At 47.0% G+C, this 64,727-nt stretch overlaps 1 protein-coding gene across 3 annotated transcripts; it reads right to left on the bottom strand.

Moving 5' to 3' along the window:
- Positions 1 to 16,435: 16,435 nt before the first annotated feature.
- Positions 16,436 to 42,826, bottom strand: LOC142923880 (uncharacterized). 3 transcript variants are annotated; one of them, XM_076064855.1, is made up of 10 exons: positions 42,695 to 42,826; positions 39,733 to 39,818; positions 38,100 to 38,495; positions 36,618 to 36,780; positions 35,306 to 35,392; positions 32,435 to 32,576; positions 26,122 to 26,225; positions 23,079 to 23,182; positions 20,121 to 20,810; positions 16,436 to 19,082 (listed from the first exon to the last, which is right to left on the bottom strand). In XM_076064855.1, the coding sequence occupies exons 2-9, from the start codon at positions 39,783 to 39,785 to the stop codon at positions 20,783 to 20,785; spliced, it is 1,077 nt and encodes a 358-aa protein (XP_075920970.1). In that variant the 5' UTR covers positions 39,786 to 39,818; positions 42,695 to 42,826; the 3' UTR covers positions 16,436 to 19,082; positions 20,121 to 20,782. The 3 variants fall into 3 exon arrangements, with proteins under 3 accessions (XP_075920970.1, XP_075920971.1, XP_075920969.1); XM_076064856.1 differs by having other exon boundaries at positions 20,121 to 20,323; XM_076064854.1 differs by lacking the exons at positions 16,436 to 19,082; positions 20,121 to 20,810; positions 23,079 to 23,182; positions 26,122 to 26,225 and having other exon boundaries at positions 31,391 to 32,576.
- Positions 42,827 to 64,727: the final 21,901 nt, after the last annotated feature.

The following is a 64,727-nucleotide window of genomic DNA, read 5'->3' as shown; positions in this document are numbered from 1 at the left end:
GTCTCACATCGCCTTGATGCAAGAAGATATCTAAAGTGGGCCCTGGTCATTCATAAAACCCGTATTGGCAAATCTGCGTTGCACTTATCTAATTCATTAACCCAAGAAACATAAGACGTCCATCAAATTTCCATTTAACTCTCCCCCCCACCCTCTCCCCCCCACCCTCTCCGCCCCACCCTCTCCTCCCCACCCTCTCCCCCCACCCTCTCCCCCCACCCTCTCCCCCCCACCCTCTCCCCCCACCCTCTCCCCCCCCCACCCTCCCCCCCCCACCCTCCCCCCCCCACCCTCCCCCCCCACCCTCCCCCCCCCACCCTCCCCCCCCCACCCTCCCCCCCCCACCCTCTCCCCCCCACCCTCTCCCCCCCACCCTCTCCCCCCCACCCTCTCCCCCCCACCCTCTCCCCACCCTCTCCCCCCCACCCTCTCCCCCCACCCTCTCCCCCCCACCCTCTCCCCCCCACCCTCTCCCCCCCACCCTCTCCCCCCACCCTCTCCCCCCACCCTCTCCCCCCACCCTCTCCCCCCACCCTCTCCCCCCACCCTTTCCCGGTGTAGTCGGCACTTTGCTTCATTCATCATTTCGGTTTTTTTTATGCTTTGCTTTATGTAACCCCCCCCCCCCCCTTTTTAAATGAAAGACCCAAAATATACTTTTTTTTCTTTCCCCTTCCCTCTCTCTTTACCCCCCTCTCTGCCCCCCCTCTCTCTCTACCCCCCTCTCTGCCTCTCCTCTCTCTCTCTACCCCCCTCGCCGCCCCCCTCTCTCTGTGCCCCCTCTCTTCCTACTCCATTTGCCTCTCTCTCGCTCTCTCTTTTTTCTTTATAACTACGACAAGTGCTGCATCGGCACGCTGCCCTTCCCACAGTCAAACGGCCTCCGACGGGTAGCTTAGATCTGCATGCAGAGCTCTCCGTCATCTGCCACCGAGCACACGGCCTCCTCCAGCGCCCACTGCTCCTTGAAGGCCGGCACGGCGTGGGTCAGCCGCGCCTGGCAGAACTCCAGCCACACCCTGGCTCCGACCAGAGCGTGGAAGATGCCCAGGCTGCTGGCTGGACGTTGCCCCTCCAGGGCCACCTTCCTCGCCCTGTATATGGCGAGCTTGGCGTAGCCGAAGAGCACGTTGACCAGCCCCTGAAGATGTTGGGGTCTGTTGCCCTTCGGGTATCCAAAGATGAGGACCGTCGGGGAGAAGTGGAGGCTGAACCTTAGGAGGATGTTTCTCAGGACCTTGAACAGCGAGTCCAGGCTCTTGCACTCCACATATTGGTGCGCCACCGTCTCCAATTTACCGCAGAACCGGCACTCCGGGGACGTGTCGGTGAAGCGCGCCAGGGAGACGTTGGTGGTGACGGTGCCGTGGGCGATGCTCCAGCTGAGGTCGCCGATGCGGTTGTACGTCGGTCTGCAGCAGAGTTGCCTCCAGCGAGGCCTCTCCGGAGAGACGCAGGGCAGGGCTTTCCTCCAGGCATGGTCTTTGTGGCTCCTCAGGGTGTCCTGTTGGTGGAACCGGACCATGTAGGAGTAGAGCACCTTCCTCTTTACATTTGCGAAGGCCATCTCCGGTAGGTCTTCTAGCCGGCACAGGTTGTGATCCGCCTTCGTTTGTCGGCATTGGCGATGCAGTGGCACGACTGAGAGCTCCGGTGGAGGGGGATCGAGAGGGGCCTCGTCATCCCCAACGTCAAAGGGGGGCGTTCTCCCCGCTGCCGCTGAGAAGGCCCCCTTGGCTTCGGCCAGGATCCGGGCAGCCACCCGGAGCGACTGCAGCCCTGTCTTTGCAGCCACGTCTACTGGTTCGATCCACCGGCCCCGTGTTTCAGGCTCCACCAGATCTCCCATCCTGGTGAGCCGCGCGTTGGCGAGGCGCCTCTCCATGCCAGGGGTGGTGGTGGTGGATGGCAGCTTTGTCTGTGGGTTCCTGAGGATAGGTTCGAAGACCAGATCCTCAGCCGATCACGGTTGGTTCAGCCTCCTGCCGGCGAGGGAGCTCCATGTCTGCAGGACGCTTCTGTAGAAGGGTGGCAGCTGTCCCAGTGGGAGGCCCTGCAGGTCCATGTAGAATAGTTGCTTGGAGCACTGCAGACCCCCAGCTGTTTCAGGAGGAAGGAGGCCGTGACGCTCCAGGCCGGTGCAGGGGTGGCGTGCAGGAACTTTTGCGCTGCCTGCAGTCGGAAGGTGGCCAGCTGACTCCGCACGCACACCAGCCCGTGACCGCCCTCGTCCAGTGGCAGGGCCAGGACCCCAGCCGCGACCCGATGTCCTCCACCCGACCAGAAGAAGTCGAGGACTTGCTTCTGAAGTGCGTTGACAAGGCTCATGGGGGGGTGCAGGGAGAAGAGTCGGTGCCACAGCATGGACGTCACCAGCTGGTTCACCACCAACGTCTTTGTCCTGAAGGTGAGGAACTTGCACAGGCGACTCCAGGTGGCCAGCCGATCCTTCACCTTCTCCTCCAGCTCGACCCAGTTCTTCTGCGGTGGTTCCTCCTCTGGTCCGAGGAACACCCCCAGGTGGTGCAGCGATGTTGTGCTCCAATTGATGGCTTTTGCCTTCTCGGGACACTCAGTCATGTCCCACGCTCCAACCAGCAGGCCGCTGCACTTTTGCCAGTTCATTTTTGATGAGGAGGCTTTCGAAAAGACCTCCTGGCACTCATGCAGCAGGGCGACATCAGCCAGGGAGCGCAGGATGAGGAGGACGTCGTCGGCGTATGCCGTCAGGACCAACTTGATGCTTGGTTCCCTCAGCACCAGGCCGCTGAGTCTCCGCCTTATGAGATTCAGGAAAGGCTCTAATGCCAGGGCATAAAGTTGGCCCGACAATGGGCATCCCTGTCTCACTCCTCGCTCGAATTTGACCGGGGCAGTGAGGGCGCCGTTGATCTTGATCATGCACTCCGCCTTGGTGTAGAGTAGGCGGATCGTTCGGACAAAGGCATACCCAAAACCCAAGGTCTTGAGGGTTCCTCCTCTTCCTCCCCCTCCTCCGTTCCGAACACAGATGGACTCGTCCGTCTGAACAAAGCTCGTCGCTCTCCGTGGTGTTAATCCCTCATACTAACATCATGCTAATCCCCCAGTTACATGCTAATTTACTGTTGATATGTAAACTCCTCTCCCCCCTCCTCCGTTCTGAACATAGATGGACTCGTCCGTCTTAACAAAGCTCGTCTCTCTCCGTGGTGCTAATCCCTCACACCAACATCATGCTCATCCCCCAGTTACATGCTAATTTATATGTAAACTGCTTTGTCAAGGTGCTCTGTTCCTCCCACACAGCTTAAAAGACGCTGCCATGCTTGGCAGGGTTCACTCAAGCGCTGTCTTCCAGACAGGAAGGCTACTTGTGTTGTGGCCGAAACGTCGTGAGAATTTTATTCTGTTATTATTATTTTTATTATTTCATCTCCATTCTACGTGACTTTACCGAAAGAACCCAGAAGAACAATGAGCTATCATTATTTTGTTGTTGTTTGCAAAGTGCAGGGTCTTGAGGACTTTGTGGAAAAGTGCGGAATAAATGCAAAGTAACTCCCAAGAAGTGGTGGTGGTTGGACAAAAAGGACAATGGTGACGCCGATGGCTAAGGTCTCCTCCTGCGATGGCGAGATGTAAACTCCCTCGCATGGTATACAGGAGGTCGTGGGTTCGATCCCTATCCCGACCTTAACGCCTGTTATGTGTTTGGAGTCCACGTGTTCTCTCTATCTTCCCTCTGCATTTAATCTGGCTGCTGATATACATTACCACGTGATGAGCAACTTCGTTGATCTATCAGTTGTGGCCAGGTGGCTTCTGAAAAGAGCTTTATACCTGGTATTTTTTTAAGGTGGCCATGGTGCTCACCGTGATCTACATGTTCCTCATGACGGGCACGCTGCTCGCTATGGTCGGCGACATTGTCAAGAACGGTATCCTCACACCCAGCAGCATCTTCTTCATCACTCTCGCGGGCATCCATCTCATCGCCGCGGCGCTGCACCCGCGCGAGTTCTTCTGCATCGTGCACGGATTCTTGTACCTCATCTGCATTCCCACGGGATACCTGCTGCTGCTCATCTACTCATTGGTCAACATGTACAACGTATCATGCGGCACGCGTGAGACCAAGGCGCCTACTGAGCCCTCCCCTAAGGAGGTGAGTTACTTTATGTGTTATCGTTATTGTCGTTGTTGTTTTTGTGTCGAACGTTATTTGGAGTTTCGTTCCATTCTCTTCTGTTGCTCCGTCCCGCACCTCCGATTAGCATGATTGGCTACGTACATTGCAAAAAAAGTGTAACATATGCCCCCAACCCCCGCCAAGACGAAGGCAGCGATCCCCCATATAGCTTTTAACCGACCGTTGGGGCAAGTGCTGTTAGCGAGTAGCATCTGTGAAGTCCGGAATGGCGCATAAGAGGGTAGGTGGCCAGCACCATGCCCGGCCGCCTTTGTCTCCATTGTTGTCATGTTTACTACATCACATTTGGCTATTTTTGAGGCTTTTTGAGGGAAGGCCAAGGACTGGTCCAGATGTATGTATGTTGAACTTCTTTCACACCATGTGTAGCCAACTGTGCTAATTGGAGGTGCGAAGGAAGGAAAGTTTCTAAACACAAAGAGCAGTTTTTAAGAAATTCGTTTTCAATGTAATGATTTAAAAGTGCATAGCTCCAATTGCTTTCTCATATTGGAAGGAAGAGGGTTCCAGACGGACGCACACGCGCACCCAAAAGCACGCGATGTGGTCACTGTCTTTGTTCAATGGTTAGCCAAAATCCACTGAAGAGAGGATGACCGGAGCTTGCAAAATTATCGTTTATGTTTCTTGACAAGAACGGTGGTGGTGGCTGTGCCACTCGTGTCCATTAATCCAACACGGTGGGTATCGAGGAGGAGTCATTCACTGACTTTCCAGGAGAATGTAGTATGACAATTATGGACTCTATCTGTTCCATCTGAATAGAACGCAATGTTTCCCCCTCGCATTTGTGGGTCTATTCCATGGTGTTCTGGTTTCCCGTTGGCCAATAAAATCTTCATACATGGAGGACCGCAGAGCTTGGACAGTTATTGGCGCCAGTTCACTGAGCAGCTGAAACTGCCTTCCAGCTTGTGTGCGCTTCCCGCTGGTTTGATATCATTGAAGGACCCTGCCTTCAGCACAATGCCCATCCTCCTGTCCCAGCAGAAGAAGGAACGCAAGCATCGTTTGAATGGAACGAAATGCTGTATACTGCCACTCGAGTGGGACTGCTTCCATTGGAGGATCAGCGTCCATCCGAAGAAATACTCGGCGCTGAGTCAGGAGGATGACAGTTCAAGGTGCCACCACCTCACTGAGAGCCTGTAGCCATGCTTTTAACTTTGATCCTTACCTCTCGTGTATCGATAGTTCAATGTTTATGTCCCATATTATTGAGGGACTGTGTTATCTTGGTGTGGTTTGGGATTGTTGTTTTGCTGCCTTGCCCCAAGTTATGCATTTAGTATTGAAAAATTGGCAGTAGCTGATGTACTCATGCAAGTTGCACTCATACTTTATTTATTTTCTTATCTTTCCTATACTTAGCACTGCTATCGTTTTATGTTCTAACTTTCTAATCCCCTACACCTACTGGACATCTGTGAAAATAGGTTCATAGCTCATCGGACTCCTCCTGCAGTAGAAATACAGATTCTGATTATTGATTGGCTGTGTCGGGTGGAGGAGGATTTACAACGTAACATTTTACTCAAGTCAATACTGAGTCTTGTCTCAACTTATCAACTGTGATTCTAGTTGTGCTTGTATCTTAGGCGCCGTGGTGGCTAGATGTTAACTACCTCCCCTGGTATGCAGGAGGTAGTGGCTTTGATCCCAAACCTGACGATGCCTGTTGCCTATATGGAGGCTGCGTCTATTCCTTTCTCTCCCCATGTTGGTGTGGATTTTACTCCGGGTCCCCTGATTGTTTCCCTCCTCATTTAGAATCATCATGTGATTAGAGTATTTGGCTGCTGTAATTTCCACGTGATAAGCCGCTCATTGAGTTATACTTTGTGATATTCAGGTCGATTCTACAAAAAAGCTTTATAGCTCAGTGGGCCTTACATGGTAAAATAAAAATAATGGTTTAGTTTAACAGTTTATCATCATCCCTCCCAGCCGAGTGGAGTCGTGCACGGTGGAACTCGACAGAGAGATGAAGCTGCGTCCAATTGAGGCCAGACAACAGGACACTACGAGCACTCAGATGGAGCATCCAGAAGGAGCAGAGATCGAGGCGAGAGGAGAGGACATCACGAAGACTCATATGGAGCACCCAGAAGGAGCAGAGACGAGACCAGAGGACATCGTGAGCACTCAGACAGATCATCCAGAAGGAGTAGAGAGTGAGGAGAGACGACAGGGCATCGCGAGCACTCAGACGGAGCATCCTGAAGGAGCAGAGATCGAGTCGAGAGGAGAGAACATCGCAAACACTCATATGGAGCATCCAGAAGGAGCAGAGACGAGACCAGAGGACATCACGAGCACTCAGACAGATCATCCAGTAGGAGTAGAGAGCGAGGAGAAACGACAGGGCATCGCGAGCACTGGGACAGAGCATCCTGAAGGAGCAGAGATCGAGTCGAGAGAAGAGGACATCGCAAACACTCAGATGGAGCATTCAGAAAAAGCAGAGACGAGACTAGAAGACATCGCGAGCACTCAGACAGAGCATCCAGAAGAAGTAGAGAGCAAAAGTCGACCTCCAGAGCAATCAGACACAGACCTCGCCCTCCATACCAAAGGTAATATTTTCATCAAACAAAGACAAAGTATTCTTGGTTCTTTCGTTAAAGAGGGTAGGTGGCTGATCACTGTTACAACGCTGTGGGGGATCACGATATAATTTTCTCCGATACCAAGGTTCTTTGCAAACCCACGGGCTTTTATCAGAGATTTGTTCATGAAGCAATTCAGATCTACAAACACAGACACAATTTTAACCGAGAGGATGGTTTCAAATTAAGCAACCATTGGAAATATGTTCTTAATCGAACTAAACATTAAACTAATTTCAATGGTACAGTATATTTTTCAAGTAGTGGTACCCCAAACTTTCGCAGCTCTTATAAATTCCCCCTTTTCACACCATCAATAGGTAAACTCCCCCCCCCCCCCCCCCGCGCCAAACTGCGAGTCCACCGGCACGTACACCACCTCTTTCCTAAAATTCGCCAATCAAATGCTAATTTTTATGCTAATTTCTTTGTCAGAACACCTTGTTTGCTCGCACACAGGTCCGATGTCTGAGCGTGGTTGTGTTTCGCTAAATTCTCCTGTTTGATGAGTACTAGGTGCTTCGGTGAACGTATATGCTCTAACTTTAACATAGCTATTTCTGCGAGCAGTTACAAGCTAATCACTCAGCTATTTCAATGCTAAATTCGATGCTAATACCTTTGTCAAAGGGTACCTCTGCGGATGTGTTTACTTTAACTTAGCTATTTCAATGAGCCATTTCAATGCTAAATTATATGGTAATTCCTTTTTCAAGGCACTTGTCCTTTTTCTTCTCACACAGCTTAAAGGTCGTGATCTAAGCGTGGCTTCTTCCACTCCAGCGCTAATTCCTTTGTCAAGGGGTACCTCTGCGGATGTGTATACTTTAACTTAGCTATTTCAATGAGCCATTTCAATGCTAAATTATATGCTAATTCCTTTGTCAAGGCGCATGGTCTTTTTCTTCTTACAATGTAAAGTTAAATTTTAATGTGCAACGTCTGGCACTTTTCTTGCTGTTGTTTAAACCGAGCTTGGAAATTTGTATACTTTTGAAATATGAACTTGTATACTTAATCTATGTTATATATTCATTCTTGGTGCTTTGCTTACCTTTCCTCTACTTTGCACTCCTATTCGTGTTTTTGCATTGTTGTAACTTTTTGACTGGCCCCTTTGGGACACCTTTGAAAAAGAGCTTGAGAGCTCATCGGATTTCTCCAGGATAAATAAAGATTCTGATTCTGAACTAATTTCACCACAAAATGTATTTATATGAAAAAATACCGTCGAGGCCGTGAAATCGCCGTGCCTCCTCGTAATGCGAGAAACTGAGATTTACCTGAGGGGGGCCACGGTGACAAGATGTTAACTCCCTCGATTGGTATACAGAAGACCGTGGGTTTGATCCCGACTGTGACGCCTGCTGTATATTTGGAGTTTGCATGTCTTTCTCCCTGTGGTCGAGTGGATTTTTCTCCGGGTCCTCCAATTTTTCCCTCCACATTTAGAATCAATATGCCTTTAGAGTATTTGGCTGCTATAAATTCGCACGTGATAAGTTACTTCGTTGTGCTATAATTTGTGGTCAGCTCATTTATAAAAAGAGCTGTACAGCTTAATGGGACTTACCAGGTAAAATAAAAAAATAGTGAGTCCGTTAGATTAGTCCCGACAATGCTCTTATCGGGTGCACAGGGCACAGCGAGGCAACCAGAAGAGGTGATGAGTCATCACGCGAATCTGATTCTCGTCTACTCTTGCATATGGCAGCAATCGGCTCGGGAGCTCAGGAACTGGATGCCAATGTCAAGGTCTGCTAGCCACGAGAGGACTGCAAGAGAGAATTTGTGTAGTGTTATTCCTCCTCCATTGAAGGAGTGCAGACAACAGTGGTTTAATAACAGTCAGCACAAAGCATTACACTACTAATAATACTCATCTACAATTAGCTCGTAATCCACAGGAATTAGCAGTTAATCCACTTTAAATAACCTCGTAATCAATATTTACTTATATCCAGGAAAGCCACATTGAGTGGAAAGACTCATTTTAAGGAGGGGCTTGCTGATGCTACATTGAGTTTTTATTTTAAGTTGTTCATAGCCAATAAATGATCAGCAGTGTTTATTATTATACGCAAGTGGGAGCAAACCCAAGAACCTGGTGAAAACCCACGTGTTGCACGAGGCAACGTTCAATCCCGGTTCAGATTGAAACAGATGGCGATTAGTCCACTTGATGTATCGCCCTCTCCTGACGAGCCAGGGTAAGGCACTTCCTCGAAGCCCACGGGAAGGGAGTTTCACGACATCATCTGTGGGTGATCCACCAACCCTCCCTGCTGCCTCTATAGTGCTGGATTACCGGGGACGTGCGAAGCCGCCACCACCCGGTTCTCTCTCATATGTACGATGTTACATATGGACACAGTCATCGTGGTAATGTTTATTGCAGGGCAGACCGGTATCCATCAACATCACGAACCCACTGCGTGAGGCTATTTCAGCAAGAAGACCGTCCCTCTGCAGAGCAAGGGTCGTGCTCATCAAGATGCTCCCCGTGACTCATCGCCTGCTGAGGAGTTCCCACTCTGTGACTGTGCGCCCGATAGCAGCATCGCCGCCGGGACTCCTTTGGGGTGAAGTATCTAGCAATGTAAAAGGAAATGGTGTTTCCCTGCCTCAAGGCCATCTCTGTGAAACATAATAAACACACAGTGGGAATTGTGACTCGGCTCAGGTGAAACATTCACAGATGGCATCTTTATTCAGAGCAGGTGAAATACAACGATCATAGGCGATGCTGACAAGGGCAGCCCTTTAAAAAGATAGATTTTAACAGCAAGACTTAAAAATATTGGGAAATATACAACATAATTAGGTGTTTGTTGATCTTCTTTGGCACCGTACGTAGCCAACCGTGCTAATCGGAGGTGCGGGGGAAGGACAACAAACTACCGAAAGAACCAAGAATATAATATATGCATTTTCTTTGAAACTGGTTGGTCCACACCAGAGACAGCTTTCTTTGGAGCCTAGTCTCAAACAGTGTTAATGCAGACAAGATTCCTTGTAAAAGGTTTCACTTTGGTGTTTTAACATCTTAACACCTATATTCTTTTTTATTTAAAGCTTTCGTGACTGCAGGGATTCATATTCTTGGTTCTTTCGGTAAAGTCACGTAGAAGGGAAACAATCAAATAATAAACATATAAAACAATACAATTCTCAAGACGTTTCGACTGTAACACAAGCAATTATCATCATGATGATTGTTTTATATTTTTATTCTTTTATTGTTTCCCTTCTACGTGACTTTACCGAAAGAACCAAGAATATTAATCCCTGCAGTCACGAAAGCTTTAAATCAAAATCTTAACACTTGTTTTGTTGCCAGATAAAGGGGAAAACCTATTCTCATATTTTGGTACTGGCAAAGGAAAAAAAGCAGTTCTAAAGAAATTCGCTTTTAATCTAATTTATGATTTTAAAGTGCATAGCTTCAGTGGCTTCATAATATCGGAAGGAAAAACGTTTCAGACGGTGGCAGAAGCGCATGGGGAGGGATATTTAAACATGCGTTTAGATTATTAAGATAATTTGGCTGCCATAAATTTGGCTGCTTTTCATTTCCACATGATAAGCCAACTTCGTGAAGCTATCATTTGTGGCCAGGTTGCTTCTGAAAAAAGAAGCTAATACTTCAATGGGCTTTACCTGGTAAATTAAATATTGTTTATTTTAATTTCAATTTTTTTGTAGTGATTTGTTTACCTTTCCTATACTTTGCACTCCTATCGTGTTTTGTATTGTTTGTTGATGTAACGCTTTGACCTACCCCTAATGGACATCTGTGAAAAAGAGCTTCATAGCTCATCGGATTCCTCCTGCAATATACATAAATATTCAGATTTTGATGTGACAGGCACTCGTGCAGAAATTGGTGAACGGCAGTGAATTGATGAGAAGTTAAAGGCAGATTGTGAGAGCATAACGCGAGAGACACAATATGGCGGGAGACAGAGAGAGAGAGACACACGCAAGACAACGTTCTCCCATACAAGCTTCAACAGACTGTTGAAGGTTGTATGGGTGAAGGCTGGCACGAGCAACACCACATCCGGCCGCCTTTGTCTCACCAGTGCTGATGTTTTACACACCGCACCCGATACTCGTTTTAGTCCGAGTCGACATAGGGGAGGCCCAGTACGGGTTCAGATATTCGTCACCCGATATTGGAGGTGAGCGGAAATCGAACTCGTGTTCACTGTTCCGCGGCTCCAAATGCATACAGACATGCGCACGCACATACCCACAGTAGAATGTGAACTCAATTCGTCTCACGTGAACGTGAATGGATAAGGAGATGTTGACTTATAAACAACCTGGCTCGGTGAGAAGCCTTATCGAGGTGATTAGAGGAACGTGATTTGATTATCCCTGCAACTGCAAAGCTCACAAAGTGTATCGATTGGGATGAAGTCCGCGCACCTGCCTTGACATTCATCCCGCGATAGCGTTCAGCCACAGCAAGGGGCAATCCTTAATTGCCTCATCGTTGTTTAATTCCGCAATCGCGGTCGGGGGTATGTGGGGAGCGTGTTGGACTTTGACCATTCCTAACCACGTTGGTGAAGGACAACGGTGAGTATAGGTGAGAGGGCGAGTTGCACAGTCACCCAGGGCCCCCGTGGTCCATGTCCCTTCTCAAAGGTTTCTCGAAGGTTCTGCCACCACCTCCTCCTGATCCAAAAACAGTGTTCTTCACTCATTTTCAGAGGGAGGCTACTTCAGCCGATATGACATCAGTCTGAGAGCCGCAACACCGCCTCACCTACAAGGGGTGTTTTCATATCCATGTGCTGTCAGGGGTCACACTGAAGGCCACCTGGGGCCGCCATTGGCCCGTGGGCCTTGAAATGAAGAACACTGCTCTAACCGATCCTAATCGTCCTACTGTGACCGCCTTAGCTGGGCGGCTGCCCATAGTAATTGGCACGTTTTGTTTAGGTGACAAACCTTGCTGATTAGCTGTGTCGGGTGGTGGTGGGTTAACGACACATTTATATTTACGCGAAATAATCCAAAAAAAACTTTACTATGCGGTACACAGTTGCTTCGCAGCTAAAAATGCCCCACGGTTCAGTGCGACTCGTATGGATAAATAAGAAAGCAACAAAAACAAATTAATCGGTTCCATATTTCCCCATCATCCCGTTCTCCCCGCGGGTCCCTCAGCCCTGCGGAGCGCTGACGGCCTGACAAGTGGGATGACGAATCGCCTGTGAATCACCGCACACGCGGCAGGCTGTGGATTTGTCTCGCAGGTCACGAAGCTCAGCCACGCAAGCAAACGACAGCTGTCCGTGTTCAGACTCGTCTCTTAGTCCTCCTGCGCTCGGAGCACGAACAGTAATCTGCACGAGGTTCGTGGGTTAGATCCCGACTCCATCGAGCGGAGCGCCGGGCGGATGTAATGCGGCAAGTTGACAGTAGGGGGCACAGGTGGTACATCTGCCAGTCATCTAATTCAGTCAGCCCATGGCCCCTGGGTCTGTCCCGTGACCTTCAGTATATTTTGAGTTTATGTCTCACTCTCTCGTCCCGTGGTCGCGTGCATTTTTTTTCGGGTCCTCTGGTTTTCCCTCCTCATTCAGAATCAACAATGTGCGTGTAGTGTCTGCCTGCAATACAATGTCCACACAATAAGCCACTTTGTGGAGCTATCATAGTGTGGCCAAGTCTATTCTGAAAATAGCTAAAAAGTCAGTGGGCCTTACCTGGTAAATTAAATAGCTTTTTTTAGTTTTTCATTTATTGATACATTTATCTTGAGTGATTTGCTTACTCCTATCGTTTAAGTTTCTGACCCATCCCTACTGGACATCTCTGAAAAATATCTTCATAGCTTATCATATTTCTCCAGGATAACTAAAGATTCTGATTCTGATAATAAAACGCAAAGACTGAGGTTATATATATACATACACGCACATCTAGGAAATAAGCATCTTGGCAAAATAATTACGTTGATAGGAGCACATTTAAAAGTTAGAGCGATTTTAAATGAGCCGTGGTCAGTCTTCTCTATTCGTTATTTCCACCTTTTCGGTGTCGCTATCTATGCCAATTAATGATTATAATTATTACTATTATTAGACGTCTGCCGGACTTCCGTTTAAGCCGTTTAATTTCATTTGTTCGACAAATAATCCCGCATAGCCAGTTATGTTATCCAGCTAGTTTCTGTAGCAACGGCCTACATCAGCCACTAACAGTGGAGTAATTGTGGTTGGAGTGGAGAGGCGCCCAGCCAGCAGCCAGCCAGGAATCTCGAGGTACGGATCATCATTAATCGTGCTTTTGGAATGATTCACCTTCATCCAAGGTGTCATCACTTCGCCACTGCAGATGTTAGCCGTGTCTTGCTATCTAACTCGGCTCGGCGGGTTGTTATTTTAATGTGCCAGGCGCGGCACCACCACTCCAACATCCTTCTCCATTCTACCGCGGTCTACCGATTCTGAGACGCACATTTGGCTTGTGCATTTTAAAGCAAAAGTTATAATCCAGGAGACGTCCACATGTAAGAGCACGACCCGCAGATTCGTGTAGAGTGAGCGAGGAGGCTCGTTAAGGATGCTACTGTGCAGTGCCAGGATACGTGCACCTAGAAGACACTATTGGGAAGTTTGAGGCAATCGTCCTCCAACAACAGCGGAGGGCAGAGGAGCGACGCTCACAACAATGAGCGGATAACCGGGTCGAAAAAAATACAGGAAGTTGGCACAATAGGGGGCACAGGTGGTGCATCTGCCAGTCATCTCAGTCAACCCATGGCACCTGGGTCTGTCCTGTGACCTACTGTTAGAGGGTCTTCGACAATTCACGTGGCCTCAAAGTGCACATCGCCTGGCACAAGTGTCATGGTAACGTCACCACCACTTAGTGGCGAATGGCGACTTTTTGTTATTGTGAAGAGCAGCGCTCGGCGCTACGAACTTGGTGACCCGAGTTCGATTCCTGCTCACGGCCTCCCCTAACTTCGACTCAGCCTCACATTATTACCCGGTACGGTGTAATGTGTTAACATGGCCACTGGGGAGATAAAGGCATCCGGGCGTGGTTCTGGCCACCCAACCCTCGTGTGCTGTGTCAGCCTTCATTGGTGCTCGCTTGCAGCACTTTCCCCAACAGTCTGTTCAGGCTATACGGGCGATCTTTGCCTTGTGTGAGGCCAAATATGTATGTTTTGGGATTCGTCTTATAATTTGGAGAAGCATGCAATACGTTGAAAGGCGTTCGTCAAGGCTGGACCTATAACGACCTGGACCTCAGTGCAATAAAGGTCATAGAGACCGTGGCGCAGTGCACAAACCACTGCAAAGACAAAGACTCATGTATAGCCTCTATCAGGCTGTTGGGACAAGTGCTGTTAGCAAGAAGTACCGATAAAACCCGGTACGGCACGCGAGGGAGTGGTTGGCCAGCACCACACCCGGCCACCTTTGTCTCTCCAGTGCTGCTGCTTTATACACACATACACCGTACCATCCTACTCATTGGAAGCTGAACTCTGTTCCACCGTGCATTAACAACAGCCGCCATCCGCCATTAAGTGGTGGTGACGGCACCACGGCGCTTGTCACAGGCTAAGTGCACTTTGAGTCGACTTGCAGTGTGGGAGGCTTGCTACTGGTAGGAGTCCCAGGACAGGCCCAGGTGCTATGGGTTGACTGCTGTGCCAGCTGGGTGCAGGAGGAGTTCACGGGACAGACCCAGGAGCGGTGGGTTGACTGAGATCACTGGCAGAGGCAACGCCTGTGCTCCCCACTGTGTGCGTATGAATTCAAATATTGTACCGTACTTTCCTTCCTCTCCACGTTTATACAATGTTCACCTACCTCCACCAACCCGGTTTGGTCAGCGTGGTGAAGTATGGTCAATTAACCTCCTCTACAACACACTCGTTAACAACAATGCATTGAAAGGACATGGATATAATTGTCGACGTTTCGAGCAATGCTCCTACTTCATAGCAGGTAAACAGATATAGTGGGTACCGAGGGTTTGAGACCAGCGCTGGCTGACACCATGGGGGCCTCGTGACAATCACACAGCACAGTACAGCATTAGAACACTTAATTTGTCAATTGCATGAACGCGAAATTTCGTAAAATCGAACTTTGTAAATAGAGAGATACTTGAACATGAAGCAGGCCACCTCCATAACCTTCTTCCATTCCTCTCTGAAGGCCTCACCTCTTTTTAATAGCCCATCCCCTTCCTCTTCCCTCCCCACCGTTCCATTTTGTTCCGTTCCTTCCCTATATCTCTTGCATGAAGCCACATGTCCTCTGTTCGGGACACTCATTCCTCGGCCCTTGCACTGCCCTTGCCATATAAATCACTTTGTTTTTGTTACAGCTTTTAAATGTTGGAAAGCGTGCCTTGACCAAAGGTGCTCTATAAATATAGAAAAGGATAGGATCCCAGCTATGACCACATCCAGCACCTACATCACACAAATGTACTATCCCCATGTTAACAATAATTAGTAACTATATATGACCACAAACCTATTGAGCAAAAGTTATTTCTGGGCAGTATTCGGGTTACGAACCTAGTTCGTTCCTGAGACCTGTTCGAAATTCGAACGGTTCGTAAGCCGGCAGTTCAGTTTGCAATTGCGAGTTCGCATTTTAAATCAATATTTTTCTTTTTTTTATATATATATTTCATGGAAGCGGGCGTTCGTAAGTCGGACACTCGCAAGTCGAGGACTGTCTGTTTACTTTGGGTTAGATGGTTTGAGTATAAAGGCAATATTCAGATATACTCTCCACCATCCGTCAGAGCAAATCAAATCAAGTGGTCACGTGGGAACCAATACCAATTAATTTGTTTTTTTACAATCCGTCTTTGAATCGTTGGTGACCGGGCTGAGGCCATCAGCTAACTATACCGGGAGAGCCCTGCCAGTCACAGGCAGGGTGCCACGGTGACTAGGAGATGTTAACTACCTCGCCTGCTATGCCTGTTGTATGCTATGCCTGCTTGGAGATTGCATGCCTCTTTCTCTTCGTGGTCGCTGGGATTGTTCTCCATATTTGGAATCAAAGTGCGTTAAGAGTATTTTACTGCTGCTACAAATGTACACGTAATTAATGATCCACTTCGTTGAGCTATTATTTGTGGCCAGGTCGCTTATTTAAAAAAAAGCTGTATATCTTAGTGGACTTTACCTGGTAAAATAAAAATAAAAGTTTAGTTTCAGTAGCCGGGGTTGAACCCAGCTTCTCAATGGTACCAGTCCAGCGCTGATCTTTGAGCAACCTGGCTACCTCTCTAATTGTCGACACGACGACTATGCGATGTGGCATTATTTCAAGCGGTTGGTGCATACGCATTTATTTATTTGGATGTGGCAATGCTAAAGTGAGTGGTGCAGTATTGATTAGCGCGCTAAACTGTGAACCCAGCGATATGTAGATTTGGAGGTTGGTTTACTCCAGATAAGAATGCAAATTACACCAACGACCGAGTTCAAACGGCTGGAAGTCGTGTGGGGCGCTGTTGCGCAATCTGTAGGTGGCAGGCTGTCTAAATCGCCCGGAGGGGTGATTCATTGCAGGGCTGCGCCACTATCTCTATGCAAGCAGTCGAGAATACATGACTGATAACGGCTTGCAAAAGTTCAGTAAACTATATTTGTGCAAAGTAAAAAACAATAGGCAATAAAGTGCATATAATCAGTACGTGCCGTGTTACCACATTGTATGTTAATTTACTTAAATAGCATCGTGCAAATATGTTCTCCTACAAACGAACTCTATTCTCATTGCCATGAACTAAAACGTAATCTTGTCAAGTTTAACAAAAGCTAGAAATCGCGAAGTTATAAACTAAAAATAACCTTTGGGATTTATTGTCAAGCAGAGGAATGTAACCTACATTCATCTGGGGGGGATGGGGGAGGAGTGCACGTTTAACCGCTCACCACCAACGCCTTCGTGCTGTTCCACGTTTCAGACACCATGGGACCAGCCCGACAACGCATCCACCAGAAAGACACAGAGCTTAACGTGTGCGTAACCACTATACGCGCCCAGCGAAGCGTAGACTTAAAAGGTTTGGATCGATCGTTAAGCGTTTGGTAAGTGACCTGTTGACCAAGACACTACCGTCCTCAGAAGGTGCAAGGGAATTCACAGTTTTATTTACCAGTTAAACTCAACTGTGCTCTTAGCTCTTGTTCATAGGCGAGCTGGTCACACGTAATGATAGCTGATGATCGCAGTAGCTGATATCACCACACGTGAGAATTTATAACAGCAGTCTAATCATCTGAACCAAGGAACCTGGATAAAAACCCAAGCTCCGACCACCACAGCGAGAGCACACGCCGACTCCAAAAGTATAACAGAGGCACCGCCAGGGTCCAGCATGACCTCCTGTGTACCGATCGAGGGAGATAGCATCTTCTCAGCGGCAAATAGCAGCGAAACATTGCCTTAACATTAAAATTATGGATTCACATCTCCAATACAATATTTTGGGGAAACTATCTGAACGTGGTGCTCTGGATGGATGACTGCTTCTTCTCTGTCTTGTTTTATTTATCCACACAATCTCAATGTAACTCTACATCTCTGTAAATAAACCACATTATACATATCAATCTAGCGTCCACGCAACGATCCCCTCCCCCTAGCCCACACACCCCCTCTTTCCCCCCCCTTGCCCCGCCCCCCGTTCTTACCTAGAAACCTCTTACCATGGCATCTCTCTCCCACTTCAGTAGAAAAAACTTCTTGCTGTTGGGTTTCCCACCTGATGATGATTGCTTGTGTTGCAATAGAAACGTCGTGATTTATTTTATTTCATACCTACGTGACTTTACCGAAAGAACCAAAGAGTATTATAAATATCTATAAATATTTGTTGGCATATATATCTGACCATCAGTGAACGTGAAATAAAACTCGTGTTCATAGCCCTGCACAAGTATTTGAGCCTTGGGACGCTAGTTCAACTCCCACTCATGGCCACCAACAATAGTGGTGATTATCTAAACCGGTTCTGGGCCTCCCCTAGGTCGACTCAGCCTCAAATGATAAAATGGTGCGGTAATGCAGTTTGACTTGGTGCTGGCCACCCACCTTGTGTGCTGTGCCTGCCGTTATTAGGTGCTCACTAACAGCTCCATAAGTCTATTAAAGCGATATGGGGAATCGTTTTCTGTGTTTGGTAGAGAAACCTTTCTAAAAACAAGATTTCCCATGTGGGTCGCTCGACCTCTAAATTAATCAGGCGTAAAAATGTGATTTGATCAACTTCTATGGTTAACGGGACAGTCTATATGTGGGTGATGTTTACATCCACGATAGCATGGTTGGCTAAGTGCAGTGCAAAATAAATTGAACATACAAACAACAACAGGACGTTTCCTTCATCTGACCACTGCTACATAGAAGCGACTTCTCTGTCCGTGGCCAGGAGCAGCTTCAAAGCCCCTACATTTACTTTAGCCGATGATATCACAAGTGATGTCCACCGTTGTTGTACAGCAGCCCTTTTGACTGCATTCCATTGTAATGAGAGGCTGCCCTGCTGCAATTAACTCGTCACCACACTTGCGATCTAGAGGTCGATCCTTAGGCCTGGCATTTGGAGCGACGCTGCAAGCTTCTTAAATCTCGCTGCCTCTGTCCACCCAGCTGCGTAAATGGATACAGCACAGTTGGTCGATCGGCAGGTCGCATGCGGTGGTGGGGTAAAGCGTGGGTAACTCCCACCTCTTCCAACAAGGGAAGCATCTTGCAGGGCTGCACCTTTACTGACGGCACCGTCATTGATAAACCACGACGTGCATGGGTCCACGTATGACATGCGAGTAGGGGGTCCACGTGCAGCGTGCGAGGATGCGAGGAAGGGATTCACGTGCAGCGTGTGAGTAGGGGGTCCACGAGCAGCGTGCGAGGTGGGGGTCCACGAGCAGCGTGCGAGGAGGGGGTCCACGAGCAGCGTGCGAGGAGGGGGTCCACGAGCAGCGTGCATGGAGGGGGGCCACTTGTGGCTTGTTAGGAGGGGGTCCAGGTGCGCCGTGAGTGGAAGGGGTTCATGTGCTGTGTGCGGGGAGGGGACCCACGTGCGGCGTGTGAGGAGGGGGTCCAGGGATCTGTTAGACAATCTCTCTAAGACGGCGCTGCTGAGCGTCATCGTCGTCTCCATCGTTGACGAATGCTTTGTTGTCTCGACCAACAGCACCCCTCTTTGACTGCTGGCCCGACGACGACGACTCCACGTAGGAGAGCACGTGCAGCAGCGTGAACAACCTGAATGGGGGCAGAGGGGGGGGGGGGGGGGCACGGAGGGGAAGGGGGAGGGGCACGGGGCGCCACGGTGGCAAAATGTCAGGAGTTAATGGGACAGACCTAGGAGCCAATGGTTAACTGACTGAGATGACTGACAATGCACCAGCTGTGACCCCTACTGTGCCAAATTGTTGTGTTTAGCTGCCCGGTGCTCTGCTTATGGATGCGAGCATCGCTCCTCTGCCCTCCATTATTGCAGGTGGGCGACTGCCTCCAACTGCCAAGTAGCATCTCCTCAGGAGTGGCCGATCTTGAGACCGCTGGTACCAGTTATTGGCAAGTCCACTCATCTCTATATATCCTCTTGTACCATATCATTCCTTTTTTTTCCTAGCCCATGCCGTGCCCTTTTAGTCTGATCTATCCTTCCAAATAATAGCTGCTTTGCCATACAGTGGCTGGGCATGGGGGCTACATGACCCAGCCAACACAGCCACGCTTGTGAGAGGAGCTCACCAATGGGAATGTGTCTAGATCTTTTAAGAATCTGTGAGCTCCTGACACAATCCAGTCTGGTTAAACCCAGGATGCATTGTAGGCAGGGTGACCTGAATATTTCTAACCGGTGCAGATGTTACTTTAGACACCTCAACATCCTTCTCGAAAGAATAAAGAAGGGAAGATATCAATGTGGTCAAAGAAAATCCGGAGCTTCGCATGGAATGACAAACCAAGTAGTTTCCACCCAGTGTTACACAGCCGATGAAAAGATAATGCTGCCCGACTCTTTCGGAGTGAGACCTCGGCTGCGAAACCGGAGCTGATCATAAGCACACTGCCCACACTCACATAAAGGCAAAGACAAGGATCTCCTGGATAGCCTTAAGATACTGTTGGGGCAAGTGCTGTCAGCGAGTGGCACCTATGAAGGCCGGTACGGCACAAAGGGGGAGGTCCAGGACCATTTCAGATAATCGTTACTGTTGTTGGTCACTGAGTCGGCATGCACACACACCCCCTATGGCCACGCATGGGTCGAACCCCTCCCCTCCTCCTCACCTGTGGTACAGCATGGCCAGGAACTGGACAATGAGCATGCTGGAGAAGGTGATGAGGAACATGAAGGCGAGCGGCAGCACGTCGATGACCGTCCCCTCGTTCTTCGTGCTCGGGATCTGGATGTAGAGGTCGGCTCCCACGAACTGCAGTGCCAGGGTCGCCACCAGCCACAGTGCATTGATCATGAAGTAGACGAAAGTGCCCTGCACGTTGGGACAGACAGACCAGGCCTGATTTACATTGCATTGGCCGAGTGGCGGGGGGGATGACCCCGGGCTGTTTATGCGTTCATTTTTCTCCCCCACTGTCCACTCTCGACGCCAAATGGTCACTTCTGTTGTTATTGTTTTATTGTTCATGTATTTTACAAGATTAGCGGATTATTGGAACAATTAACAATTAATTCGTAGAAATAATAAGGCATAGGTAATTCAATGTCGTTTAAATCTTCTTCTACCACATGCCAAGTATGGTAAGTACTCGCTTAACGCCTGCTGTTTGCACAACGCGTTGTCGCTGGAACGCAATTTTTCTGTTATCGAAGCATCTCCGGTACTCGCGATGACGCGTTGCCAGTGCCTTGTTTCTTATCTCTAAGAGTTCCTGCTTCACGCGTTTCCTGTGATCGTCATCTTCCTCCAGAGGCTTGAGGTAGTCACTGATCATGCTCTTCCAAAACTCGTCTTCCTCCTATACATTCCCATCCACGGGACAGAAGGTTCACTTTGTGCGATTGTCCAAATAACAACAACTTACTCCGATGAATAATATTAATATTGTAATAGTAATAGGTTTTACCCTTTTAACTGGCACAAAAACTGATACCTTTATTCAAGGCATCATGTTTGCAATAACCACAACACAAGCAATCAAAATGCAAACAAAAGAGACAACTCTGATAATATGCACTGTCCTTGAAATTGATTGGTCCACACCCGAGACGGCTTTTCTTATAGCCTAGTCTCCACTGGTGTTAAATGCTCACCTCGAGCCCTCAATACTCTGATAGTGCGCTGTTTTTGAGTTGTACGCCTTTTGGCGTCTTCTGGTCCAACACTGCAACACAAGCAATCATCATCAGCTGTGAAAACTACAGCAAGAAAATTTGAAAAAAGTGGCGGTTTTATTAACGTTAGCACCACGTAGAGCGATTTTACAGTTTGTTCAGATGGACGAGTCCATCTATGTTCAGAAAAGATGAGGGGGGAGACGAAAATAATGGATGCGGTCTGAAAGCCACCGTAAGCGTGAACAATCAATTAAGACCCGAAATGGTTTATCAAATCCTTCCAATGATTGCTAAGCCAGAATCCATCTTCTCGATTGGAATTGTCTCTATGTTTGTATACGTGGATAGCCTCATGAACGAATCTCTCATGGTAGCCAGATGGCTTGCAAAGAACGTCTGTCTTGGAGAAGTCAATGTCATGTGAGCCTACTGAATTATAAAAGTGATCTGCCACGGCCGAGGTATTGGTCCTACCGTGTTTTAGGTCTGCTTTGTGTTCACGAATGTCGTTTGGTTTCTCTAATGTAACTACTACCACAGATAATTTTGTTGTTTTATATTTTTATTATTTTATTGTTTCCCTTCTACGTGACTTTACCGAAAGAACCAAGAATATGAATCTCTGCAGTCACGAAGGCTTTAAATCAATATTAATATTAATGGTAATTTGTAATGCCCTATCACTGCACAGTTATTTGCTTTCGACGAGAGACATAGGGAGGGATTCAGAGACACAAGGAGGAATCACATATAGATGGGAAGGCAGCAGCAATGCACACCATGAGACGGTGCTACCAACAATTGCCCAAGCTCTGCAGTCCTCTGCATATAAATGTGTTCTCGGCCAATTAATGATTGTTCACATGTGGCAGAAAACCGGAGCAACCGGAGAAAATGCACGCGTGTGAGGGAGCAACATTACAACCTATACAGACGGAACAGGTGGATTCTACATTTGCTGTACCACCCGCTCCTGGCAAGCCAGGGTGCGGCTCCTTTCTGACGCCCACTGGAACTGAAATTCACGGCATCTTCTCAGTGTGTGATCCACCAACCACGTGTAGCACCAGCGTAGCCACCACCACCTCCAAGAATCATGACATCACTTCCTGTCCACTGTCCAGAATTGTTATCCAAATTGCACTGTCCTTGCACGAGATAAAAACTGCGAGTGGAACTCTCCCAGAACAATGCAGTGCTAAGGTACCTTTTTTTCAAAGTCTCAAAGCCACACATTAGAGGAACGCGTCACTTGTTTGATCGTCACAGAAAACGACACTCAGTCAACTGACGGCAATATTTGGACATCTGGCCAATGCGTTGAACAATTAAGCGAGACAGGCAGCCGGGGGAGGGGAATGATGACTTCTAAATTGATTGAGTTGCTTAGTACAAGAACCCCAACATTAATGTATAATCTTAAACGTAAACATCTCGATATTATTTTGATAGATTTATTTATTTCAGAATGAAGGGCCAAATTAGCTGCCAGGCAGTTTCCCGATATATTTTCTTCATTAAAGTTGGTTGTTATCTTCTGGGCACTTATACACGAACTAGGACATAGATCAAAGATCCCCGTGTAGTCTTAACAGACTGCTGGGGCACGTGCTGTTAGCGACCACCTCTGAAGGCCAGCACGGCACACGAGGAGGTGGGTGGCCAGCACCACGTCCGGCCACAATTGTCTCTTCAATTTGGGATATTTATACACTACACAAGGTACTCATTTGAGGCTGAGTCGACCTAGGAGAGACATAGGACCGGTTCAGATAATCGTCACTGGTGTTGGTGACTGAGCGGGAATCGAACTCAGGTCGCTCGTTTCTAAGCGCAGTGTGTTAACCACTGCGCCACTACTCCCTACAACGTATATGTAGCACACGTACAAAGACCGACACAGACATAAAAACACACAGACATAAAAACACACAGACACAAGGACGCACCTGATCGAGGCTGCACCTCTGGGTGATGGCGTAACCCTGAGGCAGGACGTTCTCAAACATGACCTGCATCTTCTGGTGGCGCTGCCACACGAGGTCATGGCGCCCTGCAAGGGACAAAGGAGGATAGCGATGTGCGGTGCACTCCCACAGAGGCTCGGGAAAAAAGTTTACTGTGACTCAGCGAAGAGAGCTGCGCAGACGGTAGTGATTATTCTCATCGTTAGGCTGGTTTAGCCTGCAACAAAGCCTGGCTGAGTCGCAAGGCTCTGTGTTCATGAGGGTCTTACCAAGTTACCATAGTAGAGGGGTGATGTTGCTGCTGAGTGCGGTCCAAATTAAGTGATTTGCAGTTATCTTTTTCAGAAGTGTAAAATTTTGGCCAATACCAATGACACATCGGAGGAAACTGGAGAAAAAGATGCCCATGCAGAACAGGGGGAGAGAATTCCTCAATCTCCCACGCTTCTACTGCAGCAGCAGCAGCAACATGCCCTCATTACAGAGTGCTTGCCACAAATGAATCACAATAGCTTGCTAATCTCGTCTAGGAGCATTAACCATCACCCACACTTCGTTCATCCATTCATCGAACAAAGACGGTCACCGCATCGCGTGATTTCAGATGCGCGGTCTTGTTTAACTGACAAGCAATGACTTCGCCTTTAATTTTCGATTTAAAGCTTTCGTGACTGCAGGGATTCATCTTCTTGGTTCTTTCGGTAAAGTCACGTAGAATGGAAATAAAATAATACAAATAAAACATAATAAAATAAAATTCTCACGACGTTTCGGCCACAACACAAGTAGCCTTCTTCAGGTGAAGGAACAGAACTGTCGGGACGACAGCGCTTCAATGAACGCTGCTAAGATTCGCAGCGTCTTTTAAGCTAGGTGGGAGAAGTAAAGCGCCTTGACAAAGGTGTTTACATATCAAACAGGATAATTTAGCATTGAAATAGCGGTGTTAAAGCGTTGGATCAGCAGGGTGTTAAAGTCAGAAATTGGCTTGTAACTGGGAGATTAGCATGATGTTAATGTGAGGGATTAACATGTGACTGGTCACGGAAATAGCTATGTTAAAGTCGAAGTTTATATATCAACAGAGGCATTTAGTATATGGACGCTAAAGGACTGCAACTACCCAACTATCATACAATAAACCAATGTGAAAAAACTAAGTATAAACTACATCAATGTTATCAATAAACTCTATATACTCTCCAATCAGCTGAGCTACTAACAATAAGTCGTTATACTAGCCCATCTATGTTCAGAAAAGATGAGGGGGGAGACGAAAATAATGGATGCGGTCTGAAAGCCACCGTAAGCGTGAACAATCAATTAAGACCCGAAATGGTTTATCAAATCCTTCCAATGATTGCTAAGCCAGAATCCATCTTCTCGGTTTAAATTGTCTCTGTGTTTGTATATGTGGATAGCCTCATGAACGAATCTCTCATGGTAGCCAGATGGCTTGCAAAGAACCTCTGTCTTGGAGAAGTCAATGTCATGTGAGCCTACTGAATTATAACAGTGTTCTGCCACGGCCGAGGTATTGGTCCTACCGTGTTTTAGGTCTGCTTTGTGTCCACGAATGTCGTTTGGTTTCTCTAATGTAACTACTACCACAGATAATTTTGTTGTTTTATATTTCTATTATTTTATTGTTTCCCTTCTACGTGACTTTATCGAAAGAACCAAGAATATGAATCCCTGCAGTCACGAAGGCTTTAAATCAAAATGTATATTTATGGTAATTTGTAATGCCCGATCACTGCACAGTTATTTGCTCGCTTTCGACGAGAGACATAGGGAGGGATTCAGATACACGAGGAGGAATCACATATAGATGGGAAGACAGCAGCAATGCACACCATGAGACAGTGCTACCAAAAATTGCCCAAGCTCTGCAGTCCTCTGCATAAAAATGTGTTCTCGGCCAATTAATGATTGTTCACATGTGGCAGAAAACCGGAGCAACCGGAGAAAATGCACGCGTGTGAGGGGGCAACATTATATCCTATACAGACGGAACAAGTGGATTCTACATTTGCTGTACCACCCGCTCCTGGCAAGCCAGGGTGCGGCTCCTTTCTGACGCCCACTGGAACTGAAATTCACGGCATCTTCTCAGTGTGTGATCCACCAACCACGTGTAGCACCAGCGTAGCCACCACCACCTCCAAGAATCATGACATCACTTCCTGTCCACTGTCCAGAATTGTTATCCAAATTGCACTGTCCTTGCACGAGATAAAAACTGCGAGTGGAACTCTCCCAGAACAATGCCGTGCTAAGGTACCTTTTTTTCAAAGTCTCAAAGCCACACATTAGAGTAACGCGCCACTTGTTTGATCGTCACAGAAAACGACACTCAGTCAACTGACGGCAATATTTGGACATCTGGCCAATGCGTTGAACAATTAAGCGAGACAGGCAGCCGGGGGAGGGGAATGATGACTTCTAAATTAATTGAGTTGCTTAGTACAAGAACCCCAACATTAATGTAAAATCTTAAACGTAAACATCTCGATATTATTTTGATAGATTTATATATTTCAGTAGGAAGGGCCCAATTAGCTGCCAGGCAGTTTCCCGATATATTTTCTTCATTAAAGTTGGTTGTTATCTTCTGGGCACTTATACACGAACTTGGACAAAGATCAAAGATCCCCCGTGTAGTCTTAACAGACTGCTGGGGCACGTGCTGTTAGCGACCACCTCTGAAGGCCAGCACGGCACACGAGGAGGTGGGTGGCCAGCACCACGTCCGGCCACCTTTGTCTCTTCAATTTGGGATATTTATACACTACACCAGGTACTCATTTGAGGCTGAGTCGACCTAGGAGAGACATAGGACCGGTTCAGATAATCGTCACTGGTGTTGGTAACTGAGCGGGAATCGAACTCAGGTCGCTCGTTTCTAAGCGCAGTGTGTTAACCACTGCGCCACTACTCCCCACAACGTATATGTAGCACACGTACAAAGACCGACACAGACATAAAAACACAGACATAAAGACACACAGACACAAGGACGCACCTGATCGAGGCTGCACCTCTGCGTGATGGCGTAACCCTGAGGCAGGACATTCTCAAACATGACCTGCATCTTCTGGTGGCGCTGCCACACGAGGTCATGGCGCCCTGCAAGGGACAAAGGAGGATAGCGATGTGCGGTGCACTCCCACAGAGGCTCGGGAAAAAAGTTTACCGTGACTCAGCGAAGAGAGCTGTGCAGACAGTAGTGATTATTCTCATCGTTAGGCTGGTTTAGCCTGCAACAAAACCTGGCTGAGTCGCAAGGCTCTGTGTTCATGAGGGTCTTACCAAGTTACCATAGTAGAGGGGTGATGTTGCTGCTGAGTGCGGTCCAAATTAAGTGATTTGCAGTTATCTTTTTCAGAAGTGTAAAATTTTGGCCAATACCAATGACACATCGGAGGAAACTGGAGAAAAAGATGCCCATGCAGAACAGGGGGAGAGAATTCCTCAATCTCCCACGCTTCTACTGCAGCAGCAGCAACATGCCCTCATTACAGAATGCTTGCCACAAATGAATCACAATAGCTTGCTAATCTCGTCTAGGAGCATTAACCATCACCCACACTTCGTTCATCCATTCATCGAACAAAGACGGTCACCGCATCGCGTGATTTCAGATGCGCGGTCTTGTTTAACTGACAAGCAATTACTTCGCCTTTAATTTTCGATTTAAAGCTTTCGTGACTGCAGGGATTCATCTTCTTGGTTCTTTCGGTAAGGTCACGTAGAATGGAAATAAAATAATACAAATAAAACATAATAAAATAAAATTCTCACGACGTTTCGGCCACAACACAAGTAGCCTTCTTCAGGTGAAGGAACAGAACTGTCGGGACGACAGCGCTTCAATGAACGCTGCTAAGATTCACAACGTCTTTTAAGCTAGATGGGAGAAGTAAAGCGCCTTGACAAAGGTGTTTACATATCAAACAGGATAATTTAGCATTGAAATAGCGGTGTTAAAGCGTTGGATCAGCAGGGTGTTAAAGTCAGAAATTGGCTTGTAACTGGGAGATTAGCATGATGTTAATGTGAGGGATTAGCATGTGACTGGTCACGGAAATAGCTATGTTAAAGTCGAAGTTTATATATCAACAGAGGCATTTAGTATATGGACGCTAAAGGACTGCAACTACCCAACTATCATACAATAAACCAATGTGATAAAACTAAGTATAAACTACATCAATATAACAAATGTACTCAATATATTCTTCAATAAGTTGAGCTATTAACATAAAGTAACTGGGTATACACTACACTATATAATGAATACCATATAGTAAACTAATAAAAAACTAAAATATAAACTACATCAGTGTTATCAATAAACTCTATATACTCTCCAAACAGCTGAGCTACTAACAATAAGTCGTTATACATTACAATGCCATATGGCGAAAAAATGGGTGGCGGTTTTTTCTTTTCAACGTTAGCACCACGGAAAGCGACGAGCTTTGTTCAGACGGACGAGTCCATCTATGCTCGGAACGAAGAAGGGGGGAGAAACAGCCACGATGGGCTGCTCTGTTCTGTGTTGCGTTACAACTATGTTATAAACTAGACTACAATACATTGCAATGTTATACCTTCCAATCTAAACTACATTGTATAATATCGTATACAGCCCAATGTAAGCTCTAACATTATGCATTATATTGATATGTCTCCAACTAAACTTTTTTCTACATTACACGACTATACACCGTAATATACACTGCCATAGACAAACCCACCATTAAATTATACAATGCGTTACTATACACTACCCTATACTTTAGACTGTAAAAAAGACTTGTAATATTACACTATGTATTATTCTACCAACCCTACTGTATACCACACTGCTGTATATTCACTATACAATTATGATACCATATATTGCCTTATGAATTATGTTAAACATTACAATGTTATACTATTTATTATACAACATGCTATACCTTTGACCGTTGTGTGAACGGTATTTAGAGGCAATGCCAGGGAATGAAGGATGTCATTCCTGACTTACAGTAACCCGGGGTTTACAAATTGAGTTGTACCTGCGGTGATTGCTATATCGGGGAGACAAAGCGACATGTCTCTGACCGAATTCGCGAGCACAAATCAGATTTGAAACACGGCAAAACGAATTCTTCTGCCGTAGCTGATCATTGTTACAATGCTGTGGGTGATCACGATACAATTTTCTCCGATACCAAGGTTCTTTGCAAACCCACGGGTTTTTATCAGAGATTTTCTCACGAGGCAATCCAGATCTACAAACACAGACACAATTTCAACCGAGAAGATGGCTTCAAATTAAGCAACCATTGGAAAGATGTTCTAAATCGAACCAAACGTTAAAGGAATTTTTAATAGTACAGTATATTCATTCAATTAGTGGCATCCCAAACTCTCACGGTGGTGCTAATGTATCTTTGATTCTATTTGCGAGCTTGCACAGCTTTACATTTTTATGCAAATTCCTTTGTCAAGGCGTTTTTTCTGTTTACCCACTCACAGCTTAAAGGAGGCGACCTGCGCTTGAATTTTTTCACTCCAACGCTGTCCTCCGGACAGGTTGGTCCCTTCACCTTATGAAGGCCACTTGTGTTTGGTCGAAACGTCGTGATTTTTGTTATTTTATTTTTTTACCTACGTGACTTTACCCAATAGAACCAAAGAGTATGGATCCTTGCAGTCACGAAAGCTTTAAATCTAGAATTGGTGTTAGTCAGCCTGTGGTCTGCCTTAGCTCAGCATGGCACGTGCCAGCTCATGCCCACTGCTATCTTCTCCTGGCAGATTTCATGGCCATCTATTTATTTATTGTTTGCGAGCCAGCTGGTCAGGAAGGTTGGACGATTACCAAGGTTGGCGATGTGTTGGATTATTACATCGGCGAGTCGTGAGAGATGGCGACGACTTGGGGGGAGGCCTTCATCCCGCAGTGTATGGACCACGGCTGTTAATAATGATATTGATTTTGTTTTCACTTAACAATTCTATAGGATTTGCGTAATTTACTCCGAAGTCTTTGCAGTATTTTGGTATTTCATTTGAGTTATGTAAAGTTAAACTTACATTACTAGCGGTGGTAGTGGTCTTTCTCAGACCACTTCATGATATACTAATCCTGCTCCATGTCCACTCGGTATTGCTGTGGTGGATGCGTGTTGATTTAATTACAATCCTTCCACCGTGCTTACGTGTGTGTTTATTTAACTTTATTTAAACATCCCGAGTAGTTGTGGTAGCAACGGCGCTCTGTGATTCACAATAAAGGTGTTTGGGTTAGATCACGTAAGTATAAATGTGTCATAACCCTCCTCCATCCGACACAGCCAGTAAGCTTGATTTGGAGCTTTCATGACTGAAGGAATTACTTTTTGCTTCTTTCGGTAAAGTCATGTAGAAACAAAAGAAATTAAATAATAGAATACGACGTTTCGATTGCAACACAAGCAATCATCATCAGGTACGAATGAATGAGAAAAAACAAACCTGGTCAACTTAGAAATATAATGCAATACAACGTAATCAACCCTACCTGGTTGATTACACTCTTCCAAAGATTGCTAAATTTGAGAGACAAAACACGGACACGGAGACACATATACAGACACGTCAGCAGAGAGAGACACACACATAGGCACACAGAGAAACATGGCCTCTGTGTCGAGGACTTAAATAGAGAGAGAGGGCGGCAGAGAGAGAGGGGGGCAGAGAGAGAGGGGGGTAGATAAATTAGCACGTCAATGAAAGCTTTGGAGCTTTCGTGACTGCAGGAAATACTAAAGAGAACATGGAGACACAGAGAAAATCAACTGAATAAAAAAACTTAGTAAAATTTGGGAAAGTATTGCAATGCAACACAGAGAGTCGGTCAACACACAATTAATGCATAGCCTGGTTGATTACGTTCTTCCAAAGATTACTAAATTAGAAGTTAAGTGTAAAATTTGAGAAAGAGACAAGACAAACACGGAGACACAAAGACAGACACAAGCAGAGAGAGACAACACATTTACAATTTGAATACGAGGTTTTGCTGGTAATTGCATTCAGCATTATCGGGCGATTTCACAAATCGTACTCGAATTGTAAATGTTGTAGATTTACTCTCCAATACACGGGTGGGCTGAAGTAGTCATTAATTGGCGCATTTTGTTTAAGTGACAAACCTGACTGGCTGTGTAGGGAGGTAGAGGGTTACTAAACATTTATACGTATGCGAACTAACACAAAAACCTTTATTATGAATAATATTGCTTGCAAAAGCCTACGTGTTAAACTGGCGTTCTGTTAGTCTGCTGAAACAGCGTGTGCACTGAGGGTGAATCTTGCGTGAGGATTGCATCAGGGACACCCTAGGCCACTGCATTTGCATGTTTTCCAATTACTTCAACGATAACCTGATGGGAATTAATTGTTGAATGCTTAATTCCGACCTGCAACGGTTGTGCGTAATCTGATTGGGTTGAGTGCCATTTTACTGCAGGACTTTAACAGAGGCGAAGGCGTTCAAGGTGCTGAAGTTAATACGCCGAACAATAAAAAGCCGAGCAATAAAACGTGCGGGGCGGGCATGCGGTTCGCACAGTTAAATTGTGTGGCACGACCAGGAAGTGGGGGTGGGGGGGGCGTTGATTTCCCCACCCAGAATGCGAAAGCAACAAAATCAGATCCGATCCGAACGTTAATCACTGTCGCGGGTTTCACATTTCCATAACTTGTAAACAATTAACACATTCCTGTGGAGGGAGCTGGTAGGAACGTTGGGTTGCTCGGTCAATGGCCAGGGTCAACGGCGGCGTGGTGTATTCCGCAAATATGCCCGACTGTGAGGGCGGCCAGAAGCCGGCGTGAGTAGGTTTAACGTTGAGTTGTATAAGGGCACCACGGGGTGACCAGCCCCTCCCCACCCAGCCCCACCCCTCCCACCACCCAGCCCCACCCTCCCCTCCCCACCCAGCCCCTCCCCACCCAGCCCCTCCCTACCCTCCCCTCTCCACCCAGCCCCACCCCTCCCACGTGGACAGACATCCACAGACATACACAATTAATCCCCTGCCTCCTGTGAGAATTAATCCCGGTTGGGCTTCCAGTCCATATAAGGGCACCACGGGGTGACCAGCCCCTCCCCACCCAGCCCCTCCCCACCCTCCCCACCCAGCCCCTCCCCACCCTCCCCACCCAGCCCCTCCCTACCATCCCTTCTCCACCCAGCCGCACCCCTCCCACGTGGACAGACATCCACAGACATGCACAATTAATCCCCTGCCTCCTGTGAATTAATCCTGGTTGGGCTTCCAGTGCACTACGTTTCCTACCAGTAAAATCACGCTGTACACGTCTGCCATCCACACGCACCCATTCTCAAGCGCTGTCCAGGCTCGGCGCTGCTGATATCTGGTGGCATCCCGCACCAAAGACAAAGATCCCCTGTGTAGCCTTAATAGACTGTTGGAACAAGTGCTGTTCACAAGAAGCGCCTATGAAGGCCAGCACGGCACGCCGAGGGGGTGGGTGGCCAGCACCATGCCCGGCCGCCTTTGTCTCCCCAGCGGCGACATTTAAACATCGTACCAAGTTATAATTTGAGGCTGAGTTGACCTAGGGGAGCCGCTGTACGGGTTCAGACAATCGTCACTGGTGTTGACCTTGAGCGAGAATCGAACTTGGGTCGCCAGGTTCATAGCGCAGTGCACTAACCACTGCACCACCACTCTGCACCACACACGCGCGCATCCTACACCACACACACATCCTGCACTACACACATCCTGCACCACACAAGCATCCTGCACTACACACATCCTGCACCACACAAGCATCCGGCACTACACACATCCTGCACTACACACATCCTGCACCACACACATCCATCCTGCACTACACACATCCTGCACCACACAAGCATCCTGCACCACACAAGCATCCTGCACCACACACACACATCCTGCACCACACACATCCTGCACCACACAAGCATCCTGCACCACACACACACATCCTGCACCACACACACACATCCTGCACCACACACACACATCCTGCACCACACACACACATCCTGCACCACACAAGCATCCTGCACCACACACACACATCCTGCACCACACACACACATCCTGCACCACACACACACATCCTGCACCACACACACACATCCTGCACCACACACACACATCCTGCACCACACACACACACATCCTGCACCACACATCCTGCACCACACACACACATCCTGCACCACACACACACACACATCCTGCACCACACACACACACCCTGCACCACCACACACACCACAGCTGTCTGCGCACCCACGCCCGTCGGGTGAATTCTCCCGCAGGCGGCGCCAACGGTGGAGTCCCTCGTGAGTCGGTCGACCAGCATGGAGAGCGCCGAGGGGTAGAAGTCCGTGTCTCCGTCCAAGGCCAGCACGTAGGCGTTGCGCTTCTTCCTCTGCGGGGGTGAACGGGGAGTAGTGGCATGGAGACAGATCAGCAACAGCGGTGGCATTACAGCCGTGACCTCGTACAGAGCAAGCAAAGCAACCCGCTCACTTAGCTCCTCAACCCCAACGCTCTTTCTCCTACCTCTAACAACCAAACACACAACGTATGCATGCTGTATGCAAGGAGGATGTGTCCCCCAATATTCAAATATGCTCAAAATGCCCCCCCCAATGTATTGCTATAAAATAAATTTCTGTTTATATGATTGTAGTTATGGTTGTACTTTATTAATCCCTGATCTCTGCCATTACATACAATGAAACAAGAAAAGGTAAATAAGAAAAACAGAGCATTGGAATACAATACACTATTAGACATTATTGTAAAAAAAGTCCTATGTGTTAGTGAATATTTTTTTATATATTTTAGGCAGGAAATGGCAGGAAACGAGTATTCAAATTAAGATTTATTTTTTTTCTGGGGGAGACCCCCTGGAAGAATTAGTCCCCCCAATGTTGACTCCATGGCTACGGCCTTAGCTGTATGTATATTGTATGTATGTATAACTTCTTTCGCATCGTATGTAGCCAACCATGTTCGTCAGGAAAGGATACAAACTAAACACAAACTGCATTTCACAGAAATGAGTGTTCAAATAGATTATTTAAAAGTGCATAGCTCCAGTGGATTCCTAATAACAACCACGCGGGTGGAGAGATCATTTCTATCTGCAGCGCTACAACCTCTGGAAACAACCTCCCTGAAGCGGTGCGCACACTCGACTCCATCGTCACTTCATTAAGTGACAACTCAACAGCAACAACGCGGCTCTTTTCGCTTGCGTACACCAACAACTAACTCCGGTCATCCTCGCAGCAGCGGCTTTGGGCGAGCCATCGAACAAAGATGGGCACTGCATCTCGCGCTTTCAGATGCGCTTCTACGGTTGTCTGGAACGCTCTTCCTTCCGATATTAGGAAGCAACTGGAGGTTTGCACTTTTAAATAATCAATTAGATTGGAAACTACATTCTCTAGAACTGCTTTTTGTGTTTGGTTTGTTGTCCTGCCCCCACACCTCCGATTAGCACGGTTGGCTACGTACAGTGTGAAAGAAGTTAAACATAAATACAACTACATTTCAGCCGCAAACCTATTTTACACTTCTATTTTAAACAACTGTAATAAGTGTATATTTTTTTCTTTTTGTATAGAAAGTTATATTGCTATTGTAGTGACCTATATTGGGTCACTACGGCGTTTAGCGCCAGTTACTGACAAAATAGGGGAACTGTGCGTGTTAGAGCCTCTCTCTGGCACCAGAGTATGTTTGGCATGGAAGGGCGCCCTACGGGGCATGTTTCTGGTGACTATCAGAGAAAGGGCAGTTGAGGACGTGACAGTCTAGGTAAACCCGAGAGGGCACGTGACCAGGACAGGATAATGAGGGGGGCCAAAAGGTGGCGAGAGGGACACGTGATATTAGGCCCAGAACCTTCTGGTAATATCCAGAAGGGTGCGTGGCCGAGGGCGGAGCCAGGCCACGCTCAGGGGCATAAAAGGGAGGTCCCGAGAGCCGATCCAGGCTGTCTGTTGGAATGGAACGCGTCGGTGCTACGCCTCTTCGATCCTCGGTCGTCGGTCTTTACGCTCGGCATCGTGGGTCAGGCAGTGTGTTACTTACTGACCCGGTTATGTAGTTACCCCGTTGTGGTCTAGTTACCCGTTGTCGTCTAGTTAACCTGCTGTATGTTTATGTAGTTACCCTGTTGGGGTGTAAGAATAAACGTGTTGCCTCCGAGTTCAAGTGTGTGCCTCCGTGGAACCCACTACACTATTTTGAGTATCAACGTGATGATGGCGCGTTGAGTGACAGATTGTGCCAGAAAGGCAACCAAAGATTAACTTCTAAATGTGCCGACTCTGCGTGCAGAGACACGCATAGTGCATGCTATGACTGGGCCTCGACCCAGAGGGAAAGGGCCTGAGAGAGAGAGAGACCCTCTAACAAACGAAACAATTTAAATTTACTAGGCAAGACCCACTGAGCAATTAGCTCTTTTCAGAAGCGACCTGGCTATCATAAATAATAGCTCAACAAAGTGGATTATCACTTGGATATTTATAGCAGCCAAATACACGAAATGCGTGATGTTGATTCTAAATGTGGAGGGGAAAACCGGAGGACCCAGAGATATATCCATGCGGCCAAGGGGAGAGAGACACGTAAACTTAAAATATGCAGGCATCAGGGTCGGGATCGAACGCAGTGCCTCCTGCATACCAAGCGAGGTAGTTAAAATCTCGCCATGGCGGCACCCTAGCAGGGTGTATTTGGCCTACACTTCCACACTGCTCCCACGTCTTGGGAGAAGTATAATTGGGTAGGCCCTGCACGTTCCCTGGATGGGCAGCTTGCGTGCGGTTCGCGTGCGGTGGGGTAGAGTGCGAATACTCACACTCTACCCCACCGCATGTAGAACTGCCCATCCACGGAATGTGCAGGGCCTACCCATTTATACTGCTAAGTTGAAAGTGGCCTCCCCTATGTCGGCTTAGCCTTAAATGAGTAAACATTAGCACTGGTGAGACAAAGACGGATGGGCGTGGTGTTGGACACACGACCCGCTCGCATGTCATCCCACCCTTAACAGGTGCTCGCTAACAGCACTTGCCTCAACAGTCTGCTAATGGATATATGAGGCGTCGTTGTCTTTGCAGTTTACAAAATCCTTACCTCTACCCATTCCTCTTGTTCATCTTTCTTAACTGTGTGGATCTTGCGGTAGATCTTCCAGCCAAGGAGGTAGTACAAGTACATCACCTGTACAGAACACGTCAAGGGGTTTAATAACAACAATCACCATCAGCAGCAGCAGCAGCAGCCGTGATTGATCCACTACTGGATTAAGACCTACCCAAGTCGTCGCGATGTTTCATGAGATCCTGAGTCGTTATCCACCCAGAACCTCTATTACCGACTGATTCCATCGCTCCATCTCCCCAGTGGTCACCTCTCCGCAATGAGTTCCATTCTTTGGCTGCCGCTCCGTTATTATTCTCGACCCAATGGCCATGACAGCGCGTGCTGTTCAAGTGTAACTCAACAGCGCCACCAACCTTCCCCCCCCCCCAGTCGTGGATAGAAGGCAATAGAACAACACGCAAATGAGCATCGGCGTGAGATTGCTGTGATACATCGATAACAACCCTGGTGCAGTCATCATCATCGTCATAGCACTCAACGGGTAACACCACGGAACACCAAATTAATCGAGTCGGGGAACACTCGGTCACGGACAACACTGCTGTGTGCAACTCGTTTACAGCACTTGCCCCAAAAAGCCTGCTGAGCCTATATGGGGTATCTTCGTCTCTATGGTGTGCACTGATTCGCACGTGAAACGAATTTTTAATCATCACGTGATTTAATTTCAATATGAGAGCATGACTCTCGAGGTAGCATACAGATGGCTTCAATAGATGTGAGCTATTGCCATCTGCTTCTTACGGCTGATGCTGATGTCGACTCGTAGAGCGAGCTGTAAATTTACATCGAGGTGGTTGACGATCCAGATGATTGCGTCAGGAGTAGCGGAGTGGCGAATCATCGCTGCTGTGATGATGCCTCTCCCTTCATTCGTGTTGTGAATCGGGTGTTGAGTCGTTGTGTGTTCAGTCGCTCTGTTCCAGGTGGTGACCACTGTCGATATTAGGAATGCACCGAAGCTGTGCACTTTTAACTCTAGATTGGATACTAATTTATTTAGAACTGCTTTTTGTGTTTATTTATTTGTATCTTTCTCTATACCACCAATTAGCATGGTTGGTGAGGTACAGTGCGATAGAAGTTCAGCATACATACGTATCGTCGCCGGACACTGACCGGAGATATTTACTTTTCCAATTGTGCATAATCGTCATCGTCATGTAGAAGCACATCAGATGTTGCTGTTGCTACTATGCTCTAAGTGTGGATGCGGTTGTAGGGTTTGTGGCCCAATGAGATTTGGGGCGGAAGATCTGAAGCCCAGGGATGCAACAAATACCTGGGACAAGCACTTGCGGTGGCGGACTATCGCCTTGTCTTTGAGGTGCACGCACAGCGAGTTGCCGTGCGGGAGTTTGTAGGAGAGTCGCGCTCCGTACGGCGTCTGAGTCCTCTCCATTGAGGGCGCCTCTTGTGGAATCTTCGAGTTTTTCTCAAAATACCTTCACATCAGCAGCAGCAGCGCAAGCGACAGAAAAGACATGCCCCAATTACTATGTTCCATTGCTGCTACTGCTGTCATATCTGGGATGAAGTCCCCAGTTGCCACCTCACTGCTGCACTCGCAATTTTTTTTATTTTGATTATTTTGCTGCTATAAATTTCCACATGATAAGCCACTTCGTTACGCTATCATTTGCGGCCAGTGCGCTTCTAAAAAAAAAGATTATACCTCAGTGGGTCTTACCTGGTAAAAAAAAGAATAGTTTCGTTTTATTTGTGATCTGCTAACCTGTCCTATACTTTGCACTCCTATCGTGTTGTTTGTTGAGGTAACGGTCTGACCCGCCCCTGCTGGACATCTGTGAAATAGAGCTTTTAGCTCATCGAATTCCTCCTGCAGTATAAATACATATTCTGATTCGGAATTGAGTAAAGCAGCAGCAGTCGTGGGTGACTGATGATCCAGCACTCAAAGATTATTTCCCAGTCGTTTGCTCGCTCTCTGTCAGTCAGTCGCCTCCGTATCTCACTTCTATCGCTACTACTTCTACAACCATTGTTACTGTTCACACGAACTTCGCTGCTCGATTGCTCCACCCATGGCGAGGGCCTCGGTCGCCCAGACTGAGTCGTCTCGTTGCCCAAATTCTTACCAACGCACGAACAAAAGACAAAGATCCCCCCGTATAGCCTTCAACAGAGTGTTGGGGCAAGGGCTGTTAGCCAGTAGCACCCATGAAGGCCGGCCCGACACACAAGGGGGTGGGTGACCAGCACCACACCCGCCTGCTTTTATCTCCCCAGTGCTGCACCGTTTGTGTAAATTATGTTAAGCGCCTAGTCCGCTCTACAGCAAGGTTGGCTACGTATGGTGCAAAAAATAGTTCAACAGATGAGGTTTCTGCTCAATTCAACACGCGCGTGAACGTCCATCTATCACACCGCCCACCATAGTGTCTCTGTTTGCCGGCCAATTGTCAGTTTGTGCACCTTCGGATTTGCACTCAACAACGGTGATGGTGACGCAAGGAAGGCATTGCTAGCCCTGCGATCCGCACTCACGACGTTCATCTGCGTGACCATCACCAATCATCGTCATCGTTCACCATGATCTATTCACTTCTGAACGAAGGCATCGGCGCAACCTGTTGCCATCCTTCCCGTGGTCTCTCGCACCACGAGCTGAGCTTAACCACCCCGTGTCGTCCCGTGCTTTGTTATTACAAGGCCCGTGCCTCTATCCATCCATCCCTCCCTCCCTCAACCCACCCACCCACCCAGCTCATCGCTACCACAGAATAACATCCGGTGCACTGACCGGCACACTTCAGCGATGACGTCCGTGAGGCTGGTCACGAACTGGTTGACCACCATGCGATCTCCCTTCCTCTCGAAGGCGTCGTCGAAGTAGATGTGAGCCGAGAAGTCGTACGGTTCCCGCTTCACCGTCTTCCCCTCCTCCTCCTCATGATTATTCTCCTTCTCCCACTTCTTTTCCTCCTTTTCCTCCTTCTGCTTATTTTCCTCATTCTCTTTCTTCTTCTCTTCTTTATTTTTCTCCTTCTCCTCCTCCTTCTTCCCATCCTGCCCCTCCTTCCCCTCTTCTTCCTCCTTCTTATTCTCATTCTTCTCCATCTCCTCCTTTTTCTCATTCTTCTTCTTCCCTCCGCCGCGGGAACCGACGTTGAGATCCTTTGGCTCACTCCTGTCCAGCCTGGCAGCGGCAAGGGGGAAGGGTCGTTATTGTTATCCCGCCACACGCTCCCCATCGAGTCAAGGTCATGGTACAGCATCGCTCTCCTCTGCAATCGAGCGCTCTCCCAAGGTCTCCCGCCGAAACGTTTCCTACACCTTTCTCATCCCACTGATCACAGCAAACTTCCACCGCATCCTACTGAGTTCAACTCACAACGATCTCTACCCATCGCCAGCACCGGCTTCTGGATGAGTGCGTTTCTCTGTAGCTGTACCAGTCAGCAGCCGTCTGGAGCTCTCTCTGTATCTCCCACTGGTGCACACGCAGGAGCAACCAAGAAGCAGACTCTAACCCATCCAGGCTCTCACCTGCCCAGGCTCTCACCTGTCGACGCTCTCAATATTAGCATGCATCATAATAATTTTTGTTGCGGGAGCCCAGACGTGTTAACTCAAGAGAAGTTTACAGCTTGCACAATTCACAAACATCGTTCAATGGTCACATACAAAGACCGGTCCGCGTTAAACACGATCAGCTGATTAGTTGCGACGTTCGAAGGAGGGCAAATGTTCTCGAGGTTAGTAACGCGCTGCTCCATGTGAAGATGTCATATTTACGAGCATCCAAAGAAAATTGAAAATACACCGCCCACAAATACTGCACTGCGTGTAAGCGGTTAAATGTCCAAGGTCGAAATATGACGGTCGTATATGCGACATGGTAATATGGCATTGCTGTAGATTGTCCAAATAAGAGCCACAGTAATGTGGTTCTATTTTGTTTAACATTTTTTCACCGGCATATGCATTGCTGCATATATCACGATATATTTTTTTCAGGACACTTTAAACGTGCAGTTTAGATTAATATCCTCAAATCTCGTTGAGCTGAAGGGAGGGACGCGGTAGCGTGGTAGCCTGACTGGTGTGGTGCCCTGCAGAAATGAATGTACGTATGTGTGGTGGACTTATTTCACACCATACATACCCAACCAAGATAATCGAATGTGCAGGAGAACGACAACAATCTAAACACAAAAATAAATTCTGAAGAAATTAGTTGTCAATATTATTTAAAAGTAAATAGCTCCAGTTGTTTCCTAATATCGGAAGGAAGAGTGTTCCAGACGGCCGCAGAAGGGCATTTGAAAGTGTGCGGTGCCGTGACCACACCCCATCTGCATAATCGCGAGGGACCCCCACTGGCCCTTGGGATCCGGCCGCTTGATGGAATTGGGCGATAGGGAATACACCACCTCAGGATGGACGAGATGATCTTCGTCATCTCCTCCTTGGTCTCGTGCCACATGGTTGCGCACAACCCCTCTCTTGCTTGTGGTTGCTAGAGGATACAACGAGAAGATGAAATCATGTTCAGATTGAGAGAGGGAATCGCAGAGCGCGGTTCTCTGTTTTATGCATTGGGCATATTGTGGGATGGACATATTTCAGTCTGTAGAACAGAAGGGCAAACGTCACAAATCGTCATCATTATTAAATAAATTCAGAAAGAAAAAAATCCTGCTTTGATTACACTGCTCATACTTAACCTCTGACACTCAAAACACGAAACATAGACAAAGGCATCGATCAGACTAACACAAACTAAAAACAAAGATCGTCCATAGAGCCTTGAGAGACTGTTGGGGCAAGGGCTGTAAGCGACTAGCACCGATGAAGCGGGAAACGGGACTTGAGGGAGTTTATGGCCAGTCACACAGACACACACCTAGTCACACAAGACACACACCTTGTCACACAGACACCTAATCACACTTACACCTCGTCACATAAATACAGCAAACAAAAAAGTTCCCCTGTGTAGCCTGAACAAACTGTTGGGGCACGTGCTGATAGCGAGCACCTATGAAGGCCGGCACTGCACACAAGCGGGTGGGTGGCCAACACCACGCCCGGCCGCCTCCCCAGTGGTGATGTTTACACACCACACCAGTTACTAATTTGAGCAAGAGGAGGCCATGACCTATTCACACACACACCTACTCACAGAGACACCTAGTCACACACACACTTACTCACAGAGACACCTAGTCACACACACACACCTACTCACAGAGACACCTAGTCACACACACACACACCTACTCACAGAGACACCTAGTCACACACACACCTACTCACAGAGACACCTAGTCACACACACACTTACTCACAGAGACACCTAGTCACACACACACACCTACTCACAGAGACACCTAGTCACACACACACACCTACTCACAGAGACACCTAGTCACACACACACACCTACTCACAGAGACACCTAGTCACACACACACACCTACTCACAGAGACACCTAGTCACACACACACACACCTACTCACAGAGACACCTAGTCACACACACACACACACCTACTCACAGAGACACCTAGTCACACACACACCTACTCACAGAGACACCTATTCACACACACACACACCTACTCACAGAGACACCTAGTCACACACACACACCTAGTCACAGAGACACCTATTCACACACACCTACTCACAGAGACACCTAGTCACACACACACACACACCTACTCACAGAGACACCTAGTCACACACACACACACCTACTCACAGAGACACCTAGTCACACACACACACACCTACTCACAGAGACACCTAGTCACACACACACCTACTCACAGAGACACCTATTCACACACACACACACCTACTCACAGAGACACCTAGTCACACACACACACCTAGTCACAGAGACACCTATTCACACACACCTACTCACAGAGACACCTAGTCACACACACACACACCTACTCACAGAGACACCTAGTCACACACACACACACACCTACTCACAGAGACACCTATTCACACACACACACACCTACTCACAGAGACACCTAGTCACACACACACACCTAGTCACAGAGACACCTATTCACACACACCTACTCACAGAGACACCTAGTCACACACACACACCTACTCACAGAGACACCTAGTCACACACACCTACTCACAGAGACACCTAGTCACACACACACACACCTACTCACAGAGACACCTAGTCACACACACACACCTAGTCACAGAGACACCTATTCACACACACCTACTCACAGAGACACCTAGTCACACACACACACACCTACTCACAGAGACACCTAGTCACACACACACACACCTACTCACAGAGACACCTAGTCACACACACACACCTAGTCACAGAGACACCTAGTCACACACACACACCTACTCACAGAGACACCTAGTCACACACACACATCTACTCACAGAGACACCTAGTCACACACACACACACACCTACTCACAGAGACACCTAGTCACACACACACACACCTACTCACAGAGACACCTAGTCACACACACACACACACACCTACTCACAGAGACACCTAGTCACACACACACCTACTCACAGAGACACCTATTCACACACACACACACCTACTCACAGAGACACCTAGTCACACACACACACCTAGTCACAGAGACACCTATTCACACACACCTACTCACAGAGACACCTAGTCACACACACACACCTACTCACAGAGACACCTAGTCACACACACACACACACACCTACTCACAGAGACACCTATTCACACACACACACACCTACTCACAGAGACACCTAGTCACACACACACACCTAGTCACAGAGACACCTATTCACACACACCTACTCACAGAGACACCTAGTCACACACACACACCTACTCACAGAGACACCTAGTCACACACACACACACCTACTCACAGAGACACCTAGTCACACACACACACCTACTCACAGAGACACCTAGTCACACACACACACCTAGTCACAGAGACACCTATTCACACACACCTACTCACAGAGACACCTAGTCACACACACACACACACCTACTCACAGAGACACCTAGTCTCACACACACACACACCTACTCACAGAGACACCTAGTCACACACACACACCTAGTCACAGAGACACCTAGTCACACACACCTACTCACAGAGACACCTAGTCACACACACACACCTACTCACAGAGACACCTAGTCACACACACACACCTACTCACAGAGACACCTAGTCACACACACACACACCTACTCACAGAGACACCTAGTCACACACACACACCTAGCACCTAGTCACAAATTACTCATAGTCACACACGCTCATAGTCACACACGCAAGTCCAATACACCGCACCAACACCAACATACGAACCTCCTCTCCTCCAGCACCACCACCTCCTCCTCCTGCTGCTGCTGCTGCCGCCGGTTGAGCAGCAGCCCCGCGACGAGACACGCAGGCTGCGGGGTGCGGCGCACGAAGAGCTCGCGTGTGCGCTCCATGCGCCTCGCGTCATCTGGGCGCAACGCCGGCGCCACCGCCAGCAGCAGCGCCGCCAACCACAGAGCCCCGGCGCCGAACGTGGCCACGGCGTCCACTGCGGAGTCCTCGCCGGCGCCTACGAACGAGCAGACGGCGGCGGCCGTGCGGTCGTAGAAGAGTGAGGCGGTTGCGGGACGTCGTCCGCTCGGAGCCGTTCCACCGTCGGACCGACTCGCAGTCGTAGCGAGAGTCGCCCGAGGCGTCGAGCGCGAGGTGGAGGGCGAAGACGACCGCCAGGGCGGCGGGCGTGCCGAGGCAGAGCGGCGCGGCGAAGCAGCTCCCCTGCTGGCGGATCTTGCAGGCGGCGTTCGCGAGCCACTTGCAGAGGATGGAAGCGCCCGCCTGCACGCCCAGCAGAGCCAGGACGAGCGCCATGCGCTCGCGGTGTTCCGCGATGCCGCCGATGGCGCTGAAGCTCCTCCACTCGCCCTCGACGCCCGCGTCCAGCAGCACGACCGCCACGATGATGAGCGTGCGCACGAGCGAGCCGTAGAACTCGGCGAGGTTCCGCGATTCGCCGATGGCGTCGCGGAATTCCCGGAGCCAACCGGCGGGCAGGAAGTTCTCCCACCACGACAGGGACACGAGCAGCAGGCTCAGCAGCAGCAGCGCCAGGTGCGCGAACCTTCTTGCCTCCGTGGAGCCATCGTCGGGCGCCACCAACGCCACCTTGGCGACCGACAGTGCTAAGGCGACGAGACAGCAGCAGAGGTAGGCCAGACTCAGGAGCTTGGACGTCCGGGGCGGCTTCCTGCGTCCCGTCCACCTGCCGCCGAACTGCAGCGCGCTCGGCACCAGGGTGACGCCGTTGAGGAGGAGGATGCTGCTGAGAAGGTTCGCCGACTCCGCCGGGAGGACGACGATGGCCATGAGCGCCGCTCCGAGGCCGATGAAGCCTTCCAGCAGGCAGTTCTGGGTGACGCCCAAACAAACGCAAGGACACTGAGACATAGAGAGATTGAGGATTGTTGGAATGGTGAAACACGCCAAACAAACGCCGGGGCTATCGTGGTTTGTTTTTTAAAGGCCTAATTGTCGTCTTTGTACAAAACAGGTGACAACTGCGCTGGCCAACGTTGGTGAGGCTTGGGAAAAAATCAACCCCCACTGATGGACATGGCCCAACGTGGATTAAAGACAACAACAAGACCTCCTTAAAAGGAATGCATACATCAAGGCCCCGCAGAGTTTGTTATTAAGGTTGTTATTGTTTCTAGCTTTGAAGCTTTCGTGACTGCAAGGATCCATACTCTTCGGTTCTATTTGGTAAAGTCACGTAGGTAAAAAATAAAAACAAAAATCACGACGTTTCGGCCACAACACAAGTGGCCTTCATCAGGTGAAGGGGACCGTACTGTCACGAGGACAGCGTTGGAGTGAAGACAATCCAGCCCAGGTCGCGTCCTTTTAAGCTGTGTAGGAGGACACAAAACGCTTTGGCAAAGGAATTAGCATAAAATTACCGTAAAGTGCAATAGGACCGGCAAGGAGGGGGGGAGAGGGGGAGGGGAGTGTGAAGGGGAATGAAACCATCTTCTCGGTTAATATTGTTTCTGTGTTTGTAAATCTGAACTGCCTCGTGGATAAATCTCTGATGAAAACCCGTGGCTTTACAAAGGACATTGGTATCGGAGAAAATGCTATCGTGATCACCCACAGCGTTGTAACAGTGGTCAGCTACGGCAGAAGAATTCGTTCTGCCGTGTTTCAAATCTAATGTGTGCTCGCGATTTCGGTCAGAGACACGTCGTTTCGTCTCCCCGATATAGCAATCACCACAAGTGCAGCTCAATTTGTAAACCCCGGGGTACTAAATCATACCAAACATTAAACTAATTTCAATGGTAGTATATTTATCCAAGTAGTGATATACAGAACTTTCATTGCAGCTTATTTCACTTCAAACCACATTTGTAAACTCCCCTCCCCCTCTCCCCCCCGTGCCGGTCCTCTACGTTACGGTCATTCCCCTTCACACTCCCCTCCCCCTCTCCCCCCTCCTTGCCGGTCCTCTTGCAGTTTACGGTCAATTTATGCTAATTCCTTCGTCAAAGCGTTTTGTGTCCTCCCACACAGCTTTAAAGGACGCGACCTGGGCTGGACTGTCTTCACTCCAACGCTGTCTTCGTGACAGTACGGTCCCCTTCACCTGATGAAGGCCACTTGTGTTGTGGTCGAAACGTTGTGATTTTTGTTGTTTTATTTTTTACCTACGTGACTTTACCGAATAGATCCAAAGAGTATGCTGTTGTTGTTAATTGGCCTTGGGCACCACTGCCAACGCAGCTGCAGCATCCCCAACATACTCTTTCCACATTTTGTATGTCCAGCAATGGATTGTCAAATGACTCCGTGAATGATATTCATTGTTTCATTTTTATTAGTGACATAGACGCGATGTTGCTGCTGCGAGGTAATGGTCAGCACAGTCGACGTGCAATTCCTTAGGCCGCCGGGTCTATCTCCCAGTGCGGCAGCTGAAATAAACGGGCGAGTTTGTGACCTCTCCTCGCTCTGCCCACCCAGAACCAAGGGAGGGCGGGGCGGGGGGGTCTAGCAGAATCATTTACATTTATACTTGAGGAATGCGATGAGCTATACAACTCTTTTTCTTAGATGTCCATTCGAGGTGGGTCAGATCGTTACAACAACAAACAATACAAAAAACACGTAAGTGTAAAGTATGGGAAAGATAAGCAAATCACTTATAAACAGGATTTACAAAAAAACTTTACTTTAGCAGGTAAAGTCCACTGAGCTATTAGCTTCTTTTTCAGAAGCCATACCCGATAGCTCAACGAAGTGGCTTATCACGTGGACATTTATAGCAGCCAAATACTCCACCCAGGGAGAATATGCACACTCCAAATATACAGGCATCAGAGTCCGGATCGAAATCACGACCTGTATACTAGGATAGGAATATAACATCTCGCCATTGTGGTGACCCATTCGCTTCCTCTTCCCTCCCCTCGCCCCTCAACTCCGTCTCTTTCTTCTTTTTATAGCTCTTCCGTTACCCCTAAGTATGCCTCTATCACTCTCACTCATTCCTCAATCCTTGTAACATGCCCGTGTACACTAGATCATTCCATTCTGTAATTGTTATGCAAGCTACATCATAGAGTGCATGGGGAGAAGGCGCTCTATAGAAATATAACTTAGATTAGACATGGGCTTGCAGCGTGGACAAGTAGGGCAGCATGCGTTGACAGAGCAACTTCAAGACTGCACCTTTGCCTTGTCCTCTGTCCGTCTTTGTCTCTCTGAATCTTACCAGAGCGATCATCATCCGATTGGAGACATCGGAGTTCTTGAAGGCGAGCCGGAGGCCGCAGTGGATGGAGCTGAAGATGTTGGGGAGGACGAGAACGAAGGCGAGGACCCAGGAATAGAACTGGTTCTGGTCGAGCTCGCCGGCCTGCCTGGCGACCCTCTTCATCTCGGCCAAGTACACCAGGCTCAGTTGCATTCTACCACATTGCACACGCGAGACAGAAAAAAGCGTCACGATACTCTGCGCATCCTATCTACATAGGGAATCCTCGTTGAGCGTGCGGCATTCACTCTCCGCGTCTTCTGCTTTCACGCAATTTATATTTTATGGAAGGTTTTTCGTTAAACGCGCACTGCGCCTGCTATAACGCGAGTCTAGTATGTGACAGACTTCTAGCTATAACGTGAATCTTGCTTGTGGCACACTGCTCGCTATACATGTGCAGTTAACCCTCCTCAGATTTCTGGCAACTGCCTGATGATGCTGGCTGTAACTCCCAGCGAGGCGTCCATACCCAGTTGGTGAATGTGTGTGGATCACTCTCGAACAACAACAACAACCACACCAATGGTGCTCAATGTCAATCAATAAATCAATGCTCCTGCTGCTGCTGAAGCAGTAATACACATTGATTGGCTGCACATTTGTTCAGTGACAACCTCATTAATTAAGTATGGCTTAAGTGAGATATATCTCGTCTATGTACACGGGTGTGCCTGTGTGTATCCGCAACATCTGAAAGGCATTGCTGTGTCAGCGGTTATGGTGAGGGCAGTGTAAAGTATTTCATGGCATGACAAAAAAATAAATATGCTTACAGAATACAATAAAACCCACAGACCGAGACGTCCCACAGGTTGTCGTCGATGAGACTAAGAATAATAGCAACTGAGATGCCGACTACATGAACACGATGTGAGGGTTGAGGTGACGAGATGTTATCTCGCTCGTCTGGTCCACAGGAGCTCGTGGGTTCGATCCCGTCCCTGACGATGCCTATTTTATATTTAGAGTCTGCGTGGTCTCTCTCTCCCCGTGGTCGTGTGGATTTTTCGCTGGATCCCCCAATTTTTCTCTCCACATTTAGAATCAACATCACGTGTTCAGAGTATTTAACTGCTATACATTTCCAAGTGATGATGATACATCACTAAGTTGAGCTATCATTTGTGGCCAGGTCGCTCATGACATTTGTATTCTATGCAACTCAGTGGGCTTTACCTAGTAAAATAAAAATTTGTTTTAGTTTTTTTCATATCGAGGGCATGTGTGTATATATCTTGAGCTTCTTTCCCACTGTAAGTAGCCAACCGTGCTAATCGGAGGTGTGGGAAACGAATCGCGTGATCGTGCAGCAATGAGGTGAGGCTGGGGAGAGAGGTGAGGGAGTTTCTCCTTTCTCCTCACCTTGTTGAGCACCGCCGTTCCGAACACGGCGAGGAAGAGCAGTGTCAGGAGGATAAACCTGAGAACCCGAAGACCCCGAGTTGAGGACTCCTCCTCATCGATGTCTGGGCGAATGTTGAACCTGTCCCAGGATCTACGGTGGAAACAGACGTTCGGTCGAGTCACAGTGAATGTTGTGTTGCGAAATTGCTCTCCTTAATCAGTTGCTGCTGTTGCTGAATCTGCAGTAATGCATTAGATCTTTTGTTCACGTAACAACTTTTTTAATTGGTTGCGTTAGGTGGAGGAAGCTTTGCGACACGACATTTTACACATACGATCTGACCCGAAAATCGATTACGAAGCACGATAAGTGGTCGCAACAGTCTACACTTTGCTAGATTCAGTCGAATAACTTCAGAGCTTTAATCGACGATATTCGTTGCCAATAGGAAGAAGACGTTGACGAAGCAAATGGAGAGGAGGGCAAAAAAACAACCCTCTTATAATTGTGCAAAGGAGACTGGATCGGTGGACGCTGGGCATTGCACGAAGAGGCAAGGAGAGGAAGACCATGCGTGACCATTCTGGTCAGCGTGGACTGGGGAAGATGCCACTTTGTGACCGATGCTCACCCATGCCTGAGAGGAAATTGACATCTCCTGTCGCCGAGTCTGGAGCGATGGCATCCTCTGAGACATTGATCCCAGACGACGGTGACTCTAGCAGCTTGAGCGACGCATTCTGGGGCATTGCTTCGCTTTGCCAGAAACTGGTTGGCTATTAAAGCTAAACATAAGAGGGTCGGTTTTATTACGTAATTGTTTTTAAATATACATTTTAGTTTGTCGCCTACGATCGAATCACCCACCTGTTTGCTGGTGCTGCTGAAGTAACCAGGTTCACAGGGCAGTTGGCTGACCATGATTTGTCTCACGCACGCAGTAACTCCATTATATGTTTTGACGAAAACTTACCAGTGTCTTCAATGCCACCAATTGGGGGTGATACGGAATTCGCCAAAATGTTATTTGCGTGTTTGTCCATTGCCATTTCATTTGAATCTCGCCCTTCATTCGAGGCTAATCGACGCAGACAATTAACATAATCGAGGGATGCTGCAGTGTTTGCGATTCTCCCGTTGCGGCAGCTGGCCTCTGTCCAACCAGCAGTTCAAGTCGATCGACTGATCGCATGTGGTGGGTTGAAGTGTGGGTACCCCCACCCATTCAATACGTCATTTAGGCCCGTCTCGAAGAGTGGGCCGCATACAACCCTAGCGGGGGCCCATAGGACTCCCCGTGGTGAAGGGAGGCGCTGCCACCAGCAACACCACGGTGGCGAGATGTTATCTCCCTCGCCTAGTATGTAGGAGGTCGTGTATTCGATCCCGACCCTGACGCCTATTGCGCCTATTGTATATTTGGAGCTTGCATGTCCTCTCTCGCTGTCTCCCCATGGCCATGTATTTTTTTGCGGGTCCTCCGAGTTTTCCCTCCACATTTGGAATAAAAATCACGCGTTTAGAGTATTTGGCTGCTATAAATTCCCACATGATGAGCCATTTGTTTGAGCTATCATTTGTGGCCAGGTCGCATGTGAAAATAGCTTTACAGCACAGTGGGCATTACTTGGGCGAGAACATTCCACAAAGCACCGTGAGAGATGACACCGACTTGAGGCGGTGTTCATCCAGCAGTGGATGAATCAATGCTGATGCTCACGATTATTGATGGCGGTTGTGGTGGTTGTGGGGGTGGTTGTGGTGTAGGGAGTGGTAGTGTGGTAGTTAGCACGCTAGCACGCTAACTACCACTCGTACAGACGATTATCTGTATCAGTCCTAGGCCTCCCCTAGGTCGACTCAACCTCAAATGAGTACATTTTTGTAAAAATCGCCACAAAGGAGATAAAAGCGGCCGAGCGTGGAGCTGGCCACCCACTCCCGAGTGTGCCATTCCAACCTTAATAGGTGCTCGATAACAGCATTTGGGCCAACAGTCTGTTAAAGCTATGAGGTGGATCTGTTTCTTTTGCGGTGGTTATGGTGGTAGTGTTGTTGGTACTGTGTTGTTGATAGTGGTGGTTGTTATGGTGCTGGTTTTGGTTGTGGTGATTGCGGTGGTGGTGAAACGTTAACTTACTTCTCGCATTGGGTTTGGGGCTCCACTTCTTCTGATTGTGCTTTCCTCTGCACGTCCCTGCGTTTGTCCGCACACGGGCAGTCGCATTTCCATTCAACAGCTCCCGCCTCTCCTTTCTCTGGTGGCTTTAAGGACTTCGGTGATGCTTGAGGCTTCGTCATCGCCCGTCTACGCGTTTGGGAGCTCAAATGCCGGTGGTGGTAGAGTCTCCCTCTCGGGTCTCCCTTCAATAATCATTAAACCCCTACCTGTCTGCGATGAGCTGTGGCGTGATTAATGGACATAACTCATCTGTAGAGCTCAACTGAGAGTCGTTGAGACAATCAGCCCAATAGTTTTATCTTTGAGATGCGATTGTGTTGATACGCTACACTCTTACAACGTGTATTATAATTGTCACACGAACTAGCGATAATAATTATTATGAAATTGGCAAGATTCATAGTTCATAGTTCATTTATTTGGTATAGCCCTGTGAGCCATTCGGCTCTTGAATCGGGTGCAACCGCAACAAACAAAAAACATGAACAAGAAAACATCTTAAAGTGATTATGTGACTGTGCAAACAGAAAATACAGGAAAAAAATATCAAAATATTCCTGAAATAGCACCGTACACCAACGCTGTGTGCAAAAATCCCAGTGGGATGCAAGTCAAATAACAACAACAACAACCACAAGACAACTAAGATTAAGGCCATCAGTCTAACTCCGTACTACAATAAACAAAAACATGGCCAAAACAAAAAAAAACGTTTCGAAATCACCAAAATAAAAGCCATAAATCCAATGTAACAGTGATCATAGGGACTGTGACCGAATTTTTTACAATAAACTACATAAATAAATTATAACACCAAAATCTAGAGCGATATTTTAGGCCACTGAATAGCAGTGGCAGCTAGGGTTGTACAACTCCTCTAGAGCAGTTTTGAGTGAAGATCTCATAGGTAGTGATTCAAGTTGCAGTTTATTGGCAACAGCATTCCAGACCCTGGGGGCATCAATAGCAAAGACCCTTCCTCCAGTTTTTGTACGGCAATAGGGAATGTGAAGCTGGTAAATGAGCGAAGACCTGAGGTCAAATTTGTTCTTTGAAACAGAGAGGAGATCCAGTAGGTAGTCTGCGGATTTTTTTGTAAGTACATCGTGAATAAATAAGATCTGGTGCACAAGCCGTCGAACATTAAGAGATGTTAAGTTTGACCCAATGTAGAGATCAGTGGTGAGTCCTATATGGGCAGTTCAATGCAAATCTTAAGGCCGAGTGATAGATGGAATCAAGCTTCTTCAGTACAGTACTTGGGGCTGATTTATACACGATGTCACAGTAGTCAAGTAGAGGCAGTATGGTAGCTTTTATCAATTCCAAACGGAACATTGGGGGGAAGCAGTGCTTGTGTCGATACAGAAAACCAATTTTTATTTTTGTCTTTTTACCAATATAATCAATGTGATCTTCAAAACTAAGTTTTGAATCCAGGATGACCCCAAGATACTTATAGATCTTGACTTGCTCTATTTGATAATTATTCAAGGAATGTAATTGGGGAAAAATAACTTCCTGCTTTAGTCCCGGAGAGAAGCATAGCACCTTGGTTTTGGAGGTATTCAGGACTAGTTTAAGAGAAACTAGCTGATGCTGTAGTTTGTTGAAATCACCCTGGAGCTTAGCAATCACGTCATCCGGAGAGCGGCCAGCAGTAATCAGTATCGTGTCATCTGCAAAAAGATTTACCCTGGAATGATCCAGTTCAGTGCCCAAGTCATTGACATAAAGAGAGAACAAGAGGGGGCCGAGGATGGAACCCTGTGGAACCCCTTTTGTTATCTTAACACTGTTTAACCTCCAACCATCTGTGAATACAGTTTGGGTGCGAGAAAATAGGTATTTTTTTAACCATTGTGCTGTGTTCTCGGAAAAACCGAGGCAACTTAGTTTACTAAGCAGGGTGTTGTGGTCAACTGTATCAAAAGCTTTGGACAGGTCAAGAAAAAGACAGGCACAGTACTGCTTATTATCAAGGCAATTGTAAATTTGATTCAAAGAGTCTAATGCAGCAGATGTGGTGCTGTATTTTTTCCGGAACCCAGATTGTTTTAGATGTAGTAGATTGTTGGTGGACAGGAAACTGCTAATTTGGTAGTTCAATAATTTTTCAAAAATTTTCATCAATGGGGACAAAATTGAGATAGGTCGGTAGTTATTGGGATCATCTTTAGGGCCCCCTTTGTGAAGTGGACGGACATAGGAATGTTTCCATTCTAGAGGAACTGATGCTTCTTTGATGGACAGGTTGAAAATATGGGCTATAGGTTTGTATATTAGGTGACCAACAGTTAGTAGAGCAAAGACGGGAAAACTATCTGCTCCGGTAGAGGAGGACCCTTTGAGGTAGGACAGTTGTTTCAGAACATTACTTTCATGGATTGGTTGGAAACTAAATTCGTTTAATGTTTGGACAGGGGTGTAGGAATTTGCAGGAGCAGGGGTGACTCCCAATACATTATCAAAAAGATTACCAGCTTCAGAAAAATGAAGGTTAAAATTGTCAACTATTTTTTGGGGATCTGAAAAATATTCCCCATTTCGGTGAAGCTCAACGGGCAGATTTTCTGTTTTGGATGCCTTTTCGATAGATTTGATTGTTTTCCAAAAAATCCTGGCATTTCCATGTGATTCCAGGAGAGTGGAGGAAAAATAGGCATTTTTTGCATGCCGTACTTTTTTACGCATCTATTCCTTAAAATCCTGTATTCTAGCCAGTCATTTACCAAATTACTTTTCTGAGCACATGTCCAAGCCTTGTCCCTAGTTTTCATGAGCTTTGTAATCAAAGGATCATACCATGGTGGGCGGTTGCCTTTAGTTTTAAATCTAACCAACGGAGCATGTTTGTTAAGAATTTGGAGAAACGTGTACCTGAAAGTCTCCCAAGCCGTAGTCAGCTTGGGGACATCACAGACCTTATCAATATCCGAGTGAAGCACATCATTTGTAAATGCCTGAGTGCTGAAGTGCCTCAAAGAGTGCTTCTCAACAAATTTAGGGGGGGCTTTTGGTCTGGCTGATGATCTCACACCAAAAATGAAGGAGTGATCACTAAGGTTATTACCCAGAACACCAGTCAGTGCGAAATTGTGAGGGGCATTTGTCAATAGGACGTCAAGCAGAGTTGACTCTCCCGGATTTTTTAGGTTGGGTCTTGTGGGGACATTTATTAATTGAAAAAAGTTAAATTCATCTGTAAAATTTGTGGCCACGGCCGGCGGGTTTAGCCAATTCCAATTTAGATCACCCACTAAAATTATTTCACTTTTAGGGAGGCCCCCAAAAAGCTCTCTCAGTGCCGATGCAGCTTCAACATCCTTCCCACAAGGCGGTCTATAGCAGCACACTACCAATATCTGTTGATTATTTGTGAGAGTTATTCTGAGAGCCAGACCATCAAAGCAAAATGTTTTAAACAAGGAGTGAGCTGGTGGACATGCAATAGTGTTACGAACATAGATGGCAATTCCACCTCCTTTAGATCCTCGGTCAAGCCGAAAAAGGTTGTAGTTTTCAATCGTAATCTGCAAGTCATTGACGGCAGGAGTGAGAAATGTTTCTGTTAGGCAAAAAATGTCCGGGTCAAGATTTGCCACTTCTAGTTTTAGTTGACTTAATTTAATCACAAGCCCTCTGATGTTGACATGTAGAACACCAACACCTTTCCTGCCAGAAAAATCTACAGAATTATACGAGCTCTTTTCATTTGGGCCAGGATGAAGCTCAATACCACCCAGGAATAAGAAAAGTAGAATTAACAGTTTGCATAAGTATTTTCTGTGAAAGGATGAAGAGCGGCGAACCTTGGACGATTAGCAGCAGCTCGCAGATGGTGTTATTTTTAAGAGCAGAATGAAGTTTGGAAGGAGTGCTGGTGAAGTAATGGGACAAAGATAGGGTTTAAAAGGATACAATGATGGAGTGTAGAAGTGTCTATGAGCTGTTTCATTTGCAGGTGTAGTGGCAAATCGAGCAACAAGTATTGACGCAAAATAACGAGGGTAGCCGTTTGTAGAGTTGAGTGTGGCATTAGGTATGGCCGGGAGGGACAGCAGTAGGATACACAGCAGGAGAATTGCCATCTCTAAAATATCCGGGGTATACACAGATTTACACACAAGTGGAAATAGAAAAATATATATACTTGTAGGCCGAGGGTGAGAAAAACGTCTTGCCGCACTCGTCACACATGCACGGCTTCTCGCCCATGTGCTCCAGTGGTGAGGAAAGAAAGCATCTGACACTGAATGCAGATATTTCAACTGTCTACATACTTCTACAGAGGCATCAGCACTGAGCCCTCTAGGGAGCGGGGTACTAGTCTTTAGATAGCGTGGTAGCACCACTGATTATATATATCGAAAGGGAGCGATGACCCCGGGTTCAGTTTGACACCCTAATTTGCAAGTGGTCAATGACATAGCTGAGGGAGGCAGAGACTTGCTGAGCCACGGGGCATACATTTACAATGAGGAAGCTGATATTCTCTGCGGCTTAACGTTCACAGTCGCGATTTCGTGAGTTAATGTTCAAAGCAGCGTAATTCCGTCATCATCATTTTTTGCCATGAACAACATCAATCACGTCATCATCATCATTAACATTGAGTCATCAAACATCAACAACAGCGCCATCGCCATCATTAATTGCATTACCACCATTGCCACCATCATCATAATCATGATGAACATTAGCATCATTCATCAACATCACCCACCAGCATCGTTACCAATAGATGATGGAATCCCGACGCCACGTTGGTTGTGGGAGCTGTTTCGACCATACTTGACCACCATGCTGGGTCAGTGCTCGCGACGAGTAGGGTGGAGGGGTGGGGATGGGTGGCGCAGTGGTTGGCGCATTTCGCTACGAACCCGAATACCCGAGTTCGATTCCCCGCTCACGGCCAACATCGGCGACGCCTATCTGAACCGGTCCTGGGCCTCCCCTAGGTCGACTTAGCCTCACATGAGTATCTGGTGCGGTGCGTAAAAACATCGCCACTAGGGAGACAAAGGAGGCTGGGTGTGGTGCTGCTCACCCACCCTCTCGTGTGCTGTTCTGGCCTTCATAGGTGCTCGCTAACATCCCCTGCCCCAACAGTTTGTTCAGGCTATACGGGGTATCTGTTTGAATGGGTGGGGAGCGGCGGTACAGCGGTTAGCCCGTTGGGCTACGAACCCGGCCACCCGAGTTCAATTCCTGCTCACGGCCAGCACCAGTGACGATCACCAGAACCGGTTCTGGGCCTCAAATGAGTACCTGGTGTCGTGTGTAGCAAACATCGCCACGAAAGAGACAAATGCGGCCGGGCATTGTGATAGCTACCCACCTCCTCGTGTGCCGTGCAAGACTTCTCAGGTGCTATTCTCTAACAGCAATTACCCCAACAGGTCTATTTAGGCTACACGGGGGACCTCTATCTTTAGAGGGGTGGGAGGAGGGGCGGCGGGAGGGTGGGGGAATTAGTTCTGAATCCTCTTGCCGTTTGATGTTCGCCGTGGTCGGGAATCTATTTGGGGGGCCGGGGTTCAGAAATAGAATAAGAAGTTGATTAGCCAAGTCAATAACACATTGAACTCTACAGCTCGTTACCAACGGTGACTCGGCCAGCAGACAAACACGCAGCAAGTGTTACAAATCAATAAGCAAACAAATCAAGAAGTAAACAACATATATACATCACTAACATCAAAACACTAGCAGTTTCCTAAAATAGTCTCATGGCACTTTGACACTTCCGTGTAATGCATGTTACCTGTCACGATGACGCTGTGAGCTCAGTGAATCCCCACATCCAAAAACGACCGAGAGATCAGGAAGTTGATTGTGTCGCCATGGTCATCATTGATAGCACGACCAAATATAGCTTTCATGTTGAATATGTTTGAACTCGAGGTGGTCGTGTTGAGCAGAGGTCAAGGTGTTGCACCGCTCAGATCCTGGGTTCGAATCGAAAGAGCCACTTGTGATGAAGCTGAGTTCTGAAGTGTAAGGACTCGAGAGTTTTAGCCTAGTCGCTAATGACTCTACGAAACAATCGGACCCATTAATAAACGTTCTTGGGTTAGATCGCGTAATTTATAAATGTGTCGTAACCATCTTACTCTGATGTTACATCCCGTCTGACCAATATAGCATCTGCCACATAAAAGAACACCAAAGAAATGTAAAATTATCTCAAACACAACTGTCGGCAGTGGCAGAACATGCTTGTCAACAAGGACACTCAATTTATTTTGATAACGTTGAAGTGTTGTGTAAAACTAATTATTACTGGCCAAAACCAATTAGAGAATCCATTGAAATTGAGATAAATACTTTAATCGCTATGACAGCTACAGGCTTAGTGCGGCCTGGAAGCGTATTATTAAAAAAAATAGATTACAATTCCAATTCCTTATAGGGGAATGAAATACTAATTAATAACAATTGAAAGATTACCAATCTATTATATAATTACAATACCCTCCCCCTCTCCGCCTCAAATCACTGCACCAGATTAGGTTATATGATGACGTCACCGTGCTGCTCTATTTAAGACCGGGAGTGGAGGGCTTCACTATTCTGGCAAATTGCCTGATGATGCTGGATGTAATTACCAGCGAAACGTCGTACTCAAAAATTGTAAATGATGTTGAATCACTCTTCAACACACCGGTGGGCTAAAGAAGATAACTATTTGTCTTCTGTGAACGTGACACATTTTCAACTGTTTGGCCATGTCGGGTGGTGGAGGGTTACGACACATTTATAAATAACGCGATCTCACCCAAAAACGTTTATTATGTTTATTATGAATAATATAGGTCACGAAAGCCTACGTGTTAAACGGACCCATTAAGTTTACTTCTCGACTTAATTTTTCAAAATTTCTGTTGTATAGGAATACAAAAAACCAACGTGGTTTTGATTATTTTACAAATGTTACTTTCTGTGGCAGGGGAAAATGAAATAATTTCCCCCAAATGCGTTGACCTTTTGGCGTTCTCTGGTCTAACAATGGTGAAACAATGCCATAAAGAAGGCTCTCTGCTGTAGGCAAATCAGTTTTAAAGACAATGCATATATTATCAAAGCAAGTTTCTCAACATGTTTTGCCACAAGTACTTGTGGTTAATGCACACCGCCTGTTTTTATTTTTAGCCAGAAAGGGTAAAACCGATTCGTATTGTTTCATCAGTGTCTTTAGTATTACTATGTTGGTAGTGGTGCGCAAGCACAAACAACAACAAACCAATCGGATTGGTCAATAACGCTTCCTTAAAATGAAACAGACAATAGCTGACGTTTTGGCCATATAAGTGGATGAGAGTTGCAGTCAGTAGTTTAAAATCATCCCACGGCATTGAGCAGGGTTTGTACGTGGTGACGTCATCACACCTCCCCCCCATCCCCCAACCATCCACCAATACACGATAATATGAAGACAAATGTTTTGCTGGTTAGCTGACTGCAGGAAGGGTGACGTCGACAGGACGCGCGGGCTGCTAGTTACATTATAAAGCAAAAAGTGTTTACGATTAATAGTCTTTACATAAAGCACTGAGTGATGGATTTCTGGCTTCAAATCTAATTTCAATCGTGAAAGGAAATCCACAAAACTCGTCTTGATCACGGAATTTGTATTGTTCTCTTCAACACGAACACGACCGCGCGTTGGGCAGGGCATCAACACTCATTAATGACATCCACCCTTTTTCTTCACCCCGAGCCCCCAGCCTGTCTCACACCTGTTTATAAACTCTCTCTTCCTCTCCTCTCTCTTCCTGCCAATGTAGTCTTTGCATTTTAGCCCAAATAATGCATTGGTGGCATCCTTTAACATTTGCCACCAATTTCCAAAGGCGAAATGTTATCTCCCTCGCCTTGTATGCAGGAGTTCGTAGGTTCGATTCCGACTCGGATGCCTGTATATTTGGAGTTTACATGTCTCTCTCTTCTTGGTCAGGTAGATGGGGTTTCCCTACACATTTCTAAATGTGCGTTTAGAGTATTTGGCTGCTATAAATTTCAAAATGATAAGCCACTTCATGGGGCTATCATTTGCTGCCAGGTCGCTTCTGAAAAAAAACTATATAGCTGAGTGGTCTTTATCTGGAAAAATGAAGAAAAGTTTATTTAATGGTTTAAAATCTCCCATCCCATTGTCACGCCTTCTTGCCCGTACCTTTCTTGAACAATTTCTCTGAGCATGGTATTTCGCTCTTTACGTGACCTCCACGTTCAATCGCGGCTGAGTCCCGGCACGGCCCCGACCGCAGGATTAGAATGAGCGCAATGCACTTAGTGATGATCGCCTGGGCTTCATGATCATTTCAAAAGCATTAGAGATGCTCTCAAGGAGTGTACGGACCAAACCTATGATATGAGATTGGCTAATGCTTTCGGTTCCTGAACATTTCAAGCAAGTTTTATCTTTGCCCTTGGTATCTAATGTAACTGTCTTAAATACAACAATATGTGCATTTTGATATGCAGTAAACTATGTATTAACTTAAAATGAGTAAACGCTCTGTATAGCATTTAACAATACAAATATATTTTAAGTGTGGTATTGAGGTGTTCATTCACTGTTGGTAGCGTTGGCTGTGACCATTCTGTGGGTCGTGATTGATACGAGTTCACCACAGCCAGTTCGCTGATCTTGATGGTGATAGTTCAGGAAAGCGGGGATGTCCAGCACTTGAATGGTGTCTCTGATGTCTTCTGTAACAAAGGATGCCAGTCAGCGTTTCGGGGTTTGTGGCTCACTGTCACAAGGCAGTATCCACGAATCTTCCAGCAGGAGCCTTGACTTCTCAAGTGCACCATCATGCAGCGCCAGGACATGATGTCTTCTGTCCTCAAAACATTCACAAGATAGTCGCATTTGATGCTTCACAATCCGTCCACGTTGAGCTGCACGATTCACGGCGATGGACTAATCGGAAGGCTGCCGTGTCCTTCAGGGGTGGTCCATTTGCTTTGCTGCCATCGGTTTATTCGCCAGGGAAGACCGTATAAAGGTCACCGGCTGATGTGTGAAGGTAACACGTGTTGCATCTTCTCTAATCACATGTGTAATCAGATAGTGCCATCTACTGGTTAGTAAAGGGAAGCACGGGTACAGGCACCACTATAAACATTATCCAATCCCAAAAGGGAGAGGTATTTGGGCCAAAGGTGAAGGGTGGGGCTGGCCGAGAAACTCCGAGAACCGGCTAGAAAGTTACACGAGAGAGCGTGGCCGGGGGCGGAGATTAGCCGCGCCTGCAGTAATATAAGCGGAGGCGGACTCGTGGTCGGTGTGTGGAGTCTTGGGTCCGGACTGCGTCGCTGCTCGCCGTCATCTCTCTCCGTCGTCCGGCCACGCGGAGCTCCACCGCCCTCACCAGCACGCCATCAGTCAGCGGCGAGGCCGGGAGTGGACGGGCGGGACCCGCCGGGAGATCACCCGTGTGTGTCGTCTGTGAGGCGTTAATATCTACGTGTGTACTCGGGAGAAGAGAAGATAACGTTGGCCTGTGTTGTGCCCATGTGTGAAATAAAGAAGAGTACCCTCTAAACGACGTGTCGCAGAAGTTGCTCATTACACATGGAAGGATGTCGGACATACTACCATTGCTGTTGCTTCACATGAAGCTGTGTACTGCGGAACACACATAAAGGTGGCCTCTTAACATAGTTGGCAGTTTTGATTTAAAGCTTTCGTGACTGCAGTAATTCATATTCTTAGTTCTTTCGGTAAAGTCATGTTGAAGGGAAACAACAAAATAATAAGAAAATAATATTTTTTATTGTTTTATAGATATTTTATTATTTTGTTGTTTCCCTCCAACGTGACTTTACCGAAAGAACTAAGAATATAGTTGGCAGTGTTTGTGTGACTCGAAATCTCATCTAAGTGGTTCTCGCTTGATCAACCGTAGAAAAATGAAACTACTCCCAATCTGGAAATTAAAACGTTATGATTTTGGGCTATGTGATATTCTAAACGCAAACCTGCCTTACCAGGTTAAAGCACACTATAAATAAAATAGAGATCAATTACTTTGTTGTCTTGGCTATGATCATTCTGGCATTAAACTGCTTCAGATAGCACGCATTCATTATAACTGGACCAAATCACCGTAAACAGTAATAGGTATTCTGTAGACCAGGGCCCGATATATTTACGTATTAATGTATTAGCACATTACTTTTAATCACATTTGTATCTCTGTATTGTCAAAAACAAACAACAAAGCACAATCTGTAAAATATTACATTTCAGATTTTTAGGACCACGACGTAAAAAAATACATGATTGCAGAAAACATCTAAATGATACAATTTCAAATCAAGATTGAGACAATTTGAAAGATAATGTACAGATTTGTAGAGGTGGATGTAGAACAGCGCTGCTCTATGAACCCGATAATCTCAGAACTATTTTGGTTACGGCCAACATCACTGTTTTGAGCCAGCTGGCCAGGATTGGAAAGAAAAAAAACCTAGCCCACTTAACACCCAGGAAACTGAAAAGCCGCACAGACCAAGATTTTGTGACGTAACATTGACATTAACATTTAAGACTCACAGTAAAACAACAAGCAACATTAAAATATTGATTAAATTCATAATAATAAAAAATTCTTAAAATATCACAAATGGTCCTCAAACTATTCGGGACACTTATTCCAATGCCCAGCCAGGCTGCTTTTGGTATTTAATTTAAAACACCGCAAGCACCAACTTAAAAGCTGTGAGTTGAACGCCAATGTTTCTAGACAACTATGTTTATTTTACCATGCAAGGTCCACTCAGCCGTATTGTTCCCTTTCAGAAGCGACCTGGCCATATAGCTCAACGAAGTGGCTTATCACGAAAATTGATGGCAGCCAAATACTTTATTACCTTTCAGATGATGAATGTTTTGATCAAATAAAACCTGGTATATAAACAGGGTGGTGTTCCCTTAAATCATTCATCCCCAACTCCGATTAGCACGGTTTATTACGTAACACACATACATACAAATTTATCAACCCGCACTGACGAGGGTGATCATGTACGGTTAAACAAACCCCACGATCGACAAGCCATGGAAAGACATTCATCCAGCAATAGATTAAACGAGAGCTGTCAATGATTATATATGTAAACAAAAATCGTATGGAAATTTAAAAGTAACATCAGCATATATAGTCATCAGGGGTAGAGACTCCGCAGATAACATAAGGACCCTCGTCAATGCGGTTGATGTCACCTGTTGTACATTTTGGGTCTTGAAATATAAAAATTATAACGAAAAAATGAAACTAAAAAACGTGTAATTATCCAACGACGTATGTAATTATGCAAATAACTTTATGCTAATTAGGCAGGTGTAATTGTGTTAAGTTATGCAAGTGTATGTAAGTATGCTAATGTATGCAATTATGATAATTAGGCCCTGCCTCGTTGTATAGGGTTGTATTATCAATTGGGATAATACACTGAATTGTATGAAGTTATGCAAGTGTGATGTAAGTATGCTGATTAAGCTCGGCTTCGTTGTCTAGGGTTGTCTTATCAATCAGGATAATACAATGATTCTCACTTTAACTTTTACTGATTGTGTTTTAGTGTTTATGTCAGGTCTCAAGATTCAGATCTCACCGCAGGATACACTTCTTATAATTAAGATTATTATGCATGAACTTCGGACGGCACCACTCAGACTCTTCTGTGTCTCTAAACACAACACTGAAATATGCGAACTCTTATGCTAGGCATGTCAACACAGTACTCCTGGAGATGTCCTCCTCATTGATCCGTACATTTAACCCTCAATGATTACGTTTGTTAAACTGGGTAACAGAACAATCGGTTAATTCCTCAGAGTAAAGCGAGCATACACGGCGATGGGAAAAAAGTCCTTAAATATTAATGTGACAATATTCATACAAACAGCAATAAAGAAACATGTCCGGAAAGCAATAGTAGACCTCAATGAATTCATTGGTAAGATTATGCAATTGACGAAATGTCTTGGAACAATGGTGTGCAGCAGTGTGCCTGCTTGTCTAGCGAATGCTTATCAATTGGCTAAGGCTTCAATAAATTCGCGGGCAAGATTTTGTGATTTTACACAATAGTCTCCCTCTTGATTTGAAGCTTTCGTGACTGCAGGAATCCTACTCTTTGGTTCTTTTGGTAAAGTCACGTAGTTAGAAATAAAATAAAATAAAACAAATCACGACGTTTCGATCGCAACACACGCGGTCGTCATTAGGCAAAGGAGTCAACCTCTAAAGGCAAACTGTTTATAAAGGTTTGGGGATGGGTGTAGCCCAAGTGTATCAACAGCATCAGGAGCATGGGCGGTGCACGAGTGCCAATGCAGCAACAATGCCAATGCAGCAACAATGCCAATGCAGCAACAATGCCAATGCAGCAAAAATGCCAATGCAGCAAAAATGCCAATGCAGCAACAACGCCAATGTAGCAACAATGCCAATGTAGCAACAATGCCAATGCAGTGGGCGAGAGAGCTGCTGTGGCAAGAAGTTATATAGGAAAGAAAGAGGGGGAGGAGCAAGGGGGGAGAGAGACATAGGGGGGGATGGGGGGGCTGCGTGAACGCTAGGGAGAGAGAGGACGTGAAGCTGAGAGGGGGGGGGGGGAGTGGGCGGGGCTGGAAGTGGGAGGCTGGGAACGCTAGGGCTGCGGGGGGAAATTAACTCGGAAAAATAGACTCGTACCCGGCAGATATTATGGAACAACCATAAACAGTTAAGGTTTTACCTGGTTAATAACATCCTTCCAATGATTGCTCAATTTGTATCCATCTTCTCGGTTAAAGTTATGTCTATGTTTATATATCTGAATGGCTTCATGAATAAACCTTTGATAGTTAGCCCGAAGGTTTGCAGAGTACCTTGGTCTCGGAAAAAACAATAGCATGCGAGCTCACAGCGTTATAACAATGGTCAGTCACGGCAGAGGTATTGGTTCTGCCTTGTGCTCTCAAACACGGTCCGAGACATGTCGTTTCGTTTTCCCAATGTAACTGCTCCTGCAGGTACAACTCAGTTTGTAGACTCCAGGATATTGCATCTCAGGAATGACATCCTTCACAGATGGGATTAGATCACGGATTTTGTGTACTGTATTGAATCGGACCTGGATCTTGTGTTTGTTTAGGATTTTGGAAATCTTTTTGGTAACACCTGCTATGTATGGTAACGTGATGGTTTTGATCGGCTTCTCAGGGGGTTGTTTTTCCATGGTTGGAGAACTTTGGAGTAATCTTATTCTAGTTCCGATATGTGCGTTATGTGTGCGTTGGTGTATTGTCTCCTTGCTCAACTCTTTGTGTTAAGTAGACGCCAAGGAGGGGCGTTTCTTGTAGCAAAAATTAGTTGGTTCCCTGCTGAGCGATGAGTCGCGTGTGTGTGGGCGTGTCATACACACGGCGCCCTCGCTCTCTCTTGGCGATGCTGCAGGCCTGTCTTCTGCTGGATGAGCTGAGTCGGCATGACGCTTGTCTTTGAAGGTGCCCGGTTGCGCTCGCGGCTCGTCGGCAGGTCGCCGGGCCGGCACTCGTGCTCGGCTGCGCTGGTTGCGCACTCTCTCTCCTGCTCCGTGCTCTCTGGCGGTGCACGATTGCGCTCACAGTTCGGCTACTGCTGCTGGTCCTGTGCGGTGCTCGCTTAGTCGATGCTTGGCGCTTTTCCGCCCTTTCTCCAGGTTGATTGCTTGTCGTTGCTCGTCACTCTTTCTCTCTTGCTGCAGCTGCTAGTGGGAGCTGGCATTCAATGTAGAATACAACTTTCAGCGATACTTTGTCTGTCAGCGCCGAACTCGTAATCGGTGACACATCGCTACTCTGCAAGCCTCGCCATCCTGTGTCGATTGTGGGGCCCACCCCCGGAGCTTGCCGCAGCAAGACTCAATTTCCGTTGACTTCGGAGACTCGTGGCTTCTGCCGATGCAGCTCCTTATCGGGGGAAGATTCCCGGAGCCTGCCACTTACAGGACTGAATTGTGTGTGTGTTGTGTCCCTGCTTATATCTAAAATTCTCTCCCCTTGGCTTGCCTTCTCACAAATGACCGGAATTCCTTTGATTTCACTCTCAGCTTGTGGGAGCAGTTGTTTGTCCGTTGTACGTTGTGTGTGTGTGTTCTGATTTATTAAGCAATCTGTTAAGTCTCATCAAGGCCTGGTTCCTGTCCCCCTCCTCAAGCCATCTCGCCAACTGTGGAAACAGATGCTTTCAATTGTGCCTAAGTGTGTTTTTCTAGTTTTCCAACTTCTGCAATGATTAATCTGGAAGAGGGAGGGGTTCCTTTTGCCCGGTTGCGTTCTCCCCCCCTCTTCCCTCGCCGTTGGAGGTGTTACATTTTCTTGTCTCTCACAAAGAGGGGCGCCGTCTCTTGAAGTGTGACCTCCCGTTACCATGTGTTCTGTTCACTCTTGTGGGTTGTGAGTTGAGAGAAAAAGAAACATTATTTTCCACCCCTTATCTTAGTGTGTATCCCTTTTTGCGGTGTTGACTCTTTAAGTGACTCAAGGTATATTTTGAGCAGTGTTTACAGTACGCCTGGTTTAGAATTTCTTCGTGGTGTTTGATATCTCAAGGGGAGGCGCCCTCCCTGCATGTGTGATTTATTGCTACCACGTCCTTCTGGAAGACAAAGGTGGATGGGAGGCTCTGATTCTATGGAATACATATTATCTTGGTCGTGTGTGATTGACCTGTTTCGCATTGTATTTCTTCTGGATGACCCTCGGTCTAATACTTTATAATTATTAATTGGTTTATGTTTAACCAAGATTTGTGATCTACCATAGTTGTTACCTCAGGTATTCTGATGGCTTTATTAAGCTTTGTTCTTTGTCCATGTCACCAGGGATCTGTGCTTCTTATTCTCGAGTTATATTTTAATATCCTGAGGTTGGAGATATAACTAAGTTTTGACTTAAGCTTTCGTGATTGCCAGAACTCATATTCCTTGGTTCTTTAGGTAAAGTCACATAGATAGAAAGATACAATAAAAA

The sequence above is a fragment of the Petromyzon marinus genome, unplaced genomic scaffold (assembly GCF_048934315.1).
Source record: "Petromyzon marinus isolate PM22_M1 ecotype Great Lakes invasive population unplaced genomic scaffold, UKy_Petmar_22M1.pri1.0 PM_Scaffold_82, whole genome shotgun sequence".
Lineage (NCBI taxonomy): Eukaryota > Metazoa > Chordata > Hyperoartia > Petromyzontiformes > Petromyzontidae > Petromyzon > Petromyzon marinus.
Note: the sequence above shows the minus strand (reverse complement) of the source record. Positions and strands in the feature narration are given on the sequence as shown.

Bases quoted from the DNA above. Each gene is read 5' to 3' on its own strand.
- LOC142923880 (XM_076064854.1), bottom strand. From the start codon at position 39,785: ATGTGGCACGAGACCAAGGAGGAGATGACGAAGATCATCTCGTCCATC. The intron at 38,496-39,732 runs GTGGTGTATTCC...TGCCGCTGCCAG, and splicing joins ATCATCTCGTCCATCCTGAG to GCTGGACAGGAGTGAGCCAA. The intron at 32,577-35,305 runs GTAAGGATTTTG...TCACCCCCGCAG, and splicing joins AACAAGAGGAATGGGTAGAG to AGGAAGAAGCGCAACGCCTA.